At 36.9% G+C, this 72,089-nt stretch overlaps 1 long non-coding RNA gene across 1 annotated transcript; it reads left to right on the forward strand.

The window, feature by feature from the left end:
* The first annotated feature begins 2,079 nt into the window (after positions 1–2,079).
* LOC118649812 lies at positions 2,080–58,783 on the forward strand. The gene is made up of 5 exons (XR_004965751.1): positions 2,080–2,177; positions 3,934–4,078; positions 50,446–50,644; positions 58,216–58,379; positions 58,479–58,783. It is a non-coding gene; the product is annotated as an uncharacterized LOC118649812 (long non-coding RNA).
* The last annotated feature ends 13,306 nt before the right edge of the window (positions 58,784–72,089 follow it).

Consider the following 72,089-nt stretch of genomic DNA (forward strand, 5'->3'; position numbering starts at 1 on the left):
TTGTCATGATGGGTCATTGTCATCAAATGCTTAATAATTTCACTGTACTTGCGTGATTAGGGGGAGACGTAACACCGAGCATCCATGGGTCAGCTATGTGGACTCTAGCTGCCAAAGGCGCTTCTCCGTCTGAACAGAGCGCTTTGCTCAGCCAGTGTAGACATGGCCTGATAAACAATGGAACTTCTCCCCTGAGAGCTGAAGTTTGGATTGATCTAAGTCTTTAACTCAAAAAAATGTGCGCAGGTTTGATGAGCAGTTCAAATGCCTTCCTTTTAGCAGAACGGAAACTTAAATTGGCAGTAATATGAAGAACAGCATCATTTGTGATGAACTTGAAAGGCAGTAGCACTCACAGTTGCACAAGCTAATCAAGGGTCTATCGAATCAAAGTTTTACCATAAGCTTAAATATCTGTGACAGGGAGGTTGTTCTTGCAGGCTTACATCTGTCAGGTCTTAACACTACACCTGTCAGAGTGCCACATGGCTCTGTCACTTTTAACCAAGATGTCACAGATATTGTGGGAAGCAACCTGCTCTGTGTTTTCTTCTCTAGGACTTTACTAGGAAAAGCTAACGTGAAAGGATTTCTTTTAACACTGCATTTTTATTTTGCAGATTCTCAGGCTGATGGAGTAGTGACGGAGTGGATTGACAACTGTAGTTTCTCCATTCAGTGCAGAATGGCTGCAGGGAACAAATGCAGACATGCCCAGAGAAGTCTGCCCAGGGTGAAACAAATATCTTTGAGGTTTAAATCAGGTGTGTGAAAAATGCTGGAAACATGACTTTTGGGGTGGTTTTTCAAAGTTTTCTTTTGCATTTATATTTGTCAAGGAAAGTGGAAAGGTTGGTGGCTTTTGCCTGTTCTCCCAACTCCTTGAATGCTATAAAATACCCCCGAAAGGCTAACCTAACCTCTCTCCTAGGGTTTGCTTTACTCTACTTTACTGCCCGGACAGCCCCCTATTTCATCAAAACTTTAGACTTTAAATACACCATTGTATTTTTTTTTTCATAGCCAAAAAGAGGTTTGTTTTGGAGATATTTTAATATTGGAAATTGAAGTTTGATAGGCTTTATTTACAACTTGTCAATTTCCTTAGAAACATAAATACTATTGGTAATATATGAGTTAGCTACAAAGTACTGAAGAAAACATCATTCAAGTTATCTTTAAAAATATATGTTCACATTATCTTTAAAAGGTTGTTAAATGGCTCAGAACAAGCAAGCAGTTATCTTTTTTTCAGAAAATGTAAACTACGTTTCCTTACAGGATGAAGTTTTACTTAAAAGCCTCTGTTTAATTTATTCAGAAACTACACAATTTTTGTTGCTATATTTTGTTAGAAAGGAAGGAGAGGCTGTTTCTACAGGTGTCATAGAAAAATCAATGCTGAGCCACGGATTATTGGGTCCCATAGAACCATGGACACATGGCAGTGACATTCTTCCCAAGGTGAGTGGGGGCATTGATTTTCCTTCTCATGCCTGAAGAAATATGACACAAGGAATGGAGGCTAAACTTAGACTTAGAGACAAGTCTGATTTGAAACTATGCCTTCAAAAAATAAGTGACACTTTTTTTTCAATAAAATAAATGAGGAAATTGAATGAACATTTGGACATATATATATGTTTCTCATGTGTTTCTTTTAGATTTACTTCTTTTCTTTATTCCTTTGCATGCTTCTGAAGGGAAAAAATGAACTATTTGACCAACATTTTAACTGTAATTCAGAGACAGTAATTTCTTTGTGGAGTAATTGTGTTACACACTATAAAACAGTCTCTCTCTTAAAACAACCAAGAATGCAATAGTCCTTCAGCTTCTAAGAAAAAGCATATTACTTACACATTCATACTTAAAAATATGAGTCCACCTCTCATCTTCCTTATTGAAACAGTGCATTTTTCCAGCTAATTTGTGCCCAAATGTTTAGACACATACTTGTTTATTTGTTACTTATTTTACAGTTTCTTCTAGATTTTGCAAAGTTGAAAAGCTATGTCTAACGCATTGGTTATTTTGCCGCATTGCTTAGCATTCCATCCACGCAGGCAGGCGGTGTTCCTAGGTCTGGAAGGATAAATCCCAGGGGAAGTGAGCTGCAGAACATTTTATGCATCACTCATTCTATTATGAGCCCTCTGCTGCTCCATCTCTATAAGGTAAGAGATTTATTGTGCGTTGGCTTCTGGAAGTAGGAAATGACGTATGTTAATGGCTCTCACTTCAAAGTGTATGTGTTTGGAACTCATAATGGGGATTATAGAAATTGTTTTATAAGTAAAAGAATAACTGGAACAATTTAAGTCACTCGCACACGCTCTGGCACGTTCATCTGTCCCCAGGTAGCATTTGGTTGTTCTACCCTGAGACCCACATTCTGTAGTATTGTCTCCCTCATGTTAAGTGAGGTAGTAAATTGGTCATTTTTATAATGAATTTGAGCAGAGTTATATGATCGAGAAAGATAATTCAGGTCTCAATGTAGAAAATTACCAAATTACCAGTTTCCTATGTCCAGGGGTAGATATAATTTGAGTTTTAATATTTTGTGGGATCAAAAATTGATTCTGAGAAATTAAAATATGCTAGCAAGTTCATGGTAATATATAAAATTACCTTAATATTATTTTTTATTGCTACCCAGTGGAAAATTCTTACTCTTTTTTTTCTTATCCTAAATTTTCAGACTGGCTGAACCCACAACAATAACAATTGTTTACAATTATACTCTAACTTTGGATCATCTAGTTAATACCCTAACTCTGATTATTTTGAACACAATGTCCTATAAGAAAGACTATTTGAATGATTTTACTGCATTAGTAATAAAACAACAAAGAAAAATGAAACATTCTGAATGTACCATCTGATGAAGTGAGATTTTGCCCTGTCCCATTAAATGAGATTACATTTGATTTTATTTGTCATTATCCTAGCCCCAAGAAAGTTTTCATTTATCAATTTGACACATGAACCTATAACATAAAGCTTCATATACATTGTCTAAACTGTGATCAATTTGAGACATTTAAAACCAAACTAATGGATTTTCTTTATGTATTCATTATATTATTTTTATTATGTTTCAACCTTTCCAGCTTAGAAAATTATGACTCATTTAGCATGCACATATTTAAATAAAAAATAAATTATGTACATTGTCATTGTTATGGGAGGGAAAGGCATACTATTTTCTAACTTTTGATAAGGTTTAACTGTTGATGTGTGAATTCTTAAATGTGAACAAACCAAAAATAATGGCATACTTTCAAGTGCTCTCCAGTTAAAATGGGAAATATAGATTTGTGGTAAGGGACAGCCTTTTATTTACTGTTATAAAATAAAATAATATAATATAACATCTGCATGAGAAGAAAAAAAATGTACAAAAGACAATGAAGAGATAACAAAAGAACTGAACATATGGAAAGCCCCACATGTCTGTAGACACAATATAAGGATATTACATATCTAGCACTTGTTATTTGGTACATATCCATCAAAGTGGTCAGGTGTTCTCTTTGTATTCCCAAAATATTAGTGTTTTCAACACCGTTTATCTTTATATCAAAGTCTCCCACAATATGTAAAATATGTTTTATCCATATCTGAGTAGCATGATAGTAGCTATTCTCTCTTTGGGTTAAGTGCATCACATGACATTGCCTAAAATCTTGCCAAGTCGGATTTCTACTAGATAATTTATAGTTTGTAAAATATCGTGAATCTGCGGGGAAAAGCGACAGTTAATTGAAGCATAATTATCCTCCGCGTGAAAGTGGTCTGGGATGCCACATTGGGCCAGCACGATGTCTTGGATTCATTACCACTTTCTTCATTTGCTTTGTTGCCACCCTCCAGGTCCTTTCTGGGTGCATCTCTCTTTTGTTTCCCTTTGACTCTATTGTATTCCAGCTGACAGTGAAAGAACAGAAACCAAGCAATAAGACTGCATGAGCAATAAGACTGCACGGCTACGTTTTCCAGAGCCACCAGCTGGGAGTTAAGTTGACTAAGGTTGTGAAAGGAGAGCCCATTTGGATCACAGCAGGCATGGCAGGTAAAAGCATTTCTTTATTAAAGTACACATACTTTGTTTCTTCAGGTTCTTGGTCTAATTTTCTCTTGTTTGCCAGTGGCAGGGGGTGGGGGGTGGGGATGAAAATAGGTTGAGGACCAAATGCCTGGGGTATTTAATCAAATGCCCAGCAACTCTTGATGATAGGGTGCCGAAATTTCACTTTTGAGGATTAACTATGGTGGCTTTTGTCCACCCAAATGCATGTCTCCTTCTACCCAGCATGTTGTTGGGCTACTTTCTGCCATTGCCTAAATACAATGTGGTAGAAGAATTCCAAATAGTTTTAATAATAACTCCTGAGTTAGCAGAAACTAAACATGCAGGGTGAAAATGCTCATAAAATATAGGTATTGTTGGAGTTCCTCAAACAGCCCAGTTAAATGCTACTGTTTACTTCTATTAAAACAAGACATTGAGAATTGATTTCGCTGTGTTCTGTTAATTTGATTACTCTCTCATAAGTGGTAAGTATAAACCTCCTTAAATAGTTTATGAAGCTCATTTAATCAAGCAAATATCCTAAAGCATATCACTATATTGGTCCTTGACCTTTTGACCTATCACCCTGCCCCGGATGCCTTTGTCTCAGGTCCTTGCAATGAAAGCTTAGGTGTCAGCCTTTCTCTGTCAACAGCAGACTGTGGAATTGTACCCTCAGGGGCATTTCCTTGCAAGTGGTGAAATTGGGATGAATAATATCAGTTTGCATTCATATTGGATATATTTTTAGGAAGCTTAAGAGGACTATACAAGAGTCACTTAGGAGGGATAAATGTAATATACATTTAAGGTGAGAAAACTAAATTGTTGTGATGTGTCAGATTAGAGTGATAACATCATAGCTCATTTTATAGATATGTCTAAATATTCCTCAGCTAGTTCCCGCATGCCATATATTGAACTAAATTTCACCAAGTCTCTTCCTCACTGAGTTTAGAGCCTTCATATTCATCTTCCTTCTCTGGAGTATACCCTAGTTTGTTCTGTTTTATGTTCTATGACTAGTCTATGGATATATCTTAACAGGTTAGATCTAAAGTTAACAGAGGGTGCCATGGAAAACTAAAAATAACTGTTTTTGAAATTTTAGCAAAAACAACAACAACATAGAAATGATTAAAAGCCCCATGGATGCCTGCACCATGACTGGACCTGGAATCTTTTCAGCAGTATAAGGTCCCTTCTGTGTTAGCAGGCAGATCAATTCTGTAACCACTTTGGCCTCAAGTTCACAAAGGCCTTTTTTTTTATTTATAAATGTCCCTTGGGGTCCATGAGGAATCTATGATACTCATTTATTTTCTAAAGAAAGGTTCTGGATCAATACGTTCAAAATATTTCAGAGTTGCCAAGGACTTCTTGTTTGGCGAGCTCAGCACTGCCGTGGACATGCCCAGATTCTCTCCGACACCCGACACGGCTGACCCCCACCACACTTTAGTGCATTGAATGGCCTGGTAGTCTAATAGCGTGAGGTCTAACATTTGTCTAGTTGGTGCTGTCTGGTTTTCAAAATCCTTTTCACAGGAGAGCCCTGGTTTGGGGCAAGAGGTAAAAGGACAGGAGACAAGGATAATGATATTTTTTCTAATTTGTTAAATGAAAAATGCCGGAGAATGAAATGTCTTTCTTTTGGTTTTGGTTCAAATAATTGTCTGAAATGTGAATCACAGCATAATTGTCATGAAGAAGAGAAAAGGAAGGAATCAGTTACCTTTCAGCTGCTCTGGTCCCGAGGGACCCACTATGCTATCTGTTAATAATAAGCTAAAAGGAAGGGTGCACCATTCCTCTCTAACATGAAATAAAAGAACAGTTCCCTAAACAGATTCATTTTAAAATAGGAAGGTCAGAGGTCCATAATCCAGGAGAAGTACATGCGTACATGTATTCATATGCACATACTTGTCCAAATGTTTCAGCTAAGTAATAAAAATGGTGAAGAGGAGAGAATAAGACCCCCTAAGGGTTTGAGGGCTGTTGGTGTTGCCTTAAGCAGGCACCAAAGCAAGTCCATTTTTAATTTGAAGCTTTGGGTTTTAGATTAGATATTCACTCACATTTTACATTCTGTTCCATTATGTATCATGATAGTTTTATTATTTTAAAGGGTTTAAGTTCCTTATCTTTGAGAAAATCTGGTGTTTGAGTCAAGTGTGCTATGTTTGCCTTTTAATGACTTATTCAGAGAACATTTATTGAGCTTCTATTATGTGCCAGGCACTATTTTACCTCTTTCCCCCAATACTATCTCATATCCCAGACACTTTTATTTAATTCTGAAAATGCACAGAGTAGACGTATACAAGGTTATGAGACTGATGAATCGACAGTAGACAGGTGAGTTGTAAATTACCTTAATAATGTGATACTGTGCACATTTTCTTTTTTGCCCAGGGATTTTATATGATCATTCTCAGAATTTAGCAGAAAGCCTCATAAAAGTTGTAAATTTTGATTAAACTTAAAGCAATTCCTTCAAGCTTTAAAGGTTACCTTTTCATTGTTTTTAAGAGATACAGAAAGTTCTTACTTTCCATTTCTACTTTTGACAAGAGCTTTTTGCTTAATGTTTATAACCTTCTGTTTTCACTTTTCCCTCCTTGTTTTCCATCTTTTCTGACAATGAAATGCAGCATTTTTTTCCCTTCATAGTCCAATTTCATGTACTTGGTATGTGTTAAAACCTGAGTGGATAGGGGGGCTCTGGCCTCTTTGCTGCAGGGCCCAAAATAGTGCGTGTGTGTGTGTGTGTGTGTGTGTGTGTGTGTGTCTGTGTGTTATGATAGAAATATTGCATCTTAAGTTTAGGACACAAATGTACTGGTTAACTTGGAATTGGATTGACTAGTTTGAGTTTTTACTCTACCACTTTCTAGCTGTATAAACGTCAGTGTCTAAACCTGCTTCTTTAGTTATTAAATGAAGCAAGTAACATACAACCCCAGTTGGAATGCTATAAAGATTAAATGCAATAATGAGTGTAAAACACAGTGCGTGGCTTATGGTAAAAGATCAAAAAATGTTAGAATATCTTTAGTGTTACTATTATTTACTACGTGCCTGTGCATATACACATCTACCCCCAGACACAATTTTTCTATAGGATGCATATTCAAAGAATGATGGCTACTGTTAGGCAAAATTGTGAAGGGACAGATCCACCTTCAGCATTGCTAGTTTCTTTGAGAAGGTGTATTCTTTCCTTACTTCCTTCAAATGTCCAGTGCCCTGCCTCTCATCTTACCTTTCCTGCTAAAACCTCCTTTCAAGTAAGGACTGAAATTTTATCTACACAGAGGTCTAGATGGTTGAGAACATTGGGGGGGGGGGGGGGCGCGTTGTCCTTGTAAAGGTCATGACCTCTTATCAAAGATCAAATACTGGGCTGATGAGATGGTAGACATCTGGCAGCAGCTGGAGACATTTGTTTGTGGGGTGATCTCTCCCTTGCTTTCTGGAGCTCTCCCGAGGTGGGAATGGTTAACTAGGCCAAGGGATGCAGTTAGTTCTGCTGCCAAAGGTGCCTGCTGGGGCTCCCCTGTGAGTTTGTCTGACATCCTCAAAGGCTGCCTCCCTCTCCAAGCCTGGGGCCATTTAGGAACGATTGTCAGCTTCCCCCCTTCTTTTGTTTCGCCCCCGTTTGTGTCTGTGGGTTTTTGGATCTAGTTATGCCTGAGACCACAAGCTGCATTCCTTTAAACCTTTTTCCCTAATACTCTTCTTTATTTTTGGATACACACCTATTATTTTTTTCTACCCACATCTCATCCATATAATTCATTTTTAGTTGCCCATTGTATTTCTTTTACAAAGGCGTGTATTCATGATTTAAAGTTTTCACACATCAAACCATTATGCTGAGACATTCTCCTGACATGGCCTTCTGTGTTATGTAACTCTACTTCACCTCTATTTTTTGGTGCACAGATTTGAGGGTTTGAAGGACCAGGTTCAAGTTGAAGGTATGCCTTCACCAGCAATCTATGCGTGGAAAACAAATTTCTCACCCTGGGTTTGTCAATGAAGTTGGGATAACAAGGTCTGCCATGGTGTTGTAAGAATCAAATCCATGTTTTGTAAACTCAAAAGTAATTAGAAGCTTTCTGGTCTTCTTTTTGCCCATAATAACGCCCCTTCAAGTAACATTTTTTAAGGGAGGACAGTGGAGACACACATTATATTAGTAGTTTGTGAAAGAAGAGATAGGATCGTCACTGTCTGACATCGTTGCTCATTACTGAAATAGCTACATGTGCTTCTTTTAATCATGGTCAGTTCCCTCTGCCAGTGTGACATCTTTAATGCAGGGATAATTCTCCAGAGGAGAACATCCTGAGATGAAAATATGAGGGGAAATGTCCACTAGTAGACAAGAGGCCAGCAATGATGGGCTAGATCTATAAGCAGCTTCTCAAAGGACCCTGTAGAGCTTCTGCATGATCAGGCCGAGAGGCCCCACGTCACTCCAAAGTGTAGACTAGGACCTTGAGGCATAACGTTTGCAGGGTCCTCTACACAAGTGAGAGACAATAAAAACTAGTAGTTTTTGAGTACCTACTATGTGCAAAACACTTTCAATACTAATAACTGCTAACTTTGGAGTTCCGCTAAACACCAAATAGGCAGAGTGGCAGACTTACCCAGTTATCTAATCCTGACAACTTTTGGACACTGGGATTATGTCCATTTTATAATTGAGGAAAATGAGGGCCCCCTGACACCAAAGGCAGTGTTTTCTGGATTTTCCCCCAAATCTGGAAAAATAGACAGCATTCTGTGCATTTTACAGATGAGGCAATGGGGACACAGAAGGTTTATGTAAGTTGTCCCCATGGCTCTAAGTGGAGGAGCTGGAATCCCACCCACGTTGACCTGACCTCTTCCTATTAGGCCACACTGCCAGTCTGAGTGCTCTAAATCTCAAAAAGAACCTGTTCCCCTCCTAATTTACATGTTGTGTATTGATATTTTCATAAAATAGAATAAAACTGAATTACTGGGGACAATAGAATTTAAAAAGATATACAAAACTCAATTTCTATCCTTTATTGTTTCATTCAACAAACATAAAATTCCTCTGTCGCATTGCTGGAGATGCGTCTGAACTCTCATGATTTCTGGCTTATCTTATGGGGGGCCAATAACAAAACTGCTGCACCAGCACTGATGCACGGGAAATGTTTTGAAAAGAACAGCTCTAGACCGTTGGGATATGAAGATAAGGCAGTTTCTTCCCTCATTAACAGAAGGCTTATAGCCATAGGTTTGATTTCAACATTTACCAGTAAGGCCTTGAATAATACCCAGGTTGGCAATATACTAAAACACAGTTAAATATTGAAAGTCGTGGCCTCTATTTTTGCATTTTTTTAAATCTCACTAACATTAAATAGAATGTCTTAACAATATACCAAGAGCAATTCAATTAATTTTGGATAGAACACATCTATACTTTGAAGGCCTATCCTCTCATAACCTACATAACCAAGAAATGTGGACCGTTGTAAATTAGCTTATTTGATAGAATAGAGATACCAATATATTGCAAGTATATCACTTTCTCTCCAGAGGACAGGCTCATTGTTGTGTTGATTAATTAATATTCTCTCCTGCTGCATCCAAGTAGGTTAAAGAAATGAAAAGGAACACGATAACAAAGCCAGCACAGCCAACATTTCTGGTTAGTTCCCACAGTGACTACAGAAATGCTTGTCACCTGCTTCCTCTTCTGGGCAGAGGAAGTTAGCTTAATGATGGCTCCTTTTTCAATATTTCTGGAAGCAAGTCTTAGAGTAGAATGGCCATGAAAAATAGCAAACATGTGTTTCCCAGAGGAAAACATGGTCTGTAGCAAGTGCCATCTCCACATCCATCTGTAGCAGTGTCTGCAGGAGATAAATGAGAGATAATGGCTTAATAAGCAGAACATATAGAGTTTCTATTTATGAAATTTATTTAGCCTGCCTCACAACTCTTGGCTACTAAGTAGACTTTGGATGGGGCCACACAGCATTTAAGGGTCATTGAGGAGTGCCAAAACTACAGTAAATGTCAGTGAAAGTGTGAAGGTAGTACATTCCTGTACATGACAAGAAAGTGTTAAGAATAAATCCCAGGGTCCTATTTTTGTCCAGACACATGCTCAATACCCATCCAGAATCCTGCAGTTCTGAATATGCATAAAGACAACTGAACATTTAAGGAAGCTGATAGTAAGTGCTAAAAATATGTCAGTCACTGTTCATTTATTAAGAGAGACGGATACACTTAAAACGCTCTTTTTAAAAACAAAACTAAGAACTTGGCATCATGCCTTTACATGTGCCAGTACAGCTTTTCTAGGGATTGGAGTCACTATAGTGAATGAAAACACTCATTCCCTCTTCTATTCCAGACAGGGAGACAGATGTCCATCTCGTATTAAATATAAGACAACAGGGTATGTAGAGGGCATAGTGCGTATAACTAACAAGGGGATCTAGCTAAGTCTTGGGGTGTGTCTGAGATAGTTTCCTCAGTAAGTGAGGTCTTAGTTGGGAACTGGAGCACACATGGAAGCTAGCCAGGAGTGAATAGAGGCTGAGATTGGGCGGGGGTTGAAATCCAGAGATAGGATGGAGTGGGAGAAGTTGTTGAGCTAGGATTGGATGTCATAATAGGGTAGACCTGTTGGCTATATCCCAGAATATAAGAATTGGGTCTATAACCCTGGATCCAGAGCAGTGGAAGACCACTTACCAGGAGACAACAGACCTAAGAGCTACTGCCAACTCAGACGTGTTCCAGAGGTCAGCTTGCTTGTACCCCTTGGTCTATCACAATCCTTTTGCTCACATCTGTAAAAGTGTGGAAATGATACAGGATGGGGCAAAAGTAAGTTTAGAGTTGTTTATATGGAAAACAATACAATAATTGATAAATAATAATACAAGAATAAACTGTTTTGAACACTCACAACTGTAAGGGGTGTATTATCATAAAACCTCAGCTTTTAGCATTGACTTTTATACTACCAATAATGGAAGAATCTGAGTATTGTAATTTTTTTTTAAACATGACGAAAGAAGTTCTTAGAAAAAATATTTTTGTTAAAAGGGGGTCCCATATCTTTTCAGATTTATTTTTGCCATATCTTGTAGATCCCAATACATAGGGTTTCAGACTTCAATTTGTTTTATATCCGGAATATTAGCATAGGAAAATGAGTAATTTCACTCATCGCCACAATGAGTTCTACCCTTTGAAACCTGGAAAATGATGCTTTGACTTACTCTATTATTAGAGAAGGAAATGGTAAAGGGAGTAATATAAGAAGGATTACGTTCCTAGGGGTTTTGGTCACCGTCGTTTGAGAGCTTCTCATTTTAATCTTCATGTTAGATTCAGCTCACTTTTATTTCATTTTGCTGTTGATGGCCCATCAAAGGTTTTAATTGGACAACACTAGGTTCTCATTTTCTCTCTGGGATTTATATATTTTTTGGAATCGGTGAAGTGTAGTTGTCAGATGGATACAAATTATTTAGAAGTGTGTAAGGCAAAAATCAATGTAATTCCCTGAAGGTACTCACACAGCAATTAAAAATATTAATATGCAACTCCTATATTATGCTCATAGAATCACAGAAACAATTTTGAGTTAAGAATATAACTTACTAATCAGGTAATCAGTGCTGAATGCAAATATTCTCAAGTGAATGACTGCTTGCAAAGAATGGGTTTCCACAAAAGTAGAAACAAACGTTGACAGCTGCATAGGGCCATGTGTAGATTTCTCTAACTGTAGTGTAGCAGGTGCTTGGATATGACAACAAAGACTGAAAAAGTTTACAGTGAAAACTAACTGAAAGTAACACTTGTTTTCTGCAGCAATGAATACTTCAGGCATCTTATTGTGACTTGCAAATAGTTTATTTCATGCAAACCTTAAATATATATGGTGACAATAACATGTTTTACTAACTCTTGTCATTTTTCTTATCCATCAACTAACAAGATGTACGTAGTAAGTGATGCATATTGATAAGTGGATGATGCACAGGGGGCTTCTGTTCCATACAGATTCTTCTAGAGGTTTTAGTATAATCTAAAAAAAAAAATTCAGAGCTGGATTTAAATTTTGGTATCACCCTGTCATGACAAGGTGTTTAAAATGAATTTAAGAAAATTTCTACTCATATAGTTCTTATTATAAAAAGAATCAAAATTTGATTTATAAATTTTTAGATAGAATGGAAAGAAGATATGGTCAGATCTAGGTATATAAAAAGCAGTTTATTTTCTTATGTATTTCCAAGTGGATAAATACACAATCAATTTAATACATGGAGGTGTGAACCATTTAAAATATGTATCGACTTCTGTATATATGAAGTCTTTTTATTATTGAAAAACCATTTATTTTAATAAAAGTAGCCATTATAAGTGCATTTAATGGTACATTGTATTCTAATATATAAGTCAGGTAGGTAGATTGAAAAACATAAACATACATGACCACATAAGATTTTATATTATAATGTAATGGACAGGGGGATATATTAGTTACCAAGCTATCTTGTTAATTCTCCAAATATAACTTTATAAATGACTTTAGGATCTCCTTCCTTTTTACCTATTTAGCTAATAGTAAAAGTGGTCTTTGTGTTCAACATAATAGACATATCAAAATGAAAATAATTATAAGTTTCTTTCCTTATCTGGATTTTCCCATCATTAATTTGCAGTGATTAATGTAAAACATGATTATATCAAAACTATTTTTCAATTCAATATTTACTCTCTATATCAGGGGTCCTCAAACTACGGCCCACCGGCCCACCAAAAACATTTATCCGGCCCGCCGGGTGTTTTTGCCGCCACTGCCTGTCCTGCTTAGCAGCCGACTCGTCCGGGGCCTGCAGTGCGCATGTGTGGAATGTCTGAGGGACAGTGAACTGGCCCCCTGTTTAAAAAGTTTGAGGGCCTCTGCGAGTCTATATCCTAGGCACTGTGCTAGACTCTTGAGATAGAGATGAGTGAAGATCTCTTAATTAAATTACCTGGAATTAGACAATGATCCAGGGGTATGACAAAAGGACAGCGGGGCAAAATCTGAAAGTCGAAAGTAGTAAAATGTAGTGACGGAGGCAGAGACTACATAATCAGGATATATAACGTTGCTTTTATTTTTTAGTACAATATCGGAGGTTTCAGCAGAAAGTCTTAAATTATTCTGTCAGCTCTAGAAGAAGACAAATATTTAGACAGGAATCAGCTGCTCTTCTTTACTAGATTTATCACTGTGTAAGGCGGCATAAGTAAAAGGGAGCTCGAGTCACTGACTTAATGTTCTTGAGTTTGTGTGGTAAAGTGATTCTCAGAAAGTTCATTCTTTGAATAGGATTTCAATCGGGAGCCCATCATTACTTGTCTCAACAGCCATCTTTGTCATTGCTTGAAATGTCGTTTACAAAAATCAAGCTAGACCTTTGAGAAGGGATAATTATTAGTTTTATAAAGACTCCATTATAAGAGTAAGCTGATACTAGAGTTCCTCTATTCTGTTTGTGTCTTAAGTCAAGCCTTTAATTGACTGTCATAGACAATTTTTGAAGCCTGCCTCCAAGTAGAAAACGCTTTTTCATTAATACGTTCTCTGGGGTGTGACATAGTGGGACTGAGACTAAACTTGCTGGCCTGGTTCTTCTCTCAACCACTTAAATAAAAATAAGTGACTTTATATCTTAAGGCTTCCATGTAATCAGCATAAAAATCACTGTACTTTCCTCCCAGATTCAGGCTGAGAGCCTGCCATATAGGATAAATCATTTTATAATGAAATCCTCTTAGATGGACAATTAAGATGGTTCCACCTCCTCTGGCTTCCTTTCCCTTTCTTTTACTGCCATTCCCTCTCTCCTCCCAACTCTCCACCCCCCCCCCCCAATACTGAATGAGGTCAGAATATTCTGGAAACAAGTATATTCACATTTCTGAGTACCAGTGACATGTGTGACCTTAAAACGATCCCTGCAATGCTATTTTTACTGCACTGTATTAATATTTTATACTTATGTTTATGTCTCACCCACTAGACTGACTCATCGTGTGCCTTATTTCTTCAAATTCCCACGATCTAACCTAGTTTTTGACACATAGTGGGTGATCAATAAAGATTTGTTGAATAAGTTAATTAGTGAATAGATCAGTTAACATAAGCATGTTTACATTCCAAGACTTCCAATGGAGGAAACATATTTACAGAAGATTTAGTATAATTGTCTCTTAACATGGAGTGATCTGCCATGTTAGATACAAGGAAATACATTTCATTAATTTGATCTGTTTCATAATTTCAGAAATTAATCTTGTCATTTTAGTGAATTACAGTTAAACTTCTATGAGAAACATTTTCTGCCAGTGACAACAACAGATGAAGGTATTAAAAAACCCTATTCATGTAGACCAGAGAGGGGCTGGTTAAGCCCAGAGAGAAAATAAGATCTTTGCTTTTCATTGTTGTCAACGAATAAATGATTTCTATGAGTCACTTATTTACTTTGTAATTGAGCAAGTCATAAAATGAATTGAGCATCCACAGATTTGTTGCAAATGAAGATGTATTATCATGTGCTTTTATTAAATAAGAAATTGAATTTTCAAGATAGTTAAAAAGGTTGGTACATTGTATGATCATAATGCCATTATTTGAACAAGTGATTTATCCAGTTTGTGTCAGTAGAATATTAGCCTATTTGGAGGGAATATTTTCACTAAATTGGCAGGTGCTTGAATTCATTGGTCAAAAGTGCCTTGATCTTTTATCACATAGGGAGTTACTTCCAGAAACCTGGTAGGTGATACAAATATGTATCATACGTGGTTACCCTATGTGACACTTAACAAAAATGGTCCAAATTAAAATTTTTTTCAATTTATTCCTAATCTATCTTGGCTCATTCCTACCAAACAAGTGAATGTGTTGAATTATTTTTTCATGTACAGTTTTTTCTAATTTGAATTTAGCGGTTGATTAGTCATTATGCACACACGGTTTATTTATATGGAGTCCATGATTTGAGTCTTGTTTCTCCTCTCCTAAACTTTTTTTTAAATTATTGGTTTCTACATCAACTAGCTTCTACTGTTATAGGAATGACAATTCAAAATTTGATATAAATTTCAAAGTTGAAAATCTTTTAGAATGTTGATCTCTAATTGTTTGAAACTATAGAGCAGAGAAGGGAACATATTTAAAGGAGAACAGATTTCTACTGGGAACTTGCAATAAATTCTGGGAAATTGTACTCCTCTTTACCAGGGAGATACAAATTATTTCAAAATGTTTCTTTTTAGAAATTCCTTGACATTATTTTCCATTTTACATTATTTTTTATTTTCTAAAAAGGAGAGTGTGGAGTAATGGAAAACATAAAATTTGGTCCTGAGGTCCCTAAATTTTACTCCTGACCCTGGGATTTACTTATGGTGTGACTCAGGGCAAGTTATTAATCTGCTGTGTTTCAGCTGTTTCATGTAGGAAATAAATGTCATTTTGAAGAGTAAATGAAATGACTAATTACAGCAGGATTAAAATTTGAATGAATTGACCTATAGAGAGATGTGTACTTTGTAGTTGTAAATTGGGGCATATGATGAAGACAAAATGGCTTTGAATCCATTAAGTCTCATTGGTTAACAGGAACCATTGCTTTACAGAAAATTTTTGTTCATTTGGATATAGTTTTAGCTACTGTGACCACTTGATCTTAACCAAGGCAATATTCAGCAGGTACAAAGCCCTATGTTTAGATTTTTTTAAAATTGGTTTCATGAATGCAGACTGGAAGGGACCTGGCTTATCAACAGTTCCAATAAGCAAAGACCTAGCTGCTTTAAATTGATGCTTTATTCTTATAATTCATTCGTCCAATATTTATTGAGTTCCTACTGTGTGCTCAGAACTGCTGTGTGCTCAGAACTAGAAATGGAGCAGTAAACAAAACAGACAAGAATTCCTGCCTTCATAGCCCTTCTGTTTAATCATAAACTCAACCCAACACAAATCCAATGACGCTGCTGTAGAGAAAAAGAAAGTGGGGATTCACTTTTCTATTGCAGTTTCCAACTACAGTCAATCAGGACTCTACTGGATTTAACACACTTGTTTTCTTGTTTCTTTTTGGTGGTACAAAATAAAGGGCATATTGGTAAACTGCAGTGTCTTGGGAAGATAGGACCATGAACGTTTGAAACCATAAGCACTGTAAACGGTGAACTAGTAGAGGTGGGCGAAGCAACTAGGTAGATTATGTTCAGAAGAGAAAAGGGCTGCAGCAGAAGACAGCTGACCTCAAGCATTGAAGGGGCTGATCCAACAGAAAGGCAACCGACTGACTTCAGGTTGCTCCAAATATAGGACTTGAAAACAAAGAGTGGCAGTTTAAAAAAAAAAAGTAGATTTTAGCTCAAGACAAAGAATTTTCGATCGAGAAGAGTTATTCTGTAAATAAGAGGTTGTCAGGGAGCAAGCTTCCTTTTTGCTGAGGGTGACTTGGCAGGATCTGGAAGAACAGGGTCAGGGCTCCTCTCTGAGTGGGAGTCTGGCAGATATGCCTTCGATTCTCCAACCCTGTGACACCATTTTTGCTCTATAGTTAACCACTGCAATCATTGACAGCCCCAAAACTTTCCAATGACAATTATTGCTCTAGGTTTCTGACCTTTAAAGTTTTTTTACAAGTTTGCATCTCGATAAGTATCTCTCTACCTGGGAGAGGTAAATTTTATATGAAAGGAGAATGAAGCCTATGTTATTTATCAGCCATATTAAAGAATTTTTGGGGGTGTATGGATTTCACTGTTGTATTTTAAAATGGACACTCCCTTGGAGATTTGCCTGTCCAAATCCATTTTCTTGTCAAGATTGAAGATGACAGGTTATTCTAATGCCCAAATATTAATTTCTTTAGTGTATCTATGTATTTCATTGGCCAGCCAACTATGAATTTTCTGGATTTCAATTAGCTTGTCCTAAATCCCTGGTAAGCTAAATTTCTCTAACAGTCTTCAATTCGTTGCATTAAATGCCTGTTCAACCTTGGAAGATATATTGATTTTTTTTTCTCAGCGAAGTGACAAATACCATTTTCACGACCATAATAGAGATTGATTATATTTTATGGAACACACAGAGAGAGCTGATCTCAGTGCGACAACCTTGGGGCTTACAAAAATGAAAAAATCATTTGAATTAATAATGAAGTTAATAAATTCATCTGTTGCTGATGAAGTAGAAGTATTTTGAGAGAGAAAGTGAAGCATTCTGTTCTGCAGCTCCACAGACACTGGGAAGATTTAAGACCAATTTCAAGACCAATTTTGCAGGTCCTGGTTTTGTGATATCTTTTAAAAAGTTAATAGTAATTGTTTTCAAACCTAAAGCTATGACATTAATCCCCGGCACAAACTGGGCATGTTGCATGATAGTATTTATAATGAATGACATTTTTCAATTAAGCCGGGACAAAAGTAAATCATAATCAATGTCAACTATATGTGAAATATCAAGTGGACTATGGGGAGCAGTCTATGTTTCTAATATGATTTATGGAACCTCAATTTAAAATTCATCCTAAGCTCTTTACAGGTAGACCTTAAATAGAGTTAATGTTATATTTTTATCATTCTGCCTTGCTGTACAGCAGCTTTTACCTTATAATCTAAAGGGAATTTTAAAAACAAATGAAAAATATGCACACATGTCATAAACTTTATATATGTAAAGGATACATGCTATTTTTTTAGAGCTAATAGAAACAAGAAACAAAGTTTAAGTATTTTAAGGTGTTAAAGTAGTTATGGTGGACCCAGGCAACATTGCTAGGGAAGATTATAGAATTAGTTTTGTGGGGGTGGGGAGGGAGGAGGAACCTTTAAAACAAGGAAACCAGATTTTGTCTGTTTAGGGACTTTTTCCATTTGTCATCTTCTATCCCTGTCACCTAACATTATACCAAATATAGTACCTAGTACCTCTTAGAAACTCAATAGTACAGTATTTGTTAAATGAATAAAAAAGTTTTACTAATAGCAGAAAGAAATACAAATGATCAAAAAAGCAATGTTGTTAAGGTACTAAAATGTACCATGGGATTTTACTATTTTACCTCTAATATTTTCAGTTCTTACATAGCTATAGGGCGAGAAATCTTGGGGTAGGATTGGGGGGAGAAAAAGAAATTAGTATAGTTGAAGTTGAAGATATTTATACATGTTCTGAAATATATGCTTACATGTTAGGTATAGTTATGGGGGGAAATGACCTTACCTAAGGATTTGGGAAATGCCAGAGAAATTGTTAGGGATATGTTGGTGGCCCATTCTTTTGTTTTATTTTATGATTGTCTGACACATCGAAACACTATTCTTTTTAAAATATTTTCTAATTATTTCACAAGTGTATACTTTGCCTCTTCTATCAGCTCCTTGTTGGTGAATTTTTTTAGTTCCTTCCTAAATGTTCTCTGTATGGATCTGACTGTACTGTTGGGTTCAAAGGGTTTCTAAAACTCCATACACTGGAGAGATGAAACATATTTTAACATATTTATGTTTTAGCATTTTATGTTTAAATGATGAAAAACCATTTCAACAATAGCTGACTGGTGTGTATTTTTTTAATCATATATCTAGAGAAACCCTTTTATATTATTTTTAAATTTTATTAAAAGTTTAACTTTACATTTATGGAAAGGATACTTCACTTAAGAACTTCATGTTTGCTTAACTAGTCTCACAGTTTATAAAACATGAACTTAAAAAATGATTTAAATAAAATAAGAACAGTGGGATTTGCTAATTGCCATCCAACTCTATGAAACTCTGCATACGTTTTCTCCTCATTATTTCCTATCTGAATAGGCTTGGGGAAGCTGTTCCTTTCTCTGTAGCCTATACAGCAGCAAAGGTGTCCCTTTGGAACTATTAAATACATGAAAATGTGACTACACCATCACTATTTTATATTTTACCTTCTCGTATTTCTTAAAATTGGAGTAAAGCTACAGCCCAGATTAAAACCAATTGCTAAAAAATTGAAAAAACTGCGAAATATCTATACAAATCTACTTAACTCTAGAAAATTTCATGTTAAAGTTATGGGTTTAATTTTTGAAATAATGTTTAAGAGTTAAAATAAATATTCTGACTTCTAAAAATTACATAAATTAGTTTTTAAATTTTTTAAATTGCTATGTTGGTGTAGAAAAAGCTTCATCTTTTACATATTATAAATTTAGCAATATAAATAGCATCTGTTGGATGTCATTATGAAAATGAATTGCTATTAAACTTAAGTGTAAAATAAGTGTTCATATTTAGCATTCCCATATATTATAAGTTATGAATTTGTGACTATAACTGCATAGCTTTCTGTAAGACATATGTACTTGATGTAATTATTTTCTTATGTTCTTATATAGTGTCTCCACCTTTTTTCTGTAGATTAAGGGTTCTATGAGCATCTGTGTGTGTGTGTTTGCACTTCTGTAGTTATATTCTAAGCTAGACATTTTGTCGTTGTTGTTAAAGAGTGTGGGCATTTACAATTTTGATAGGCATTATAATTTTGGTAGGCATTATTGATATAGAGGAAATTCTGATAAAATTCTGGGTTATACTTTTGAGAGAAATAAAAATGTTGATATTTTTTTAGAGCAAAGGTAATTATTATTAGCACTCACTTAAGATAAAATAAGAAATTCTGATTTGGACTTCTTGCCTAGCATTTCTTCATGTCTCCCAACCCTCCTTTCCCAAAGTCCTAACATATCCTTCAGTTTACTCTCCCCAAATACTTTTAAGGTTCCCTGTTGCTGCTAAGAGATTAAAATAATATTGTCATTTGTGAGTTTAAGAAATCCAGTTTCTCAGTTCTCATCCCTGAAGATTCTCATTCAAAAGGTCTGGAGTGGGTTGGATCATCTGAGTTTTTAGTAGGATTGCCAGGTGCTTCTTCAGACTGCATCTTGAGAAAGACTGGGGAAAACCAGTCTTATGTACAAGTAAAGAAAGACTCCTCATAATTATGTGTTAATATCATGCATGTTTCTCTGTCCTCTAGCTGAATGGGATTATGTGCTCTCTCTCACTTTGGATTCTAGATTCTTCTACCTGTGTACTTAACCCCTGGAAAACCCATTCTCTCCCTTTTACTTCTTTCTCTACACTTTTCTTCATGTCCTAAATCAAATCACACCTCTTAAGTGAGTTTCATTTCCCATTCTCAGGAAATTATCATTTCTTCATCCGACAGTGGTCCATTTCTATAGCATGTATTTACATCATACAATTGACATTTAGGGTTTAGTGTTGTTCCTTATGGTTCCCATGTAATTATCTGTATCCCTCAGTGCCTTTCACATAATCAACAGTGTAAAAAAAAGCGTAGGTTGAGGAGTAAGTGAGACTATAATTAGACTGCTAGGGAGCAGGTCAAAGACTACACTCCAACCCCATGAAACCACTTCATGATGTTTTGCCACTTATTCTACTCTTGAGAGACTCTATGATTGCTTGTTTAGGTAAACAAAACCAAAGCTAATGTTTACCATATAACATTGGGTCTGTGAATCACATATTTAAACCATTCTACATGGAGTGCTTGAGAAAGTTAACCCATACAAAATGTAAAGTTTTAAAATTTCATTTGAAATCTAATGTTATAACTTCATACAATTCCCCCGCCCCCATAGGTCTGTGTTGCTAAAGGTCAAGCTTGCTTAGCTTTCTCAAAAGAAAATTGTTTTTATGTTTAGAATAATTTCTTATCAGTAGCTACATCATAGCACTGGGGCGCAATCATTAGAATAAATGTGACATTTGTCACAGGCACAGAACCATAAGTGCATCTGCGGTGCTGTATTCTTGCTATACAGAACCAAATGATATAATTTAGCATAGCAATGAATATAACCTGGCATGGTGTTCATAAAAATTGGTGTATACTTCATGCTACTAAAAATGATAATTTCCTGAGAATGGAAAACAGAAATCACATAAATTACCGATATTATTCAAGCTTGATTCAAGGAAAACATTATTCACTGGAAACATATTTTGATCATAAGGGAGGCATCTCTCTAATACTGTTCCACAATATAGGCAAATTAGCACTACCTATTTTTATTTTCAATTTTGAAAAGAAAGCACTTGGTAAGTCACCTTGGGACAATGAAGGTGATTTAGTAATTTGTCATTTCTCTGGACTGAAACCATCGTGACCAATAAAAAGACATCCACGGGACATATATTCCTTCCTCTTAAAACTAGCAGTTTAATATTATGGCCGGCTGGTCTCCCGTAGGTTTGACTGTGGAGGAGCAGGTGTGCTCTTCCAAAGTGTCTTTACAAGTGTCTCAGTGGGGTTTCCCTCCCACGCCTCTGCAGGAGACAGCTCATCTGTTTAATCCTTATGTTTTCCTCAACCTTTCTTATTATGCAGACAGGGTTCTGAGGCTCAGCTGGATTTTGACTCTCTGAATGAATTGATGGGGCTCTTTGATCTTAACTGTGTACTGCATCTGTTTCATCCTTCCTCTTCATGCTTAGTCTTCCAAACTCCCATTTTGGCTAGAACTCTTAAAATAAATGGATAATTGTACAAACAAATAAAAATTGCCATTTAAAACTCAGCTATAAACTTCATTTTTTCATTTTGGATCTCTCTCTCTCTCTCTCTCTCTCTCTCTCTCAAACTTTCTTGGGAAAAAAAATCCCCAAAGCAGTTTAATTATGTTACTCTGTAAGAAAACACCAGACATGAGAATATTTAACTATGAATACATATGTGCTCTGTAGAATCAGATTAGCATCAGAAATAAGAATGACTGACTATTACAATTTAGTGAATAGCATGGTAGCTTCATATTGTATTAATAGACCACATCAAGAGCAAAAGGTGTACAGCTTACTTAGAAAAATTTACCATAGAACAATTGAGATCCTGTTCCTCTTTTTGATGGGAGCGAGGGAGATGGAATTGCAGAGAAAATCAGTTAGAATCAGAACTAATCCATATGGAGAATTCATTCTAGGTCACCCGATTCTAAAATAATAACATTTTTTTTCAACAAATCTTTAAAATGAAATGTGTAGGTTCTTGTGTGAAGTGGGAGGAGAGGGATGTTCGAGGAACGGCATGAATTGTTTGCTTACCCACATTAAAGCATATAAAGTTATGATTAATTCAACCGGAAAATATCAAGTTTTTATCTGAGTAACCTTTGATAGTCTAATCTGGTATTTTGGAGACTTGTACTAATTCTTTTTTATTTTTAATTCCCCATGAATCTTTTTTTTTTATCTTGGAGTGTACCATGATCTTGTGATGATAATATAATGTCAAAGTTGTCAGAATAATTACAGCTGAGCAAAAAACTGCTGTTTCCTAAGAGCCAGAAGCCCTTGAGAGAGTTATGAAAAGGTCTTTCTTCAAGAGGAGGAATATTGTGATATGACCTTCTAGTCTATTAAACATGTCTTTATCCCAATATAGATACACTAAAAATACTAATAATAATTATTAGTAAAATGTCATAATAAACATTTCCCTTAGAAACAAAGAGATAAGGTATATAAGGAATTGGATACCTAACTATAACTAAAATATTGCTATTTTAAAAATATTTAGCCCCCACATGGCACTCTATTCTGAACTAGGGAGATTTTCTTCACTATTTTGTGCTTTCCATATGGAATCTGAGAATAACTGTGCAGGAAGGTTACTCGATCCTTTTTTAGGCAGAACTACTCTGAGACCCACTAAAGGTTACTCTCCTCTAACCAGTGTATTTATCTTGATACCAGCTGGGGTATGCTTTCTTTTTTGTTTGTGTGTTAATGTTGCAATAGGACAGAAAAGATCTCCCAACCAGCCAACGTAAGATATGTGCTTTCAATGCATTTTAGTTAGCTTCCCTGACTTTATTTGCTTTAGCTTCTTATCTCACACTCCCGATTGCTGTGTCCCCTCTGTAAAATGTAGACAAAAAATGTTTACACTCTTAGTCTATAATGATTCTGTGCTGCTTGAACTTCCAAAATATACCATTTTGCATTGCCCTCATGAAATGGATCAGCACAAACTAAAATCTCATTTTTCCCCCATGCCCCTTTTGTGTAAAAGCTTCAGTAATGTCTATCTGGTTCATTGATGTAACTAACTCCCAAATCAGTGCAGCTCACCAGATTGGAATTTATTGGAAATATACTAAATTGTACCCTGGTTTGGTAGTTCAGTTGGTTAGAGAATCATTCTGATACGCCAAAGTTGCAGGTTCGATCCCTAATCAGGGCACATACAGGATTCAACCAATGAGTGCATGAGAAAGTGGAACAACAAATTAATGTTCAAAAGATACTAAATTGCTACCTGCACAGTTCCTTGTGTTCATCAATTCAGACCCATATTCATTCTTAACTTACTTGCTTATTATTTCCTCCTAATAGTAATTGGGTAATTCACTTGAATTCCATTATTCTATCTAAATGTGAAAGGTGATTTTCTTGCATTATGTTCAAGAGAATGGAGGGAAGAAAACATTTATATTGGGTGTTTTGGTGGAGATATAGCTCCTAACATTCGCCCTTTATGGGTTCTCTGATCATGCCTTTCTTTGGTCTATGATGCCAAGCGTGGCCTCAATTCTTGAACATCTCATACACTTGTGTACTTCTAGAGAACTAGCCTCAGCTCCCAGAACTTACCCAAGGCTATCTTATTTTGTCTGAATGACCCATTAGTAGATCATGAAATCTACTTAGTAGACCCTAACCAGCATTTAAATTTAAAAAGGGGATAATAGAAAGAATATCAACGTGTTGTTTGTGGTAAGAATAAGTATTGTTTCATGAACATGCTTTTTTCAAAACCATTCCGAGTGTGTGTGTGGCACTTGGTTGTGTTACATGTGTTTCCTTGCCATGACTCCAGTAAAAAAAAGAAAAAAAGAAAAAGAAAGCCTGAAAAACAAAACAAAACTAAAACTAGTTAGCCACATAGTTAAGATTTGCCTGGATGATAGGCTTTAGAACTTAGAGTAGTGTTTTACTATATGCAAATTCTATTACTGTTTTACACCAGTTATCCTGAAGCAAATCAAATGAATTAGCTGATAGCAACAGAAATAATGGAAGCTTAGCAAATATTTCCAGAATTGTTGAGTTAGGACATATGAGCTTACTGAAGGAATAATATTCTTATTGATTAAACTGTTTAGCTTTAAGTAGTTGTTTTAGAAACAGCTATGGATATTTAGTTACACAAGAAAAGCATATGTATCACAAAAAGGTATTTTTTTAATACCTTATTTTGGTGTTGGGCCAAACAGAATGTGTCTAAATTATGACTGTATACTTCTGTTATAACAAGCAAGGAAATAACATTTATCTCTCTTCTAAAATATCTCAAGGCTAACATCTTTGCCTTTCCACTTAAAAAGTCTTAAAAAATGTGACCCTGACATTATGAATGATATAGTTGTTCTTTTTCCCCTCACCTTTGTATCTACCAGGACTTAGTAGATATTGTAGCTGTACCTTTATGGTGCACTAGTATTTTATTTTAGGACTAAGAAACATAAGTGAGGTTCAGCAAGGTTAGCATGAGAGAGAGAAACATATTTGCACCCATTAATAAGTAGTTTGGTATTCCTTGTGTTCATTACCAAGCATGTCCTCCTTACTCTCTGTAAAGTCCGCAATGGTATATAACCTGGGTACCCTGTTACCAGCAGCAGCAGCCTTACTTCAGATCCATCAGACATGAGGAAAATCAGGCTCCACCCCAGACCCACTCAATCAAAATCTGCATTTTAACATGATCCCTGAGTGATTTACATGATCATGGATGTGGGAGAAGTGTAGGTCTATAGGATAAGTATTACCAGTTGCTGTGTGGTTCTGTATTCATTTCCTGGCTAATACTTGCTGTGGAAAAGAATCATCAGCACGTGGAAAGAACCAGCAATTTTTCATACCCCACAACTGCGATTGACTAGCTAATGGAATTTAAAATAGATGATGATGACAATGACAATGCCGCTGATGAGAGCACCCATTACCAAGTGTTCCCACGTGTTGTCCATTGTGTCTAGTGCATTAACTAGCCCGTTTAACCATCATTATGACCCTATGAGTTCAATGATGTTTTACAGACAAGGCAACACAAGCCTCAGGTTGTCTAAGATCACCCTGTTGTCAAGTCTAGCATTCCCATGCATAATATCTGTGATTGGTATTGGTCCTGTGGGAGCAAATGTATCAAACAGGAAGCAAACGTATCACTTGGAAGATGCCTATGAAAGTAGCAATAGACATCTGTTTAGATAATGCTTATGACCATCAGCAATGAGTTCTCAAAATTTTAAGCCCACATCAAACTTTAAGGTGATCAGTTCACAATTTATTATATAGTAGGTGTATGCGCTATGTTGCATCTTGTGCCCCATTAAAATGAGGCTTTGCACATTCTGCTGGCATTTGGGAACTTAGCCTTGAGAGTTACCTGCTTGTCTGAGGACAAACATTTGTATATTTGGAACATGAAGAGAGGGCTCTGTACTTGAAATGACTCTAGAATTGTACAAAATGTAGAAATGCAGTTTGCCTCTCTGGTGCTGAATTAAATCCTTTCTGAGGAAGACATCCTTTGAGAAAGGAGATGCTTCAGGAATATCTACTGTTTGGCATTTATGGGGTGGAGAAAATGAACTCATGCAACAAATGCAGTTGAAAATAGCATTGAAATGAAAGATCGAAGCAAAAGGTAGCGAGGTCATGTTATGGTTCAGAAAACCAGCTCTGTGTATCCTGTGTACCACTGGGTAGACATAAGCTGGTGAATTGTGCTTACTAGCATGGGAAAGTGGAGGTGTCCAGGCTTTTTTATAGAGAAGCTGAAATATACTGGTTGCACATTTAAGTAGGGATAATGAAATTTTTAAGTGGAATTTGTTAATGTTTTAAAAACAAATATGTTTTATAACACATTCATGCAGTAGCAAATAATATACTGAAAAGAGTAGTTTTTCCTCCACTTCTGTCCCCCCAAGCCCCTGTTTTCCTGCTGAAGCAACCAGTATGAGCAGTTTCTTGTGTATTTTTCAAAGATAGTCTCTAAATACAAAAACAGTATGTACAAAATACTCATTAAACAAAATGATAAAATACGATACACATGGTTCTGCACCATCCTTCTTTCTCTTAAAATGCATCATAGGAATAATTTCAGATCAGTATTCCATTCATTTTACAACTAAAGGGCATTCCCCAATATGGATATACCTCATTTAACCAGTTACCTTTGGTGACTTTTTACATTATCCTCAGTCTTTTGCTGTTACAAACAGTAGTGCAATGAAGATCCTTGTCCACCTGTTATCAAACATATGTGAATATGTGTGTTCTCCACTCTTCACAAAGTCCCAATTTAATTTTACTATACAATAGCTAAACAGTGATGAAGGAATATCCAATGAGTATAGGAGGCAGAGTCATACTAATAATTGCTTACATCATTTACTCTGTGGTAAGTACGTGGTAGTAGTCATTTAATTCTTATTACTCTATGGGGAAGTTAATTGCTGTTGTTGTTAATTATGTAAGTGAGAAAGCCAGGATTTGAATTGACCCAAAAAGCTTGATTCCAGATCCCTGGCTCCTATTGTGGGGCTGCACGGCTGCCCAGCCATTCCACTGCCACCTCATCAATGACAGAGCATGTATTGGATACCTACGATGCACTTGACATGTATTATTTAACATTCACAACAGCATTATGAGGTGTTGTGGGTTTTTTTTAAACACCGTCTTAATGAGTTTGAATAACTTGCCCCAAGTGCCAGAGCTAGGAAGTCAGGAGCCTGGAATGGCATGGAAGCAGAACATCTGACTCCTGAGACCACAGCATAACAGAGACAGGAATTTAGACTTTTGGATTTACATCCAGCAGGCTGGAAGACAGAAAGGAAATGAATATATGACTGGGACTTTAATGGAACATATTCAAGTGATCGGAGGGATTAAGAAGGGCTGTTGCAGGGGCCACTGGAAGACAGTTGGTGGCACATCTGTAACAACATCTGTAGCAGAGTGAGACCTGGTGGTCTGTATGAATCCATGGTTCTCCATAGACAGTGTCTCCAAGTCTAGATTGCTTTGTTCTCACTGACTGCTTCCATCTTTTAAAATCCCACACCTATACATAGTATTTGTATAATAAACATTTGTGATGTGGCACTGGCTTAGAGAAAGGTGACTTTGCTCTGAGTCGGAATTTGTGCCCATAGGGAACAGAAATGAACAAGTGCCCGCCCTGGAAAATAAAAGCAAGAGCACTGAGATTTCCCTTGGTGTCCATTCCTCCAGGTCAATTTCTTCCGTCTCCACTGAGTTTTCTAGCATTGCCTCATTTAATTCAGTTACTTTTATGTAATGTCTCAGAAAAAGTAAAGGTTGTAGTTAGTATCAAAAGACATGCTTGGACTGTTTATTTGGTTATTATAGTAAAGATAATGATGAATCTACATAATGAGTGTTTACTGCAGATCAGGAAATATGCAGAAGGTTTTATATGGGTTATCTGGTTTAGTACCAAATCCCTGTCAGAGGGATATTATGATTTTTGTTCTCATTTTATAAATGTGGTTTTTAATTTCTAAGTTTTTTTTTTTAATTCACAATTATAATTGTGTAAGGCATGCTTTTGCCTACACAGCTTTGCCATTCCACCTTGAGCAAAGAAGAAAGTACTTTCTAACTCAACATATTTTCTATTTTTGCACTTGTCCTTCCAGTCGATGTCCAAGTACACTCAGCAATTAATATGTGTACAATTCTGTATTCTGATTTTTTCATTCAGTATGGTCATAAGAAGTTGGTTTCTCAGTCATCTTCATTATCACATAGTGACTGCATACAAGTAATTGCTAAAATTTCTTTAATAATTTCCCTCACTGGGGACATTAGGTTGTTTCCATTTTCTCTTATAGATGCTACTGCAATGAGAAAGTTTTTGTACGTAATTTATTTTATTCTCTTTGCATTTCCTAGGAGAAAACCCCTTGTTCAGTCAAAGAGTAAAGTCCTGTTTGACTTATCCTCTAACTTTCAGAGTTAGAATTATTTTCATGGGAGCAAATTATTGATATGCTTATTGTATATACTTAAGTGAGCATTATTGATATACTTATTCTGTAATCTTAAAGAAAATGTCTATTTTGAACCATTTTTGGGAATTACCTGTTTTTCAGTATTTTAATTGTATAATATGAATGAATATATGCTAATTAATATATAGTAAACAACATAGACCTAGTGAGTGATGCTTTTGCATTATTTAATTTTATAAGTAGGTGAATTGGGCTTGGAGGAGGATGGTGTGTACAACAAAAGTATTCAGTCATCAACAAGTATTTTTTGAGAAACTACTATAAGCCCCATGATTGTCACCAAGTTGATGATGGTGAATGTGAGGGGCACAGCTCATTTCCCTACAGAGCATTACTGAACACTCACATCTAAGTTGGTTTTGTCCTTGACCTTGTGCCACAGCACACTCTTGTCATTGTAACACTTCTTACTGCTTTCTTCTTTTGCTTTTGTGGACTCTGACTCATTTCTTAATATCAGTGCAATCACAAAGGGTAAAAAATATCTTACTTCCAGAGATAGCTATGCATATATAATTTCTAAGAATTCCTGAAACCATAATTTTCCTCTCCCATCTCTGTGTTGGTAGGATTTAAGAAACCTTTTTATTTTTCTAGGATGAAAGTATTTTGCTCTGTAGTTTGGGAATCCCTAATTATCTTACCCCCATGGAATATATCTTACATTGCATCTAAAACATTGATCTTTTTAGCATTTTAGGCTAGATAGACCAAGTACAGGAACTTTGGACCTTCATTACAGGAACATCCTCATGTGAAAATAAAACGTAAATTTAGGGTATGTACCATGGTTTATTAATACACTGCACTATACTTGCAATTTTCACAAGTAGTGATAACCATTTTGGTCCCTTGCAGTGGTTCTCAACCTTCTGGCCCTTTAAATACAGTTGCTCATGTTGTGACCCAACCATAAAATTATTTTCGTTGCTACTTCATAACTGTAATGTTGCTACTGTTATGAATCATAATGTAAATATCTGATATGCAGGATGGTCTTAGGCAACCCCTGTGAAAGGGTCATTTGATCGCCAAAGGGGTTGCGACCCACAGGTTGAGAACCACTGCTTTAGGGAGTCAAATATATAGAATACCTATGTAAAATGCACTTCAGAATTGCATTTTAACTTTTCACCAAATTCTTTCATCCCAGAAAGACCTACTAATTTGTTGATGAATATAACTTTGTCATGCTGCATATTACTCTTTTTTTCAACTCTGCAGTGCACAATTTTTACTTTACTGGTGCTTAAAATTTCAATGGGGAAAAATAACATTTAGTAAATATGATGTTGGTTTAATGGCTTACTATGCAGATTAAGCTTTTTTCCTGATCAATGGAATGTTTCACTACCAGAAATGTTGTTTTATCATTTTATAGGAATGTTATGCATGTTACCTCATATGCATTTAAATTTTAGTAAAATCATTATATGCATTTGGGTGTATAACTACCTATTGATCTATTGATTGATAGATTTATACTTCTATATGATGCCAGTGGACTGACTTTTTTCAAGAGAAAATTTGTATTAGGACTTAAAGATAAATGTCTACCTCTCAATCCAAAGTTGTATAAATGATTCTTAGCTGAGATGCCCAAATTAGTTTCTCACATTATTCTATATAAACATGATTTGAATTTATATGTGAGAATTGTTCTTGATGAAAAAGGGGCAGCTGGGGGCAATAATGTCAGAATACCACTTGCATGGGTTGAAGTAAGGCTACTTAGCTATGACGCTGGCTCCTCTGGGTAACAATCTGCCCATCGATATTAACAAGGTAGCACAGAGTTGGGAAAGAAAATACAAAGGCATCTGGAAAATGAACTCTGATAGATTTTTATAAAATTTTCCTTAAATTTCTAATATCTAATATCCTTAACACTGGGATTGAAGTCCTCCCTATTGTGACTTTGCACATACTGTTTGAACTCGAACCCTTGAAACTATATGTCTGAGAGCTGAATGTGTTCTTGGTCCCAAATCACTCCTGTCACTGCTCGGAAAGCAATGCAAGACAATAAGTAGTATTCACCTGATTGCTTTCCTCCTCCAAGACAGCTGGTGACACGTGTCTCCCTGATAACCGGGAGCTTCAGATCTAAGGCAGGGATAAGGGGAAGCTCGGAGCTCGAAGAATCTAAATTTGACAGCCGATGGCTGAGGAGAGGGTCAGCAGGGATAGAATCTGTGACACGTATAAGAAAGGAACAAAATTTATCTGCTCTGGTTGCAATGATTAGATGTCTCTTTGTCGGGCTTCCTTACAGCGGTTGACTGATTGTACCCGCCAGCTGGCTAATATCATAATTAACAAAGTTGCTACTACGTTGGCAAAGTTTAATCGAAAAATTTGCCAGTGATATGATGGCATTGTCACAAAGATCACAAGGGACACGGAGCCTACTTCTGCTCAAGGTGGAACGGCAAAGCTGTGTATGCAAGCGGAGAAATCGCAAACTTGTTCAGCCAAAGGTCGGTTTCTTTCCTAATTCCACATGCTGGGAGTTCTTATTAAGATTTTTGTGTGTGAGGGTTGGTGGATTCTATTTTGTTGCATGACCAAAATGATTTGTAGAAAAGATCCATATGCTCCCTGTGTGTGTAAAGCATATTTTCTGAGAGCTTTGGTGGTGTATGTGTCCCCAAATCTGGAAATTCAGAAATATGAGATAGGTTTTCGATGCTGAGCCTTTTGCCTGTTGTTGTGTCTGGCTGATCTTTATCAGGTTTCAAAATAATGATTTGGTAACAAATGTCAATTGAACACTTATATTGTGTAGCGTTGGATTTATTTTGTTCAACAATGTAAAAGCCCTGCTCTGCCTCATTGTACCGTGTCAACCTAGTTACAGGAGCAAAAAGAAAAGCGAGCATAGTTATGGAAGACGTAGAGCTTCTATTTCAGCTTCAAGAAATGCTCAAAGTAGGGGACGGAAGGGCTGAAATCTTTATTTTAATTAGGCAAAGTAATTGGGGCTTTTTACATTTAGAGAGACCGGTATTTCTTGAAATGATGTGCTATTCCCCCAGTGCCAGTCTGGCCATTGACTGTTTTACCTGTATTTTCTTTTCACGGTGATTTGCTCTGCTTGATTGAATATTCAAGCTCCGAGAGTTTCCCAAATGATAGCCATCACATATTGCTGATGGGTGAACATGAATACCGGTGAAGAGGGACATGTGCCTCTGTGTACATGCCTGCGCTGCCGCCGAGTGCGGAGGCGGGAAGGCATCTCAAAAAATATGCAGAAGGCAAAGTTTGGCTTATTTATGCTGTGTCACACCACTGCTGTAATACCAAGGCAATCAATTTGCTATATAACTGAAGGCAGACGTTAAGGTTCTTTTATTTTCCCTATGTGGTCATCCAGGCCACTATATAATGGCAAAACACACACACACACACACACACACACACACACACACACACACCCCAACTCAGTTTTTGCCTGTTATTCTTTGTCTTTTGTGTGAATAGCAGTGTTCAAACATCATGAAATAACATTTTGGGAACAAATTAATTTATAGCATGTATTTTTTTTATCAGCCCATTTAAATTTACTCATGGGTTTCATTCCTAACCATGGGAGACTAGTAGTTTGTGTGTAGTTATTTTAAAATTTGACAATAAAATTTTATATTCTCAAATTTTAAAAGTGAATCATGTTATGATTATGAATTTTAGAGTCTTTAAGTGTCCAGGTACCTTCCTAAAAGCCACTTATTGAAATTTTGCTGAACATTTGACTTACATTTTTAATCTCTTCTGAAACTGAATGATGTTAATAAAAAAAGCTGAAAGTGAAGCTTTCAATAAATATGTGATTATATTCCCAGACATCATTTTTTAGAAGAGAATGTTATTCTCATAACAGAAACCCTCTTTTATTTTTCTTTGACTTTATATCTCCCTCCTCCTAATATTTAGTACATAATAGGCACACAATTTGTATTTATTGAGTGAGTAAATTAATGACATTAAGTCTTTCTGCTGCTATTCAAATATGGTTAACATTTGCTTCCTCCAAATCAATAATAACTTTTGTGTGTGGTAAACATTATAGACATTGTAGATGAATGATATAATCACAGACAATAAGGAGGATTAAGTTTCTAAAATAATAAAATGTTGTTTTAACCTAAACCTCCATACTGTTTTGTGTAATTGAGATTTGCTATTGTATCAACTCAGTTGGAGTAGCAGAGGTCTATGAGGATTAGAAAGGGCTAGGAAAGTGGTTCACAGCTAATGCACCCGCTCCTTTAAACAGGATTATCTCCTGAGATGTGTAGAAATGAACTCTTGTCAGAGTTTCAAAGGAATTAATATTTTTGGTAAAATGTGCTAATGTAAAGAGTTAGAAGATTAGTAGTGCATAATGAAAGCAATGCATTCTTACACATGGAAATAGGAATGTAATAAATGTCCTGCAGGTGATTGGGGCTGCAGCAATTTTATTGAAGATTAAAGTTTGATTGACCTTTGTTAGGGTGATTAACCCTTCTGAAATTAAAAGCCAGAGCTGAATTATTCTGGCCAATTTAAATGCAAACATTGAGCAGGTCATATGTCATTCAAATAATAATAATAAAAAACCCTCCTATTTTAATTTTCAATTTTGCACATCTCAATGGGATGCTGTTTGGAAGGCTCATAGCTCTGGCAAGAGCATCTCTGTGGCAGAGAATATAGAATAACGTTTAGATAATTAGGAGCATATGGAAAGAGTCCCAGGCATCACTCCCTCCATTCAAAATATCAAAACCACCATCCTCACAAAAACAGAGAATCTGAACGCAGTCTGCACATACCGAAAATGCATGATCTCATTAGAAAACAATCTAAGAATATCCTGAAAAGGTTAGGAATAAATAACATTCTAATCCAATGCCAACCACCCAAGCTGCATATTATATCCGTGCTTAATCTATATGCTGTCTCCTAAAAGTGAAGCTGTTCATAAGAGGGGATTGCTTCTGATGTCTGGAATTTTATTGCCCATGATCTCTGATAGTCGATGGATATATTCAGTATTTCCATTAAGTTAAAAATGTCATAGGAGGAGCAAACGCTAGTTATTTACAGAGCCATTTAATGGTTTGGTTTTATTTTTCCTCATTAAATTTTCTTGAAGCCTTTGAAAAGTTGCATATTCACATTGCTTCAAAAGACTTTCCATTTTTCATAACATATTACATTTTCTTTATTGCTAAGTCAGTGAATATTTTTAGGTTTAGGTTCCCTTTTATGTGTCTGCGGACTATTAAAATGATAATAAAGGCTCTCTCTTCATTCCATATGTAATTTATTTCTCTCTCTTTTCATCAAAGAATTCACTCTGAATGTGTTGAGGTAGAAAAGTCCAAAGTATTATAATATAAAAATTAAGAAGCCCCAGGTGCTACGGTTTATTTTGTGCAAGCTTTTCATGTACTCTTTTAACATTCTTTTCAAAGACAGGTTTCTACTCCGGGCCTATGAAGAAAGTCAAAGATGAAAAACTTGTGATAGACTGATCTTATTCAGCCAGCCCAGGGAGTGGCATCCTCCAGAGAGCTAGATAATACCTTGCAGTATAGATTAATAACATGTTTAACTAAGATCTGTTTGCTATAAGGATAATTTCCTCATTCTTAATCGTGGGGCTAGAATTTAACCTCAAATTGTCAACAGATACATTGTTCTGTACCTGCCTGATAAAGTAGAGATTTTCTCCTTTAGCTTTGGTACATTGAATTGTCAGACTTAAAAAAACACCCTGTTGTTCCATGATGATACTAGTTTTCTTATTAAAGATAATCTTCACTAAAAAGTAAACACAACTGCTAAATTAAATCTCTAAAATAAGCACTATTAATTCTTCAGCTATAATTCAATAATCGTCTCTGATTTGATTATTCTTATTTTACCTCTTACCAGAACTAAATGAAAATCATTTTTGGCATTAAACCATATTGCAAATTCAACATGCTGTAAGCACCAAAAGCTAATGTGCAGAACTACTGACAACAGACATCCTTTTCTGGGTTTCTGTTAATTATCAGCAATCTTTTCCATAGGAAAAAATCATGGCTTGAGAAGGGGAAATTCATATTGTCTTAGTGTAGAAAAATGAATTGGTGAAAGAGCAGAGACAAATAAGATTATATTTTGTTAAATTCCCAAATCCAATCATTTGTTTTGCTTTAGTGTGCTTGGAAGACATTTTTATTTCTTTATTGCCTTTGTTTCTGGCTATCTGTCCCCTCTGATCCATCCAGTTTCAGATCTGATATTTTCCCCTTATAGCTGTGAAGTGACATTCTCTGCCATTAACAAGCCAAAATTAATCTGTTTGATATTTTTATGACCTCATATTTTGGTTGGAGTCCTGTTTAAAAAGCAGGCTGCTTAAAAGACTAGTAGTGTTGTTTTATTCATTGTATATTGTTTGTGAATCAACAATTGAATTCCACTAAAACTTTAGAGTAAGCTGACCATAAGCAATTTTATTGTGTGGGGCTAAAGAGAGCTAATCGAGAAATTCAAAGATATTCAGAGTTTTTCAAATCATTAACAGTCAGAAAGTAATCACATGAACTTTTCAAGATAGTATTCTCTTTAATTCTAGAATAAAATGGGTTGAGTAATTTTGGTTGAGTGAATTATTTATTGTGATTTGTTTGACAGAATCATAAAAGTACTCTAGAGACAATAAGTGCTCCATTGTTACATTTCCAGCTAATTATGAAGGTTAGTTCCCTAGAATTAGTTTTTAAGTGAGTTGGAAGCCTACCAAAGGTAGTGTAGTGATGCATGGCCTATTGATGCATTCACAATATTTGTATGAAAATGATCACATCACCTCTACATATTAGATCCCAGAGAACTGCTTAGTAAGATAACTTTGACTAAAATTCATTTAGTATATTTCTAAAGTCATCACTGACAGACCTTTATTCAGTTTGAAGAGGTATTTATTGAGCACCTCCTATGTTCCAGGTATTCCCTCCAACCCAGTGAGGTGGGTGTCTGAGCCATTTTATGGGCCCAAAACTGAGGCTCAGGACGGAGAGTGATTTGCCAGAAGTGAGACAACCAGTCAGTGGCACAGCCTAAGTGGGAAGCTGGTCCTGTATATCAAGACCTTCTTCACCAAGGCTATCATTGTGAGATTTATAGCATTCCAGTGTGCTAAAACTTGGTGACTATGAGCACAGGATTTTTAGATGAATTAAAACACTTACTCTAGACCAGTGGTTCTCAACCTTCCTAATGCTGCGACCCTTTAATACAGTTCCTCATGTTGTGGTGACCCCCAACCATAAAATTATTTTTGTTGCTATTTCATAATGTAATTTTGCTACTGTTATGAATAATAATGTAAATATCTGATATGCAGGATGTATTTTCATTGTTACAAATTGAACATAAAGCATAGTGATTAATCACAAAAACAATATGTAATTATATATGTGTTTTCCGATGGTCTTAGACGACCCCTGTGAAAGGATCGTTCGACCCCCAAAGGGGATGCGACCCACAGGTTGAGAACCGCTGCTCTAGATGAATAAATTTACTGAAATGAAGGAAATTAAATGAATTACCTCTCTCTTGATTGATGTCTGAGGAAGAAAGAGAGAAGTGGTTTAGAATACCAGAGACTATTCTGGCAGCTTCATCCAGTGAACTGGCAGCTTCATCCAGTGAACTTTACTTAGATGACTTATTCATGGAGACCAGAAATTGTCCTCCCAAATATTTATCATTTAGTTCATTAAAAAACAGTCATTAGGATCTTTTAAAAAATGTCTTTAAGATGTATGTGCTTACCTACCTTCCATTTAAGATTTATAGAAGAATTTTACTTAACAGCATCAAAATCAGAGGTACCTTTGTCCCACCCCATATACTTTCATTGGCTGAGTAGTTTGACAATCCGTTGATAAATGTGGCTCCATGTTTAAAAGTCTGTTAGATTTCTGTATTATAGGGAATTTTTTATAACAAATGTGTCTAAAGGAATATGTGTGGAATATGTTTTTAATTAACATAAACAATAAACATACAAGTTGTACGGGATTACAACAATATGCAAAAAAAGACATCGTGGTAATTGGCAAAATAATTGTGGTTCTAATTTCTTGACTTTTATGAGAACAAAATAGTTAACCAGTGAGCCAAAAAGTAAATCTCTACAAAATTAGCCTAGGAGGTCCAAAAAGTTTGGAATTGATAGATAAATTTTCACTTGGACACGGGGTCCACCTTTTGAAAGTTGATTTATTTGGTCTGTAAACTCTCTGAGCTTGGGCCAGAGAAGTGTGACAGATCTAAATCCATCTCTGTATTTCTGTATTTACCCACAGAACCTAGAAGAGTGTCTGATACATGGTGGGTACTGAAGAAATGTTTGTCAAATTATATTGAAAGGGACTATTACCATTAAAATAAAGTTAGAGAAACTGGACTCTACATTACTAAGGTCTGGTATTTGCATTAAGAAATAAATCTAAGCTTCAAAGTCTGAAAAGCTAAAGAAGTTGAGATATATACATATACAAAAAAGTAGGTAGATGCAGTTATGGATATTGATATAGCTATAGATAATATTCTTATTTATTCTTCAGAAAGTTTTTTAAAATGCTCCCATTTTTTCTTTTACTCCAGGCCTGTCAGTCTCACCCAGAATCATTCATTAGTCACCAGTTAATCACTTACAACTTACTAATAGTTAAACTAGTTTTTATGACTTGATTAGAATATTTAATCAAAATAATCCAATTGGGTTTTGTTTGGAGAAAAAAAGGGAAAATAATTCATAGTATTCATTTTGAAATGAATAAAAATGTAACTAAAGGGCAATGTGTAGAATCAGGGAAGTTTAGGAATATTTGCAGGAAAATAAGAAATTACTATTATGAGTCTTAACTGAAAATGAGAGTCCTTTGCAGCAAAGAAAATTAATATCCAGTAAAAAAAACAAGACACACCAAGAACATCTTCCCTAGATGCTGAGCAAGATAGAAGAGCAAGTTTGACCATCTCTTCTAATGATATATATATACTTGGGAATTCATTAACTGTTTGAGTCCTGCATGATAATGATTAAACCCTGAGGCAGATGTGAATCAACTTTAGTATGTGGAAACACTGAGGAAAACATTTATGAAAAATATGATCCAATTTCTGAAAATATAAACCAATTAAAGTTTGAGATTTAATTTAGGAATTTTCACTCTGTCTGCATGATGTATATATTAATGATAATATATCATTCTTTTATAAGCAAAAGAAGATCTTTACTTATCGGCATCTTACTGAAAAATCTAGGTTTTCTCCAAAATTACACATTTTTTGGCATAAATGGGCCTAATTACCTGAATTCAGTTTTGATTAGCAGTGTTAATTGATGCAGCTGTGGATGGTATCTGTTTACCTAAATTACCATGTGCAAACAGCAATATGTCTGGAAGTGAATATGCTGAACTGAAAATACTAATTAGCTAAGACGGATTGTTATTCAAGTCACATTGTGGAGCTTTCTAATGAAAGCCCGGATGTGTCAGGGTTTTATGATATTCAGACAGAAATGTCTATATTACATATGATTTCTAAATTTAATTCATAAGAACAGATGGGATGTCAGCCAGGGTTCTTCTGCCTTATTCCAGTATAATGTGAATATTTTACTCAACTGGAGATATATTCATATGTGTTTTTTTGTAAGAAGCTTGTGATGTACTTTGACAACATGCCAGCCCTGCACATTCAGACTCATCTATTTCTTGACCAATATATATCCCAGGTTCTAGCCACCTCCTATCCCAAAGATGAAGATAAACCACCTGCCAGCTTAATCACATCAACTAGCTAATTTAATCAAACCCAATAGCAGGAAGGTTCGTTAAACAGACAGCTTACACTGAGTAGTATTTTATGGGTGTTTTCTTTTTGCATTTCAAATTAATAATAATAATGTTTGATCATATAATTCTTAAGAATCAATGAACAACTCACAGGTCTGAAAGATTGCCTTTAGATGGTCTCATCTTTAACCATTTAAAAATAGATAGCAATGCAGTGCTTATTTTAAAGTACCCAGTTTTAAAGCTGTATAGTCTTTTCTGTGTCTTTGGTTCCCATTAACTTTGTTCTGAAGCATGACCTGCTTTGCTTAAGATTTCTCTCCAAAGAAAGCATTAATCTTTTACCATCTGCTCTGGCACTCAACACTCATTAATAGCAAAGTGACTTAGAGGCACCCAAAGATTATAGTAAAGATCTTTCACATCATATAGAAAAGAAATAATGGACCCATCTTCCCCTTCTCAAGAGGCTGAATAACTATGCTTAATGCATAATAAGTCTCTTCTTCCCAAAGGCTGTGAAAATAAGGCCTCTTGACTCAAACTTAAGAGTTTAAGATTCCTTATTAAATATTTTAAGATGCCATGAGCAAAATGGGGATAATTTCCATGATGCAAATTTTAACATAATTATAGTTTGGCATATTTAATTTAGGTTTAAGTGAGAATTATAATTACCAAAAATTGGATTATATCAATTATGCTAATTTCTATCCCCAAAGTTTTGTGTAATTTGGGATCCCTATGATAGGTTTAAATCCAGCAAAACTACAATAGAATCTAATACTAAAATTAAGAAATTTGTTGAAAATGACTCTTTACATCTTGGCTACAGAAATGCTCAAGTACTGTTAACTCACCAGGAAAACATGAAGTGCTTGAGATAGCTTAAATCAAAATGGGTAAAAGGGACATTAAATCCTGCTTGGACCATTTGTGTCCTATTTTCTATATCGATACCAATTGTAGCATATTATTGCTATTTGCTGTCTGTTCAATGAAGCTAGTCCCAGTTTTTTTAAAAAATAAATTTTATGTTATAGTGCTGATTATTTAATAATATGATTTGAAAAGTCACCTTCAGAATTGTCTTGCCTTGATTATCATTTTAGTGTTAGTCCTTTCAAATATGCTTACTGTAAAATCCCTTTATTCTTGTAATTTCTTTATCCTTGAAAAATTTGGAAGGTTTTCTTTCCCAGTGGCAGTTTGCTGAACGCTCTGTGGACAGTCTAAGAGAGTTCACTGTTACAGAAACAAAACGTGTGTGTGTGTACACATACATTCATAAAATCACCTAAGCATAGAGTTGAATTTAGACACTAGAGTCAGCCAATCAGTTTGATTGTTGACTGTGTTTACGTTCTGTGCTGCTGGATCCACTAAAACAACTGCTAAATAAATGTCAGTCTGTTTTCAGAGCATAGATAAAAGAAGACAAATCTCCACCATGAAGTTCAGCTATCTATTCCATTCAGAGTGACGTCCGGGGCCCTCTTTTCTCATCATGAGATTCTCTAAATATTTTAGAGATTCTTTTTGTCTTCATGTGTAGATGTGAAATTGTTTTGTGTCACAATTTTTTCAATAATCTTTCTTGACACATGATCATTTCTACACAGTAAACCTTCAAATGGGAAAAGAAGTCAGTGATGTGAAATGGCGTTAAAGGATTTTTATCAGACATTCCAATGAATTGTCTTCAGGCAAATCACATAACTTTAGTGTGCAAATTAGTTAATTTTAAGAATAAATATAGCTATCTGATTTATAAAGGATTTATCGCTGTGCCCAAGGTTCATTGGATCTATAAATGAAGTGTATGAATCTTTTCTTTGAACTCTAATTGGCATGTGGGCAAAGTGGGTCAGATTGAGTTAAAGGCTGAAGGACATAATCCTTTGAAAAATTTTTGATTTAGTTTTATTACTTCTAAGTACTGCTAATGTATTCTAAAATTAATTTGACTCTTGGATTTCTTCCTATATGCTGATTTCTTTCAAAAAGGTAGACTGTAGGCTCTTTGAGGGATATCTTTTATTTCTTTTTCAAACCTTCCCCTCTGCCTTCACCTAGTTTCCTCAATGAGAAGTGGTGTGCACACAGTAGGAGCTCTCAAGATGATTCTTGATAAATAATCATGGCCATTGAACCCATTTATAACTCTTAGTAACCTATATTACAAGATACTGTGTGTTACCTGATCCAGGGGCTGTAAACCCTCTGAAGACATTTTTAAAAATATAAAGCTCCTGGTTATGTTTAAAAAAAGTTGTATATTTTTAATCACTTTATGTTCTGGTCAAAGGAACCCTAACATTTCACAAAGGATAAGATTCATTTGAACTTGCTTCCTAAACCGTGTAACATATGCTACTCTTGAATTAATGCAAATTTCAAATGAACGTGATTGGGATTGGTAAGCAAAGCTTTGTAGACAGGCAGATGTAAATGCATATTTTGCCTCTGTTATTTGCAAGCAGTGTGACCTTAGGTATTTTCTTAATTCTTTTGGGCCTTAGTTTACCCATCTGCAAAAGAGAGTTAATAGTCCCTGCATAGAGTGTTATTATGGTGAATATATTATGTAATGTATATAAACACCTTAACCCAATGCCTACTATCAAGTTGACACTTAATATATAATTGATATAATTACTGTATAAAATACAGTGGCTCTGCATAAAAAACCAATACAGGCAACTAGAGAATTTTTAAATATAGCATTTAACTCAAAATTTTATAGAGTAAAGTGATTTGAATTTCCCACCAGTAAATATAAGTCCATTTTCCCCAAGTAACTATGTGTGTATGTGTGTACATACATGTAAACATATCATTTACATAAGAATGAATTTTTTTTTAAAATATATTTTTTATTGATTTTTTACAGAGAGGAAGGGAGAGAGATAGAGAGTTAGAAACATAGATGAGAGAGAAACATCGATCAGCTGCCTCCTGCACATCTCCCACTGGGGATGTGCCCGCAACCCAGGTACATGCCCTTGACCGGAATCGAACCTGGGACCTTTCAGTCCGCAGGCCGATGCTCTATCCACTGAGCCAAACCGGTTTCGGCAAGAATGAAATTAAACACCTGCCTTCTCAAGATATGTGGTCTGTAGACATCTGGCTTTTTTTTTTCTTTTCTAATAATTTCTTACAGCTATGTAACATTCATAGCTCAAAAATAATTCTTTACACGTTATCATATGTAATTCTTGCAGTAACAAGATAGGGCAGGTGACATTCCATTTTTCTTTGCAGTGAGGTTTGCAGAAATGTTAAGTGACTTACCTAATGTTTTACTACAGTGAGGGACAGGGGAGAAATGAAAGCAGGAGAATACACTCTGAATCATTTTAAAGACTGTTTAGAAAAAAGAAGCTGATAATGTTTCTCCATGCATTACAGGCAAAAAGAACATCCTCAGTGACTATTACTGCATTTAAGTACAGAGCCCAGTAATGAGTATATTATGAGATCCAGGACATTATTCAGGTTTTCACAGGAGGAGTGGAATTTGTTTCTCCTCAACAAACATTTATGAAGATATTCTGACTCATTGCATTATTCTCAATAGTTACACATTGTCATTTTTACTATTATTACTAGAGTTTATGTGGAAATGGGTTAGCCCATATTTGGAAAAGCCGGGACCAGGAACTTGGGTCTCTTTTAAGATTAGACAAAGGCTCAGAAGTCTAAACATGGACACAAGTCTAGGGATTTCTTAAGAAATTAGCACCTAAAGCCAGATTTCAGAAAAGTCCATTCTTTCACGTAAGGAGATAGTCACAGGAAAGGGCAAATGACCCAAGGAAACCATTGCATCCATTTATAATTTATTATGTTGAGTAAAAATATTTCACTGATTCATGCGGTATCATGAAAATTACTGTAGGTATATAGAAAGTGTAAGATGTAATGCCTACAAGGATTTTAAATAACTATCCTTTTATAGCAACAACAATATAGTTTAATTGGCAAATTATTCATCACTTAATTTTAAGGACATTAAGTATTGCATTTATTCATTCATGTATTTATTCAACAAACCTTTCTTCTGCCCTGCACTGGGTAGTGGAATTCAAATGTGGTCTTTGAAATAAAATGATCTGGGCATAGGTCAGTGGTTGTCCACTAACTAAAGGCAGGACAAAGTATTTGAATCTTCAGCTTGCTTACCTAAAAAAGTAGGTTTGCTCATAATAAGAATGATATGGTGATTTACAATATTTGTAAGGCACTCCTCACTGTGCAGGGTACACACAAGTGCCATTATTTCATGGAAATAAACACTCCTCCACTGAAGGGACATAAAAGTAGACTGGAGATCCACATACCTAGAGCAACTAGGGAATTCTATGGCATAAATAAGTACAGTCTAAACTGTCTATACTCCATGGGTGATGACAAAAAATAGATATAGGAAAAGTCTTAGAGAAAGGGAAAAAAGTAGCAAAAATATTTTCCAAGCAGTGTGGTGTCTACATTCCAGCCATGCCTTTGTTCAGTATACGTAGCCTGATGAGCATCTCCGTGGAGACCGCTGTTAATTTGGGAACCTACATCTGTGCAATTTAAATAGGACCAGTGCCCAGACCCAAAAACACATGGAACACGATTTTCCTATTCAGTATGATTGAATAGGATAACATCCATCCCTGGGCTGTGATTCATGAACTACATGGACCTAATTGACGCAGGGTTGTTACCTTCTCAAATAGCACGCATGGAAGAGTTTCGGTGTATTTGGACTTGTTCAGGGTTCTTATGTCCAGAAATTCCAAATTAGATTTTTTGTCATTAGTTTGTCAAGCTTGTCTTAAGCCCACTTAATGAGGTCTGCCAGTGGAATGCCTTTTATGTTCCGTGGCCTTTATGTTTAGTCTCAGCTACTCTCAACTGTGGCTGAGAAGTTAATGAAGTTACCACAGTGCTTGCTTGTCTGCGGCTTTTGAAACACACCTCGTATGTGTTTGGGTATTTAAATTCTGTTTTCCAGCTTTTAGGGTTTATATCCTCGCGGTGCATTCAAGTGCTATGGAAATAAGACCAGATGGATGTGACAACCAGCCACTTGGGAAATTACATACACATTACATTTCAGAAAACCAGAGTACATATGTCTATCTGGATGCGCTCATATGCTGGATTATTTTTGTTGCATCCAAATGGTTGGGATTTCAGTGAAACCATTACCTAGAATGTCAGCTAGAGAATTCCTTTCAGAGGAAAATCATGGCCTGCAGTGAGCGGTTTTGTCAAACATGCTGAATATGGGGACAGAGAAAAGGTCACTGCTCTTCTCAACCTCCCTTTAGTTTTCTCCATCATACTCATCACTACAGATATTACATTATACATTTGTTCAGTGTATCATTCCTCTAGAATGTAAACTCTATAAGGACAGGTGATTTTGTTGCCTTGTGTAATACTGCATAGTGCTTAGCACATAATAAGCCCGCTGTGTGTGATAATGAATAAGCTGGATATGACTGGGTAAGGGAATGGTATTTAATTCCTCTTTGTGCTATTGGTAAACAAAGCTTTGTAACAGGCAGATGTAAAAGCATATTTTGCCTCTTATTTGCAAGCAACAGGGAGATTTTCCACTTAATTGATCATGATGATAATCATGCCTAATGCTTACTATGTGTCAGGCACTGTTCTGAGCATGCTCAAAAGCCTTTGGTGTGGGTGTTATTATTCTCCCTATTTTATGGTTGGGGAATCTGAACCACAATAGTTGGACATAAGGGATCCCAAATTCAAAGCCACAAGCTTACTTTTCTACCTCTCACCTGTTATTATATAACATGGCTTCCAGGGTTTAAAAATAAATAATCTCAGGGATGCATCTACCTTTTTAATTAGCAAAAGTCATCACATAACAATGATCCATGAATTCTGTGCTGTATTTTTTTAAGTTTTATTGCTTAAAGTATTACAAAGGGTATTACATATGTCTCCTTTTCCCCCCCACCCTTGACAATCCCCTGGCTGTATTTTTAAATATGCTATTCAGTTCAACCCGGTGGTGCAAGGGCAATTACTCCCATTTCACTCTGCTAAGTAGGAATCTGAAGAGGCAATCACTTTTCGTATTTTCTATTACTCTCTTCATTGATTTGTCTACCTACTTGCTCTTCTGTGGAAAAGGGAAAAGAAGACAGACTAGATGATAAATGCTAGCTAAAATGTTGTGTTAATACTGCCCAAAGCATATTGTCAAGCTGGATGGAAAAATTGGTATTAGGGACTCTACCTTGGCTTACTCATGGTTCCTCAGGTTTCATTCTTACTAACATGCGTAGTGATAGAAGGTTTAAATTTAGATTGGAAGTAAAAACATATTATAGAACTTTGAGCCACAAATGTGCCTGCCCAATAGGGTCTTGTTAAGCCGATATCAAAGATTAGTTTCTATACCTCAGAATAGACCTCCATAGTGGTGTAGGCTTTGCCCACGGTGAGTGCCAGAAGAAATAGAGGAGCCAAAATAGAACTGTAAATTCTCTGCAAGTTGGTGAGAATCAACTCCAGATACATAGGTATTCAGGGAGTGGACGTATATGGAATGTAATTGATGGCTGATAAGTCTTCAGAAGAGTGGCACTGTTTTCAGGGACTCATTTGTGTCCTGGGGAATGATGCTCCATAGCCAGAGGGACCAGACCATCACTAGAATTGGGAATTACTTCATCACCGGAATGTTTTCCTGAAATCTTTCCTATTATTCATCCACACAACAGTATTATTTTACCAGTTCATTTCTGTGATGTTTCCTCCTATCGGTTCAGGTGCCCAAATCAATCTTCCTGCAGCATCTTTTCTTCTCCTGAATTTATAAGTTCCATAAAATCCCATTTAGAAATGAAATAGCTTTATTTTGGGCTCACATAATCCTATTGAATTCTTTTATATAATATGTATTTATATGCGATGCACTCTTATATCACCTAATACAGTAGGATATAAATTCCTTCACCTACTAGTTGAATGAGATAATTCATGCAAAATGTTTAACGATACTAGTACATGGTAAACACAGACTCACACACACACAAATCTCAATAAATGGCATCTATTATTAAGCATTGATCACCTGTAAATATATTCAAATACATTGGGATAAAGTTGGAGAAATCAATTTTTCACAAGACCTTTTGGATAAGACCATGATTATTGCCATTTGGGGTCAGATAAACAAAATTATGTTTATATTAAATTATTATTTTGGACTTTGTAGTCATACTATCTCTAGCCTGTTTCCCCATAACTTTCCTTTCATATATTATGAAATCAGCTGGTTTACATCTAACAATCATCATCATCATAAGAGTATCTCCAAAAACCACTATCGATATTTACAGAGTATTTTATAGCTTATGAGACACTTCCCTTACATTTTCTTCTTTCTCCAAACCTTCATAGTTGTCATTGCAAGTAAAGAGAACACAAATCATGTTATTAATATAGGATGGATCTAAGATTAAGAGTCTGATTTTCAGATGGCACATCTTAACAATAAATATGCAATTATTAATTCAGCAGAGTACTTTTAATAACACCTGCAGGTATGTCCCACCTTCAGAGAACAAATTCTGGAAAGGACTTTTTTTAACTAATGTTATTGAACCTGACCTGAATGAATGTAGACATTCTCTCTTGTGTCTGTTCCCCTTTCCCTGCTTAGTGACTTTGGAAAGGGTTCTCAGACATTGGCTTCCAGGTACCCCAACTCTTCTAGCAGATGGAAAGGCAAGTAAGTAAGCCAGGTTATGGGGCCAGGAATAATTGCTTTTTAATCAGGATTTTAATATTGCAAGGCCAGAGTATAGCAGATTATGAGAATTTTTTGGAGCAGCTTTCGATTTACAACAAAATTGAGAGGAAGGTACAGAGATTTCCCATGCACTCCCTGCCCTCACACATGCATAGCCTCTCTTATTATCAACATCACTCACCAGAATGGTACATTTATTACAAAGGATGAGCCTACATTGACACATCATAATCACCCAAAGCCCATAATTTTCAAATTTACAATAGAGTTCACTCTTGATGTTGTACACTCTATGGGTTTGGACAAATGTATAATGACATATATTCATCATTGTAATGTCAAGCAGAACATTTTACTGCCCTAAAAATTATTGTGCTCTGCCTATTCATCTCTCTCTGCCACCAATCCCTGGTAACCATTGATGTGTGATATATGTGTGTGTGTGTGTGTGTGTGTGTGTGTGTGTGTGTGTCCATAGTTTTGCCTGTTCCAGAATGTCATATAGTCAGAATCAAACAGTATGTAGACTTTTAAGATTAGCTTCTTTCACTTAGTAATATCTATTTGAGGTTCCTCTGTGTCTTTTCTGGTTTGATAGAGTTTTTCTTTTTAGCACTGAATAATATTCTGTTGTCTGGATGTACCACAGTTTATTTATTCATTAACTTACTGACCCTGGTTGCTCAGGTCATGGAATTTGATGAGAAAAAAAAATTCTAAGGATGAACAATCTGCTCATTAATTTTTCTAACATAGCAACATTATTAGGATTCCACATAAATATGCCTCAACAGTTTCAGAGCTGAAGGAGAAATGGATGGGGCATGGTTTTTACAAATTATTTGTGTCATTGGATAGTATGAGAAATGGGAATATGCCTGTTTCTTATTTAAACAACAATTCACCAGGTGACAAAACATTCCAGATACAGGAAAGGCTTATCTGTAGGTGCCATATTGAGTGCTTAGTCATTGCAGACACAAAAGGAAATGGGAAATGGAAGAGGATGATTTATGTAACACTGAAAGGAATGCCCCTCAATCATTATCAGTTAACTATCGTTATTTTTTTCCATCTGTTGGAGTCAAAAAATAACTCTTCCCACTCCTTAAATTCTGGCTGGGCTAATAATCATATTAACATGACACAGATTAACAAGAGAAAATATCCAACATTTATTGGGGATATACTTATAGGGGTTCTATAAGATATGAGACTGGAAGACACATTGGGCAGTTGAGGTTTATACATCATTCAGGACAAAGGAGAGGGAGGCAAGGGTATGGGATTTCAAAGGCAAAGCAGGCAATTCACAGGTAGGTGAGAAAAAGCAAACATGTGGACAACAAATTTTTGCTGATACACCCAGAAACAATGCGACACAGGGGAATCCAGCAAATAGTTTTGTTAGATTTGGCCCCATTTGCCACATTTAGTTTACATTTTGGTGATGTTCCCTTTCTTTAAAGTAGGTTTTTCTACCTGAATTCCTCTAGGCAGGTAACAGGAGGTGGGTCAAATGTTCTTTCTGAGTCTTTTGTTTCCTAATAACCAGTTTGAAGTCAATATCCCCAAAGGCAAATTTGAGGGTAGCAAAACTTTGGTCCATATCACGTCATATATCCCAAATTTGGATGTCATCTTCATCCTTGAAGAGCTTTTATCTTAGCTAGATGAACATTGCTGTTTTTGTTGGCTTATTTTCTTAATCATTGAGAATATCTGAAAACTACTAGTGTGTGTGTGTAGAGGAGATTTAATCTCTTACATCTATGTTTTTAGTCAAGGTAATGTTAGTGTCAAAGTAAATTTTTGTGACTTTGACTATTTTGTGGCAGTAGAAGTAAAGGATAATATATTTTGACCAGGTGTAAAACAAATGTAAATTCTACCAACTGAATTTTAAAAATAACCAATGAAGGTTGACCTGAAAGGTTTATTTTTATGAAGTTCTAATAGACTTTAATATCTGAAAGCAAAAACTTTGGGAAGAATAATTTGGGAAATGAATGAAACAAAGATTTCAGAGTTTGTCCAGTGCCTGGCTACTCACCTTGAATAATTTTAACCCCTGAAAACATCTGACCATCATTAGCTTTAGGAGACCCCCCTGTAAGAAGTCAGAATATTTTTATGGGAACAAATTAATAGGGCCTTAAGTCCTTTTTGGACTGTAGAAGAGGACCTGTTTTACCTTACCAGATGACCCATAGAGCTTTGAGAATACCTGTTGTATACATATGTATTTATTTGTTTTTGAAACTAGCCCTTTCCCCTCACAGCCAGAAGGTGTCATTCTCAGGTAGCATGCATGCAATCAAAATATTTTTAAATCCCAGAAGCCAAAGAAACACTAGCTTTCTAAACATTAAAAAAGAAAAAAAAAATACAAAAATACACTGGTCCTCAAGGGCAATAAACTAGGCCTCTATTAGGCCTAGCAGATAAAAAAAGATGAGGATTAAAGGGTGTTCAGCAAGAATAACCTGAAAATAATGTCTATCTCAGAATGTATGGTCACTGAGTTAAGTTTAAGGAGAAAAGGTGAAATACACAAGGTAAATATTTTGTGTTCATGCAAAGCAGCCAGAACTTTCTCATGAACATGCTGATTACATACTCAGGTAGGTAGCATATTTGTCCAGAAAACTTATATGTGTGGGTTTTTCTTTCTTAGTCTTCACCCTCATCCCCAGTCTCATAATTCTGTGTCGGCAGCATGCTAGGTACTGATGAGACAATATAAACAGTTCAGAAACCGATGCGTACTCTTTGCTGGACATGTAATTGTTGACATAAAAGCAGGTATTAGGTACTAAAGAGTAGGTTCAAGACCTGTGTTCCACAGAAAGAGAATGAAGCGACATAAACCAAGTTGGAGTTTCAAATCTCTACAGAATTCAGTATTTTGTAATGAATGTGTTTTTTCCCAGTTTACGTACCAAGAGACCAAAACACACATTTGTGGAGTAACTAAGTGGCACCAAACAAAAGTTCAAAGTTGAAAACAACTTGAGAAAATCAAATGGTATTATGGGCAAAGAACCTGTTCTTATTTGTTCTAAATGCTGTATTGATAGCCATTAAAAATAACTAAATATTAAAAGAATCAAAATAATGTAGATGTGTCCAGACTGTGTTTGGACATTCCAAATTGGTTCGTTCAAGGAACTTACCTGTGTCAGATACTTTAAGTATGTTTGATAATCCTTACTTTGTTTGAATCATGTAAAATATTCATGAATTTCTGTCAGTTGCCACAGTTAAAATTAAACCCCTGCTCTTGGCTTCATGAGACAGAATATTTCTATAAGGATCTTTATTTCCTTGATCTTATTATTTCCAGTGCAATTTATATTAGCATCTTCGTAATTACATTGCACCAGGGATCCAGAACAAAACATCATATTTTGTGGTATCTCTCCTTAATAAATGTCTTTGGGCCATATATTCATCCAGGTGCATGCAATGTAGGGGTAGAAAGTAGGCTTGCCAAATCCCAGAATCTCCAAATTATGGCATTTTCACCAACACCATTGAGGAATGTGAATTGTTCTACTTTTATTGAGCACCTACTAAATTTCAGGAGGTTTATACACAGGGTGGGGTAAAAATAGGTTTACAGTTGTGAGTATGCGAAACACAGAGTTTATTCTTGTATTATTATTTATCATATGATTTTCCATACAAACAACTCTAAACCTACTTTTGCCCCACCTTGTATATAACTTCTAATTGTCACAACCCAGTAAAGTAGACACTATGACTATTTTGTAGAAAACTGAAATTAATTATGTTTAATGAACTTTTCCAAGGTTATGCAGATCAGATTTTTAAATGAGGGTTGACTTCAAAGACCATATTCTTCCAATCACACCACAGCATGCCAACTTACTACCTTGAGAGACTGTACTAATTTGAAATATAAAATGAATCAATGGTGTTCATGGTCCATTTTTAACAAATGCTAAGCCCACTTTTCAACTGAGACTCCTCAGTCCTCTTGGTAGTTGAATTACCAAGCCCAGCATTTCTTGTGCCATCTTGGGAAAGATAGAAAGTTAGCTGATGGAAAAAAAGAGAATATTAGATCTGTTTACTTGGTGGTGGCTCTTAGAGGAAGAGAAAGGAAGAAACTTGTTTTCCTGCTGATTTTTCTGTTTAAAAGAGAACAAGGGTATGTGAGGAGTGGGAAAGAGGTAAAGGGCAAATAGAGAATATTGATATGGTGGTAATGAGCAATGAAGAGTTGGTTTGGGGGGCGGGTATTTCTCCAACTCCCTGGTCATTCCACCTTTCACTGAATGAGAATATTCCATTTGGCTTTCAGGCTAGGGTTGTCATGCGAGAAGTGTACGTTAATTTTATATTTTCTCATAACTTTCTTTTGGGGATAAGCATTTTGGTTTTCTGCTGTTTATTATTTCAGAGGCATCTATATGCTAATATGTTTATGCTAATTATTTTCATGTTTTCCCTCAGGTTATGCTTCATATCACCCACCAGGGAGGATCATCGCTCATGAAAACTTTTAAATTTGATTTTGAAAATTATTCAGAAAAATTTAAGCGATGCTCTCTTCCATTGTAAGAAAGAATATGCTCTGGAGATTCTTATAATTCAAAGAAAATGGATTGGTAGAGCATTTGAGTTCTCATGCTGCCAAAATCCTCTTGAGCAGGTACACAAAGCATTTAACATTGTGACATCAAAATGTTGGAAGAATAATTAAAATAATAATCTAGTAATAGGTTTTCAGAAATTGCTAAATTTCAATGTTTGATCCAGAGAGAAGAAAGGAAAGGCTATTTTCATTCTCCACAGCTTCTGAGGTGTGTTAATTGCTTCTATTGCTATGAATACTATGTTTTAATTGTATGTCATTGTTCCTTAGCATCACTTCTAGAAAGTTAATTCTAATAATATTGATGTCTGAATCTGATTTTCTGCTTACAGGATAAATGAGGTAAAAGAAGAACTTCATAATAAGCCAGCTTAATGCTTTCTTCCAGCTTTTTTATTACAGGGACATATTTTTTGAGATTATTATTTGTTTTGAGAGTAGGTTCCATTTTAAAAAAATAGAAGTTAGCCAATTGCCCTGTCTTAAAACTATTTTTTCCAGGCATCTTCTTTGGAAGATAACCAAGACTAAAAAGCTGATTTTGCACCATGAGATATTAAAACTTAGATCACTTTGGGGGGTATTTTACATTTCTCCCTTTTGTTCCCAAGCATCTCAGGGGTGCAAAGAAAAGGCCCCCATTTCATGGTCATCCCTATTGTTTTTTGTCCTGCTTGGTGCTTAAGAAAATCAAGGAATCCGAAGCACTGGGGGATTCATACTCCAGACTTAAGTTCATCATGGGTTCTGGCCTCCTCCTTACCTCTTCCTCTCTCCACTTTTCAGTAGCTGCACCTCGTCTCATTTCTAATCTTTAAATGCTCCCACTTTTCAAACTCAACCGTGCTTCACTCCGCAAGAAGTGCAGCCCAGATGATACTATTTCCCCTCTCAGCTCATTGTAATGCCCCTTGAGTTCCAAGGCAGCTTTGACAGTAGGAGAGTTAACATCCGGGGCTGGAAGAAAGGTCTTCTGAAAGGGCTCCTGACCAAAAAAAAAAAACAGAACAAAACAAAAAACAACAACAACTAGGCTCTTCTAGCTTAGACAGGTTACTGGACAACATGTGCTGGAACTGGCAACCAGTACCTCAGCATTTACAGTCATCACCTCTCTCCAAACAGGAAGCATCATTGCTGTGGGTCCATTTGATAAGTTGGCTAAAATACACCATTGCCAATTAAAGGTAAAATAACATTTTGTTGAAACCTGGCTAGGTTTGGTACATTCTCTTCAAATAGTTGATGTGTTGAACTTTTGTGACCCCAACATTATTTCCTTTCCATTCTACTTATTTGCCTGTGACAATACAGAATAGCTACACATTTTCCCTTTTAACATTGTGTTTGGAGAAGAATTCATTGAACATTGAACAGTTGATCGTAAGGCAGTCCCAGCTAAGAAGAAACTAGCCCTTCTCTCAACAATATTTAAACATAATTCAAATAGAAAAGCAATTTGTGTGCAATTACATCCAAATTTATTAGGTGTAGGTGAACCATGCAATCTGATTAACGAGGCTGCTATGACTGAATTATTTTCTTCATGAACTAAATCCCATGAATATAGGAAATATATCCATAAACCACTGTTAGCTCAGAGCTCTAGAAGGTGTCTGCTATGTTTTGTGGATAGTCAGCAAACTTTTGGCATGCCTGACTCAGTCTATATGAGTAGAGAAATTTGATTCAACACAACTCCAGAAATGCTGCATTATCTGAGAGGAGTAACACTCCTGGCTCTGGCAATGATCATGAACTTTGTTAAAGGCACATGACTTTGAAATAATAGGAACTAGATTCAGAAGAGCTTGGATTTTGTCTCACATAACTAGTTTTCTGACCTAGATGAGTTTCGTGGCCTCCTTGAGCCTCAATCTCCTTGTGGAAAATATGAAAGAAAAAAGTCACATTTATTTTATTTAAATTGGCTGTGAGGATTAAATGAGATTATATAATTGCATGGTGCCCACACCAAGTAAATGCTGGACTAATGGTCACTACTTCTATTATTATTATTATTTTTACTCATAATACTTTTAGGATTGTTATAATTATAGATATTAGTGGTTGTGTGAAAGGCTCAGAATATTTTTCTATGGAGAGCTTAGGTCATGGAAATAAAAAGTTGACACATTAGATTCTTTTTCTGCTGGTAACAAAGGGCCTATGAAATGAAAATGTAGAAAAGCTTGAATTTTAAGTGTGATTCACTGAAACCTCTATACCATCACATTCATTAAGTACCTTTTTTTTTGTTATTGTTAAATCTAATATGCTACACAAGAAAGATAAAATAATTTTAAATCCCACCAAATTTTTTGCTTCTATCTAACCAATGCCAAATATTCAAGATAGAAAAAGTCATTTATAAGTCAGATATTTTTACCTTCACTTTCAAGAATTCAAATGTCTATCTAACAAGCTGACTTTTTCACTTGTCTTTTGGATACCTGATATTAGCAAACTATTTTGTAATTTGCTTCTTGTGTTGCTGGTAGTGGTGGCCTTGTTGATTATAGGGTATAATTTGAAATTCCCGAATTTTATGAAATGTGGGATTGCTTAGCAATTAGTCTTTCTATAGGAAAAGCCATCTCAGTTAAAAAGCCCTAGGCGACTGCCAGGCATCTTTATGGAGCCAGAACATCATATGAGAGCATACAGTTGGGTCTCAAGGTCATTAACGAGTTTCAGTCTTGCTGCTAAACAAGGGAAGAGTAAATAGGCTTGCGTTTGCCTCCAAAACTCATGGCTCCTCACAGACAAAAAAGTCAGGTGATACTTAAACCTTTGCAGGGTTAGAATGGATCCTGCCATTCTGTATTGAAGATTTAGCTTTGATTTTTAATCACACGCCAAAACAAAGACCCACAGATGCATTTATCAACAAAGGTTTTTACTACAGACAAGTCCTAGTAAAAAGAATTTTTTTATTTGTATTTGGAATGGTTCTAATCACAATAGAGCCTTCATTAAGACACTATTTTGAGTATATAGTTATGTTTTAATTAATTTTTACCCTTTCTTATGGATTTCCCTCTTATGAAGCCATCCCTCAAAGGAAATGCCAACAATAAATTAATATCCACACCCTGGTATTTATGGTATTTCATCTTAAATATTCACACTTAGGTGAAAGTGTAGCATCCTTTGCCTTTCACAATGCCTAGCACATAGTAGAAGCTAAATGAATAGTAATTAAGAGAAAATGGCATTGTTAGAATTAGAGCAATACTTCCCTATATTTCATTTCTATTCTGCCATTCTTCAGTGAAGTTGGTGTAATTTCTCCTCCAATGGGCCAGATTTGGAACTTTTCACAGTCACAAGTGAAAGAGAGAACAAAATAAGAGAGATTTTTCATTTATAAGATTGCCCTTCTCTTATCTACTGGTCTTGCCTCCCAGATTGTCTGTCTGTCTCTGGAAAGCAAAGTCAATAAAAAAAATGATTCGAGTTGGCATATCACAAATGTACACCCTTAAACCATGAAGCAGTAATGCTGTGCAGGAAATATTTTTCTGACCTTTTCAAATTGCATCCAACTGTCTCGGGAATTTCTCAGTGACTAGAGGTAATAAGGTTCAATCCGTTTTACTGGCTGGCTTCAAATTTAGTTCCTCCAAATCTCAAACTTATCTATTCTTGCATCTTGGCCCTGGCATCCATTCAGCACAGAAATCTATGCATCTAATCTTCTTTTTCTCCTTCTCAGGCTTTGCTATAGAATCACCCTGTGCAATCTACAACCACTAACTGTCCCTCCCGAAACAAAATATTAGCATGGGAAGGTTAGCGGGTGTGATTTCTTTTGAGAGCCCTTACTGAATTTAATTAGCTTTTAGATTTCATCTCCATCTGATGTCTCAGTTTTTACCTATATGATTTATGCCTCAATAATCTTCATTAGATAAAACTTTATCAACTTAACTATACCATGGGCACTCTGGAGAATGTTAAAGAAGCAAAAATATGTGAATTTCCTTCGTGTTAAATTGAGTTTGGCTTTTCTTCTGTGAGTCCAAATGCGATGGACACACTCCCCGGGTAAGGACGGGAGTCAGCCAAGTGTGTCGTGCTAACAGGCAGCTGGGCGGCCCCATTCTTCAATGTGTTCTCTGAAGGGGAACAGAAAACAGAAGCTGGGGACACATTTCTTGACCTCACGAAAGTGCTGGATGTCAGGAAGCCTTGGCAAGGAGTTAAAAAGCTTGTCTTACTTTTCATATTTAGAATGCTTCCATGCTGAATGTGATTCTGGGGAGATGCCCGTGTTTCCTCATTTGTAGGACACACCACATTCTGCACACACACTGTTCTATGGCTTCCTTTCATCGCCTTTGTTCTGCCTTCTGCAGCGGTGATTACATTCTTGGCCGGAAGTTCCTGTGGTCAGTGGAGCTTGGAGCCTCTTTCCAGAGCCTCTCTGTTCATGGGCAAATAGCTACCAGGAGGAGGAAATCTGTTTGAAGTTGCCCTCCTAAGAGTTTGTATGTGGTCAGACTATAATTGTCAAGTTGGATTGGCATAGATATTTGGCTTTATAAAAGTGAAATCAGCCCTGGCTGGTTTGGCTCAGTGGATAGAGTGTCGGCCTGTGGACTGAAGGGTCCCAGGTTCCATTCTGGTCAAGAGAACATGCCTAGGTTGCGGGCTTGATTTCCAGTGTGGGGCGTGCAGGAGGCAACCAGTCATTGATTCTCTCATCATTGATGTTTCTATCTCTCTCCCCTCTCTCTTCCTCTCTGAAATCAATAAAAATATACTTTTTTAAAAAGTGAGATTATGTCAAACAATGTGATTCAGACAATGAGTTTAGAAGAAAGAGGATGAAAAGCAGATATTTTAAAATTTACAGTAGTGTATTCCTTTTCTTCAAAGAAATAGTACATTTGGCCCTCCCTATCCATGGTCCCACATCCATGAATTCAATCAAGCTCAAGTGCAGGAGAAAATGAATCGAGGCCAAGTCTTTAAAGCACTGTCCCACGTGTCTTCTTCAGTGTGACAGCCTTTCTTCTCTCCATCATCACAGAGTTGCTTTCAGTACAGTGACTTATTTTATTACTTTGAAAGTTTAATACGGACTAACAGTTTGGGCTGGTGGCTTATATTATCATTAGCATATAAGGTAGTATCATTGCCTTAAAATAATAATACAAGTGGCAGGAGATTATATGTTGTCTTTTGTCAGCTAATGATTTACCAGGGTAAAAGGTGGATTGAGGAAAACAGGTATTCAAAGGTATTTTGTAGGTAGCCCAGTAAAGCCCATTTCCTTTTCCTTTTTCATTGAATTTACTGGAGTGACATTGGTTAATAACATTATATAGGATTACAGTGTACAATTCTATAAGACATCACCTGTATATTGTATTGTGTATTCACCACCCCAAGTCAAATCTCCGTTCTATCACCATTTATCCCCCCTTTACCCTCTCCTACCTCGCCCCCTCCCCCCCTTACCTCTGGTAATCGCCATACTGTTGTCTGTGTCTATGAATTTTGTGGGATTTTTTTTTTTTTTTTGCTTAATCCCTTCACCTTTTCGACCCATTCCAAAATCCCCTTCCCCTCTGACAGCTGTCAGTCTGTTCTCTATAAATCAAAATATCTAGGAGATTCAATGCCTTCAAATATACAAGTAAAATATTCTTCTTCTTCTATTTGCCTCACATATCAATATTATAAAAGTAAACATTCCTGATTGCCAAAACAGGCTTGATACTGAGGCCTTAGCTCAGTGGAGATATAGATGCATAAGGATTCCACTTTTACTCTCTGGCGATGCCTGGTTCACTTCAACCTGCTCCTCGGTGTTACTTATTGTGGGTAACTGGGCTTCTTGTGTTGCCACAATGTCACTTGGTATCTGATGCGAGGCCAGCAACCTGATGGGGCCTCATTTGTTCCCAGGCATATCAGAAGACAGAAAATTGATTCAAATCTAAGCAGAGTAGTAGAATCTCAAAAGCTCTGTCACCACTGTTCACTGCAAACATCTCTCTTCCTGGAGCGGGTGTTCTGAAAACCTGGAAGCATCTCACTTATAATAAATATCCCCCCTTAAACATTTCAAACAGATCTACAGGAAAGGCTTCAGATGGAAATAGGATGTCAAGCATAGTCTCTCTCTCTCTCTCTCTCTCTCTCTCTCTCTCTCTCTCTCTTTCTTTCTCTCTCTTTCTCCCCTCCTCCCTCCCTATCTCCCCCTCCCCCCTCTCTTGAAATGCATGTGATCTCAGTACAGAGTTCTTCCTTTATCTTTGCACAAGGCCCCTTCGATTCCCACTATCCCCCTATTGGAAATAAACTTAAAACAATATAAAAAAAATAAAAATAAATCACTCTGAAACTACCTGCCACACACAGTTCACCTTCAACACTTTGCTTTCCATTAGTGCTTTGGGAAGGGACATGCAGCCTCGGCTTTCCATCTGCAGGTTTAGCAGTGGGCACCTGCCTGTACCTCTGTGATATACTGGCAAACTCCACTTATTGTCAGAGCTGCAGCAGTATTTATATTTTCTTAATTGGAACCCCACTGGTCCCCTAAGGGATTTCCGCCCCTTGGCAAGGCAATATATCCATATGGACATAGAGCATAGCCACTGTGGCCTATTGTAATGTTATGGTAAGAAATATCAAAGTTGGCATCAAAATTAAAACAATACCTCAGCTAGTGGAGTTTCTAGGCTGGGCTTTTGATATTATTAAGAGCTCACCATTTTTTCTCAGTGTTTATCTTTGGAGTTAAAGAGATGTCAGCAGAAATTCAAATTGAAGACCCTTCCTTCTTCATGGTGTTTCCTCTTCAGTTGTAATTCTTCATGGCATTGCTTCCGGAAGTGAGGGGTAACCGGTAGGAATACCAGCTACCACACATAATGAACAACTAAATAAACACAGAGGCTTGGGAACTCTATATATAAATGTTATGGTTTTACCATATCCTTTCTTTTCAGCTGAATAAATATAAGATCAACTTTATCAAAATGCCTGGAAAACCTTAATTTTATTAAAACTAAATAAACTAATATGAAATTAATAAGTAGATGCTCTTTATCTTCATTCTTCATGTCATTACCTCAGACATCCAAGGGCCACTGCCTTGTCTGTATTTATGGTTACAGTGTGTGTATTTGCTTCTCCCTTATGCTATTTTTATTTTTGTTACTGGAATTCATGAAGACTTAATCATCAGCCTTCTAATTTTCCAGAAAGAAAAATGTTGATTTATTGAGCTGGCTGTAGAAAAAGAAGAAGAATATGATCAATCTGACATTATAGGTTAATAGTAGGGAACAAAACACATTCATAATTAGAAAAGAAAAGGACTTTCCTTGTTCCTTCCAGTTAATAATAAAAAGCCTTTCGCCAAAGTGTCTTAGAAAATAATGCATTCAGACTGAGTCGAATTACCGCCTAGCAGATTCTATTTATCTGTAGCTTAAAAAGCAGCTGCGTTTTTGTAAAAGGCAATGAATGTGGCAGTCCTACTTAAAGGTAGAAGAAAAAGAACACCCCTTGTTTTGTAATAAGGGGATTTTCAATTTAAAAGAGAGAGCGAGCCTTTTGTGTGAAGTACGGTTATTACATTCACTGTATTCTATCTCACCCACCAGGAGGCTAATAATGAAGGGGCCAGGGAAGGAGGCCAGTGCTACGAGGGTTATCTCACAGCCTCAGATGCTGGATAAGTCGAACGAGGCAGAATCGCGTTTGGATGACATTCAGAAAGGCCGGAGTGATTATTTGGAAGAGAAAAGCCTGCCTATTCTTTCCCAAGGTAAACAGTTCATTTCATCTGTCAGCTGCATGTTGCAGTATAAAAATATGTTTATATAAAGATATCTATTAAAGGTTGCATTTTAAAAAATCATTGTAGGTGTGTGAATATCCCCCTGGCCTGCCGGTCCAGCAATGAATTACTAGACAAAGGATCGCCCGGAACCCCACCACACCTAAAGCCACGCTTTGGAGGATCTGCCAAGCTCACTTTTAATCATGAGAAAGAAATTACCCACATGGAGTCAGCAGAAAATGAGAAAGTAGAGCTCGTGCTCCGAGTAATTCCAGCAAGTGCCAAGGGGCTAGTTGAGGAATGGCTTCATGAGGTGAATATCTTTAGCTTGTACTTAGAGTTTTGGCTAGCGTATAATCATTTTCTCTTTTAGGAACAATGACTTGCTTAAGTGTCATCCCTAAGATACGCGTGCTCGGAGCATTTGTCAGGATGTTGACAGATTTCATGTCAGTCTCATCCTTGTTGTTATGTACTATGACTAATTTTACATTTGCAAATATGCAAAAATCAATCGAGGTGAAGAGGCTCCCGGAGCCAATGCCTGTGAATAGCTGTCTGAATCTGTGTGTCTTGCTGTGAGTGCACCTCTCTGTGTACGTGATGTGCCCTTGTTCTTGTCTTCTCTCTGTTGTGCACGTACGTCGGTTGGGAGGACTGGCCAGCCCATGGGTTCTCAGATGTGGTCCCAGGCTTTCATTTGATTTTTGGACCAGGAAGAAAAGAATGTGTCACATCATGATTAATGGTTAATCTGAATTTTCAATTCGTATGAAAGGAGAAGGGGGAGGAGGAGCTCAGCCCAGTGATGAGACTAACCTTTTCCCTTTGGGAAGAGCATGATTCAAATTAAACATCACTTTCTGTGTGAAATTAGTTTGAAGGCCTCTTTTTGTTGGGGGGGGGGGGCGGTGCCTGGTTTAACTCCTTGATGGCTGCTCTTGCAGAGAGAATCCCTTCCATCCTGCCTCTGTGCCCCAGTCTGTTCCCAGTAGCCCAGAGTTCCCCCTTTTATTGTTCTAAAGATCAGGTCCAAGAAACCAATAAAAAATATTGAATGTTTTACTATTTTTAAAGTTTCATTATTCACAAGATTCTTCCCAAACCATGTTATTTCTTAGTGTCCCAAACTAATGTTGCCAGTAAATGAGAGAGAGAGAAGGAAGGAAGGAAGGAAGGAAGGAAGGAAGGAAGGAAGGAAGGAAGGGAGGGAGGGAGGGAGGGAGGGAGGGAGGGAGGGAGGGAGGGAGGGAGGGAGGGAGGAAGGAAGGAAGGAAGGGAGGAAGGAAGGAAGGAAAGGAAAATTTATTTTAAGGATAATTTTAAATTTGGCAGGGAGGAGGGAGAGGAAAGCAAGGTGATCTTTCAAAAGACCTTTTGGGTACCCTCTGCTCTATGCTAGTTCCTGTTGGCAGAGTGAGCCACAGAGGAAGAACAGCAACCAAAACCCAGTGTTCTCTCAATTCTCTAGTGTCCCACATAACTAAGGCACAGGATTGCCATGCCAACCTGCAGCAACTTTGGCTCCAAGTGAGCATGGTCCGGGACACTTTAAAACTTCCCTTCCGTACAGGACTCAGGCTTATAGAAAGGACCCCTGTCTCTGGAAATGCTAGCCTGTGTGCCCATGTGTGCATGTCCTTGATGCCACAGGTAGGCAATCTCAGGATCTGATGTGCAACTGATTTTCTGGAGTTTGGTAGCTTTGGGGGGAAAGGGAAAATATTGAAAAAGCTAAGAGACAGGGTTATTCTCCCAGTGTATTTTCAAAATAAAAATGTTAGGGCTCTTTAATGTCTTCCCTAAAGGATGGAGAGGTGTGGTGGGGGGTGAGCCATCTGGGGTGAGCTGTAGTAGGGGAGGGGAAGCAGCTGGAAGTGGAGGTAGAGGTGGAGTGGGGGAGGGGGAATATAGAGGCAGATGAGCAGCTGTGTTTATTTTAATACATATCATTTAACCCTCACCTAAAAACAAATTGGAGAGGTTTGGGAGTGCATTAATCTGGACCCAATTAACATGTCTTTCTCCTTCAAAAGTGCAACCTGAGATTAATGAATATAAACTAGAGTTTCAGAGGCAGTGTTTAAATCATTTGCATGTTTCATGCATGATAATTGAATCTATGTATGCACTTCCTTTCATTTAACTATTTCCAGTCCCCTCCCTGTGATTCACATAAATCAAGATTTCATTATAGTAACCTCTAGGTGGAAATTGCTGGCCTAGACCTTACTCCTAATGAGAAACTCAAGTTCTTGTTTCTTTTATTGGAATCTGCATAATACAATGTGGGTTTTTTTTAGAAAGCAGAGGACAGCGCTCCATAGTCTGGGACACTGTTTCAGGAGCTGGTAATTAGGCACTCCCAGTTTATTTCTGAAAGGCCATAAATACATGGCAACTTATGGCATTGGGTCTTCAGTGGTCCTGGAGAACTGGATTTTGGTGTGGCCACTTACAAGTGTATTAATAATTCCACAAGCAATGTCACTTTAATGCAGCATAAAGAATGTCCTTGGGCTCTGGACCTGAGTTATTTAGATCACTGAGGGACTTCATGCACTGTATTGTTTCTGGTAGAGTTAGGTATTTCCTCCCATGTACGGGGGTGGGGGATGGTGTCAGCCTCCACGAAGGGATATAGGTAAGCAATTAGCACTCGTGGTCCCTTATCATGCTGTAGAGTTTTTTTCTCTTTTTTTCTTTTCTTCCTTTTTTGTTACTTACGTGTAGTAAGTGAAAGTATGCTTAGTGAAAGCAGGTGCTGAAGTTTTCCCCCTCCCCACCTGCTCCAAAATGGAAAGGCTGAAAGCTGACTGTGGGCATGTAAGAACATTTCCCAGGGGAAGAAGTTGAAACAAGAGGCTTGAAATAAGTCCCCTGGTTTCAGTTTGTACCAGTGATTTGTCTGTCTTCTGTCTTTCCTCATGTGTTTCCAAGTCCAATGTCAAAGTGATGAGCTTTTCTCCAGGAATTCTCCCCAGTGTCCTTTGTTTTTGGTGAATTCAATGGTTGCGTGTTGCTGAGTGTCTCCTGGTCTTGTTTCCTGGTCCTTGTAGCTAAGAGTGTTGCTGAAGGATGAAATCCTGTTAATTTGTGATGTCACAATTTAAGTGTGCTTCCTGTCACTTATGTGTAGTTTAAAATGTTCCTTAATGTAGCATGAAATGATTGGTTAGCTTGGAAATGGTTGTGAAGTCATGTGAAGAAAATAAGTTTTGCATCCGACCAAGATAAATTCACTCTAGTGCTTTATGGCTTTTTATTCCTATGTGATAGTAATAAAGTCTCATGTAGGGATGGAAGCCATGAAATACATTGTGAAAAATCATCAACTAAGAAGGGGCCATCAGAATAGAAAACGTTAGCCTGTGTGGCTGTGGACATGATGCAGAAATGATTTAGTGTATAGTTTTGCTACATGCTTGGTGTTTCTTCGAGTTTCTTTATCTTCAGATTTTGACAGCTAAGGAATCTGGGTTATAAGAGTTGATTCATCTTTGTAATCATCATTCTACTCACACATTTGGGTTTGCACATTTCTGTTTACCATACATTTTTCCCTCCATTTTCTATTAACAACATGCTCTAGGAAAACTATTGATAGCCCACCAGACTGGGAGGCAGCATTCAGTTCTCCTATGCCTTCTTTCTCCTGGTGTGGTCTTTCTTCTGAAACAAAGAAGACACTGTCAAATCAGACTTGCCCTCTTAGAAATGTGGTCCAGATTGCTCTACTCCCAAGCTCCAAAAAAAAGGTATACATAGGTTGAACTAAATAAAGACCTCCTCAGGTCTATAAATCTACTCTGAGATGTTTTCCACTTGTGGGTATACTGTAGTTTAGAAATACCTGATGTCAGAGGAAAGAAGGAGGGCTTTGGAGTGGATGTGGGTTCTAATCTCTCTGCCACTCCAACTTTATGCCCTGGGCAAGTCATTTAAACTCTATGAGTCTCTTTATCTTTAAAATGGGGAGAAAAATACACCTTGCAAAATTGTTGTAAGGATTAAGTGAAATAATGCATACAGTGCCTAACAAATTATTTAGCATGTTTAAAAAAAAAAAAACAGAAACAAAAAAAACCTCATAAAATGTTTTTTTTTCCCTTCCTCTCTCTCTTCCCTCTCCCATTTCTTTCTCTCTCCTTCTTATGTCCTCTCCTACCTTGAGATGTTAGTCTAACAATGAAGAATGTCTACTTGCAAGTTTTTTTCTATATGTGCCTTAAATATCTTAGTTGGATTAATAGTTTAATTTTTTAGTTGAACTGTTTTCATGTTGATGATTGGTGGATACACTTATTGTTTTCTGTATATATATATATTTTTTTTCCTTGAACTACTTTAATATTGACTTTTGACCTATATTCATGTTCACTGGTTTTCTGTATTGTTTTTCATTGAGAATTATAATAAAAATTATTTCTGTTACCTTTTGCCTCTCCATTTCCTCCACACAATGGGATTTTAGCCTGTCTCCTGAAAATGTCTGGGCTGCCCCAGGAAGATAAAGGATGCCTTTTCCTTAGAAACTGCCCATTGGCAGTGTTAAGAGAACTATATTCTCCCTCCCTTTATATAACAATGTGCTTGTGGAAATGTGTCACTTTGGTTGTAACTTTGCTGCTAGTTTAATTTATAAACATATTGAGGTATAATTTGACTTTATGACTGAAGCCCAATGAATAATTGTGGATAAAGAAAAGGATTAGGAAGTAAAAATGCTGAAACTTTTAAAAAGTATGAGATCTATTGCTATAAAAGTAGAATACAGTGAGCACCAGTGACACCATATTTGTATGAGATTATTTTATTGTAACTGAGTTTAATTTTTAAGCCTCATGCTTACCCCTGTAGACCCAGATCCTAATAATGTCCCTGATACTTAGTAGGTATTCAAATATTTGTGAATAAATGGAAGGGAAAGAAGGGGAGGGAAATAAATAAGTACAAGGCTATATCATCATAAGAAATATATGGTTAGGGAAGTAGAGCAAACCCACATACATAGTTAATGGTCTACTGTAAGAGTGAGGAGCATTTAATTTTGTACTAGGCCATTCAAGATAAAATGTAATGGTGACATATACAGAATTACTATAGGGACTCGGGGATAGGAAAGGTCTTTAGAATCAGACCAAGATCCATGTCAAGATTTAGACCATCAGCCAAATTTCCATAGGCAAAAGTCAAGGATTAAAAATTTACCCAGGAATTTATTAAAAGCTCAAGTGACTGGGTGCTTCTCGCAGATTTTTCTTACAAAGTGTTCTACACTGGAGAACGTCTTTACTTCTAAATATCTTCATAAATACCATTAGAAGCAGATCGTAGATTTTAATGAACACACTTACTTAGATTAATTAATCACTGCTGGATCTCAGTTGGCTACAATGAGCTATTACCTATGGGAGATAGGAGGAGTCTAAGCTGCCAGCATGCCTGCGATTTCAAGGATGGCCATGTGTTTGCCCACTTTGCCCCCTCCTTTATCCTGGTATGGTTATATTTAAACTCCAGTCATTGCTGTAACTATGAGGCAACTTGTGCAAAAGTGGTTGTCTTCAAGGAGGGCTCAACCTCTCCTAACAGCTCTGGATATTGAATGTGTCACCAGACATTGGCCTTTCCAGGGTTATTGGTTGGCCATGAATCTCACATTCCTATGTAAAGTGCACACAAATGTGTTGGCCAGAAGAAGAGAATGTTGCAGTAAACACTGATCTCACTCAGCAAGTGGATGAATAAATCTCTATCTGGCCAGTGGTCATGGCATACGCTGGAAACACAGCATCAGAAAAGAGTAGGAGTGTGAATATGGGGCAAAACAGTCCTTCCCACTTTGTTTTCCTCCCATGTTGTTATCAGGGGCTTCACTTTATTAGAGGTCCATTAACAACATTACCTTAATCAATGGAGAATAATGTCATGGGATCTGGGTTCGGGCATTTGAAGAAAAGCCACACATTGTCCTACATGTTCAAACCCCAAATGACACTATGGAATTGTGAGATCTAAAAAGGTGGAATAAAGAGTTCAGAAGTCTCTCATTCTTTGAATGGTCTCTGGCACTCTAAATCATGGCTCAAATAGCAAAGACTAACATTTTAGTCACAATTTGGACCTCACCAAGTAGGTATGTACTCTGAGTTATCTTTGTCTCAGTGGAGATGGGCTCATGCTGGCCTACACTCTCACTTATGCACCTTTATCACCGAAGTCACTCACATCTGTATGTAAGGTATGACCAAAGGAGAGGTTCCACCTAGGATCAGAGTGGGGTCTGCACAGGACAGAAGAACCCAGAACCTCAGTGAGCCCCAAATAGCATGGACTTCTTGCTCATGAACTTCAGATTTTCCATCTTCAAACTAATTATTGAAGGATCTGTCCCAGACCCTGTTCTTATAGATTAGAATATCCTTGGACTTGAAACACTGATGATGGTCCAAGGGTGAGTGGGATGAGGCTTGAGAAGAATCTCTCGTGATTCTACTAGATGGCTCTTCTCTCTGACCTTCCATAACAGACGTTCCTGGATGTAGAACAATCCAGAGATGGAGGCCACAGATGCCAGGCCTCCTTACCTTTCTTTTCACCATTTGCCTTTACCAAGACAAATATGAAATAAATTAGTTAGTTTAAGGTAATAATATTAGTCCTCACAGTTCATCCATTCATGCTATTAGCTTTATTCTCTGTTGTCACAAGTTTAATTAGGCATTAAAAAAGAAAATAATTTCTAGAGATAGAAAAAGAGATAGAAAAGAGATAGGTAAGAGATAGAAAAATATTCTGGGAGTATGTTTGAGCAAGAAATATATAGCCAGTTATTGGTCACCCAATATTAGGTTACACAATGAGGACTCAATAAATATCAATGACTTAATTTCTGGTTTAATTAAGTTCAGTGTCCTTGCAGTGACCCTCAGGGCCCCACATAGCCTGCATTCCCTCCTGTCCAAACTCATTTCCTGCCCTACGTCATCCAGTCCAGACTCACTGACTTTGTAGTATTTCATGAATATACCAAGTGTGCTTCTGTTTCAAAGCCCTCAATCTAGAACACTCTTTCTGGTTATCTACAGTACATGTCTCATCCTCTGATTGCCTCAGGTCTCTACTCAAAAGACTCCTTATCAGTGAGAACTGTTGTGACTATCCCCTATAAAATAATAAGTTCCCTCCTCCATACTCCCACAACCTTACCCTGATTCATTTTTCTCCACACATAACACTTTAAATCATCTGATACACTACATATTTACCTGCTTTAAAAAAAAACACAAGAACTGATGATTGATTGATTGATTGCCTATCCTCACTGGAGCATCATAAGCTCCAGGAAGCCAGGAGATGGATCTGTCTCTTATTTACTGCTTTATCCTCAGAGTCTGGAATGGTGTCTGCACAGAGTAGACACTCAAATATTAACTGAATGAAGTAATACTTCTCTGGCACTTCCTGGCACCTATGTGTCAAGATACTGGAATTACTTATGATGACAATAAAGAATCACGTATTTCTTACCATTTGAATTAACCTTGCTTTAAACATATCTTTTTTTTTAAAGAATTCGAGTATACATACCCCAACCAGGGATGAAACCTGAACCTAGGTATGTGCCCTGACCTCTCAGGGATCAAAACCACCGCCTTTTTGTGTATGGGACAATGCTCCAACCAACTGAGCCACCCACCAGGCCAGAGCTAAGCATCCTCTTCTTGTAATATACATAGTTTTGCTTTTCCAGTTTCCCCTATTACACAGAATACTGTGATGAGAAACTTTGTCAGTCAACTTTTATCCCAATTCTTCCTTAGGATGAATTCTTAGTTGTGAAATTACTGAATCAGAAGTTAATGGGCATTTTTATGGCTCCTCATATATATTACCAAATGGCTTTCCAGGCATGTTGTACCAAGCCATACTCCTATCAGGAAGTAAATGTCAGAAAAGTTTTGCTTGACCTTTTTTAAAAATCAGTATTATGCTGTTTCTACAAAGTTAACCAGATTCAGTTATTCCCTTGGTTCTTTTGCTTTATTCATCCTGAGGGTATCAAGTAGTGATATCTTTATTTACTTTGTCAAATTTGATTCTAGGTTTCTAAAATAAAATAGATTATTTTAGAAATGGAAGGAAGTTCAAAATTATATTTTCCAATTTCCCTTGTCTACATATGACGGATTGAAGTTCTGAGATAATACTACTGGTTTCCAGCAAGTGTGGGCCTGAGGGACTCAGGACTGCTGACTCTCAAATCAATACCTGGAAATATTTAAAAACCATGAGTTAGCTAACAGGAATCAGAGTACATCATGCTAAGTCTTAACTCGGTGTCTACCTGTTCCTCATTAAAATCAATGTCAAAATGTCCACACTAGTATCTCTTGATGTTGAGAGGTTAGATGTATTTATGGTGTGGAGGATATAACTTTTAAGTTGAACTACCTATTCCACTTGCTGTGGTAACTTGTGTTAGAATCTGTTGTTTATCTTAGTCTCTCTTGCACATTCTGGCTCCTTCACATTTTATCTTCTTCCTGAATTTTCTAAAATTACAAGACAACAAAGAAACTAGTAGCATTTGTTGCATTTCTTTAAATAGGAGTAAGACAGTTAGATAGCTGGTCTTTTACCAAAGAAGGTCTTACGTGTCTCTGGATCTAACACAAACTGTCATTTGGAGACTTTGTGGCAATGACTATTCAAACCAGCACACACATTTATAAAAAGCTATGCACATTATAAGATAGCTATCTTCACAGGTAAACACATAATCTCTCATTTTCTGTAGAGAAATGGACACTAATGAAAAACTTTGAATTACATTTTTCCATTCTTTTGAAATCCTCAAAATAGGACTTATTTTTCTTTCTCTCACATGTATATTGCTTTATAAGATTTCTTTTCAGATAAGGTGTTCTTACCTTATTCATGAATTGAATTATTATTAGAATGCCATAGCTGAAATCAAACAGTGGTTAACCTCCATGATAAACAAAAACAATTAACGGAGCTCTGTTGATTTTCAGATCTTGAGGGATGAATCATTTGATATCTTAAAAAAGACTCAGGGTCCTCATAAAAACCATTAGTATATGAATACTTGTCATATCCTGGGTGCTTACTCTAAATGCTGGAAGTCTGAAATTCCAAACAATTTATAAAAAACGCACTGTTATTTAATGATAAGCATTAATGTCTCTAAAGAAATGTAAGAGCCCAAGTTAAACAGATAACTCAAATGGACAGGAGAACTCCAAAGGTAACTAGAATGAATGAATTTAAAAGTTGTTCACCATAGCTGTATGGGGTAGATGTGTACATGTAGGTGTATCTGTTACTTTGAGGAATACAAATTTATTTTAAATGCAGGGGCAGAAAATTGTGAAACTTACCTGAAAGAAACCAGGCTTTGCACGCACAAATAATATACACATTTCTTGGTCATGTCCCCTTTTTATCTAGAATATACAAAATAATTTTAGTTAATATTTTCCTCAGTTTTATCAAATCCAAATCTTTAAAGCCAGCTGGACCCCCACCATCTGTCAGCAGCTAGACCATCTCAAGTCTAGAAAATAACCTTCTCTTAAAGATATTTATGACCTCATTTCCTCTCACTCCATTTCTATAAAAGCTTCTCCCCCTACCCCCAGCCCCCACCCCCCACCTCGAGTTGCATAGGAACTAAGAAAACTATAAGCCAGCAATAGCCTGTTTCAGGCCATGGTTTTTATAAACATCCTGATGTACCCTCTCAACAATCTCACCAGGAAGTTATTGTCCACATTTCTTTTTTTCTTTTTGCAGATTTGCAAACAGGGCCTGAGAGGCTGTGATTCACCAGGCTGCTTTTCACAGTGTTCCCATTATATCCCCGAGGTCAGTCCTCAACCCCGGGGAGTGACTCATGCAAGGTGTGTAGGTTATTAAGATAATATCTCTCAGCTCCCAACCCACCTTCTAAGTTTTGTATGTGGTGATACAGTAAGATCCCTTCACTCTTACTGATCCTCAGAGGTCTGAGAACTGAGTAAATGCCCAACATCCCTTTCCCTCCACACATACCCTTTTCCTTGTTTCCTCTAGTGGTTGAACCTGCCTAGGAAAGGGAGAACTTGTGACTCCCAATCACTGTTCTCCTCCTACCCTAGCTGCTTCTTTCTGGGCATTGTGGCCAACTTCTCCCCATAATTCTTGCTAAAGGTCAGAATAATGCTAGAAAATACAGAGATGGACCTATCAGAGCAGAAAGTCCTCTGAGTACCTGAGCAGCAAGCTTCCTGGCCCCCCTGAGGGAAGCAACATGTCAAGGGTCACTGGGCCCCTGTGGGAGACATTCTAGACCTTTTCCACTTCCTTGTGTGGACAGTGCAGTTGAGGAAGGTCTATATCCTAATTCTACTAGGGCAGGTGACATCAAGAATAAAGGAGAGCCCTGGATAGATAGCTCAGTCAGTTGGTGCTTCATACTGTACACCAAAACCGACTGTGGGTTCAATTCCTAGTCAGGATACATGCCTAAGTGATGGGTTCGATACCTGGCTGGGCACTTACAGAAGGCAACTGATCTATGTTTTTCTCTCACACTGATGTTTCTCTGCCCTCCCATCCCCTTTACCCCTCTCTAAAACCAATAAAAAACATATCTTCAGGTGAGAATTTAAAAAAAAAGGATAAAGGAGAATGAAGGAGTAGATATTTCAGAGTGACTCAGCCAGCCTTTTGCAATCCACGGAGACTTTGATAACAGAATACAGAGCCCATTAGTTGGCTGGTGAACATGGCAGTGGTATTACAGACAGAGGACCCAACTCTGAGCTGGATATGTGACCATAAAGGTCACTTACTCTCTTGAAGCCCAAGTTTCTCATCTGTTATCTGGTATAATTTCCATCCTTCCTTCTCATTTCAGGTTGTTTTAAGGCACAGCTCAAGCAACACATAAGCAGAAATACTTCAATGAACTCTAAAAATTGTAATTTCTTTTGATAGAAATTTAATGGAGATTTTAAATTCATTCACCTGTCCATGTGTCACACTCTGTGCTAGGGCTGAGGATGTCTCCAAGAACAAGGCAGTCTCAGTCCTCAGTAGGGATGAATGGAAGGGGGTGAGGGGGTGAGGAGGGTGATGTCACAGACTGAATAAGTGGTCAAAGTAGAAAGAAAAATGATGCCCAGAGTTCAGTAGATATAGGGAGAGGTTCCTTTGGGAGATCAGTGAAGGCATAGAGAAGTGACATTTAATTCTGGTTTTGGAGGTAGGCAGCCACAACATCCTAAATATCATAAAACTAGAGAGCTGGTCCTCTTTCATTCTCTGATTTCCACACCTTAAGTAAAGATTCAAAGTCATTCTTTCTATTATCACACAGATGTAAAAATAAAATTTGAATGAATTCTTAGGCAAAGGATGGTAACATTTTACACAAAACATTTTCCATTGTGATCCTCCTTGGCTCAGTAGCTACTGAACCATGATTGAGAGATGCAAATCCATTTTTTCTGATACATATAAAACAGGAACCATAACTCCATATTTTTTGAGGGGATAAAAATATATTTCCTTTTGTTGTATAAAAAGACCAAGGGCTTCTCTCTAAACATTAAGAACAAGTCAACTCTGCCCTAGACCTTTTGGCTCAGTGGATAGAGCATCAGCCTGCAGACTGAGGTTCCGGGGTTCAATTCCAGTCAAGGGCACATACCTACATTGTGCCCTCCTGCAGGAGGCAACCAATTGATGTGTTTCTTACATCAATATTTCTCTCTGTCTTTCCCTCTCTCTTCCATTCTCTCTAAAAATCGAGGGAAAATATCCTTGGGTAAGGAAAGAATAAGAAGAAGGAGAAGGAGGAGGAGGAGGAGGAGAAGTCAACCCCTCCAGCAACTTTCCTAAATAAATATCATCTCTCTGCTTCATGTATAAAACTTTTTCTGAGAATTGTCGTTGTGTGTGACCTTGGACAAGTTATCTAACCTCTCTGAAGAAAGAGTAAAATGTCAGGATGTTCCTTATAAGGTTGTTGCAAGGGTTAAACCAGTTATGACTTAAAGTAGTGCCTAGAACACAGTAAATATTTTACAAGAGTAAGCAAATATTATTATAAGTATAGTCATCATCTCCTTTTTCTTACCTACTACTTACTCTCAGTTCACTCTAATTTGCTTCTAACCCATGATTCATCCCATAAACAGCTCTACCTAATTGCATTCTCATTACTGACTTCTCCATAGCAATCCACCATGTCTATCAGTGCCTTTTAAAAATATGTATTCTCTTCTGTTGGCATCTGTGACACAATAATGTCCTCTTTTCCTTTTGATCTCTCTGGCTACTACTCCATTTCTTTTACTGGCTTTTCCATCTCAGGCCAAACATTTAATATGAGTTACTGAAGACTGAGCCCATGTATTTTCCTCTTCTCTCCCTATGTAAGCCTTTTTAGGCCCATGGCTTCAATAATTCTTCCTAGATCTGAGATCAAAACCCACATACATAACTGCCTTCTAGACATCTCCAGTAAGATATTTTGAACAATATCACTTGCAACACGTTTAAAACAAATTGGTTGCCCTAACCGGTTTGGCTCAGTGGATAGAGCATCAGCCTGCGGACTCAAGGGTCCCAGGTTCAATTCCAGCCAAGGGCATGTACCTTGGTTGAGGGCACATCCCCAATAGGGAGTGTGCAGGAGGCAGCTGATCGATGTTTCTCTCTCATCGATGTTTCTAACTCTCTATCCCTCTCCCTTCCTCTCTGTAAAAAAATCAATAAAATAAAATAAAAATAAAACAAATTAGTTATTTTCTGCCCTAAATCTGGGCCTCTCCACGGTTTCCCATATCAGCAAATTATATCCACTGTATAAAGTAGAAATCTAGGAAAAATCCTTGATTCAATTCTCACCCCATTTCTAATCTAATTTCAAGTTATATCTCTACTAGAGGCCCAGTGCACAAAATTCATGCACAGGGGGCATCCTTCAGCCCAGCCTGCAACCTCTCCAATCCGGGACCCCTTGGGGAATGTCTGACTGACAGTTTAGGCCTAACAGTCGGACATCCCTCTCATAATCCTGGACTGCTGGCTCCTAATCGCTCACCTGCCTGCCTGCCTGGTTGCTCCTCATGGCTCCTCTGCAGCCGGGTTGCCCCATGCAGCCTGCTGTTCAGTCGTTTGGTCATCCCTCACTAACACCCCTGCCGGCCTGGTTGCAGGCAGCCATCTTGTGAAGGCGTGAGGGTTAATTTGTATATTACCTCTTTATTATATAGGATGTATCTATTGAATCCATCTACTTCTCTGTCTCCACTATCACTATCCAAGGCCAATGTGCCTGAATGACTGCAATACCTAGAGTTTGGCATTTCTGTTTTGTTTTTTTCTGCACCCGCTCTGGGCCTCAGTCTCATAGTGCAGCCAGACACAGCTCTTCAATTCAAGTTGAACATGTCAACTTTCTCACCTTAAAACCTTTTTAGAGTTTTCCGATGCTGTTAGAATAAAAGCCAAAGTCATCACCATGCCCTCCAAAGTACTAATGGATCTGGACCTTGTCCACCACTCCCAGCTCTCCAACTGAGTGATCTTCAATCCTTCAACATGTTCATTCTTTCCCACCTGTTCACACTCATAGCTGCCTCTATCTGGAAGGCTCTTCATACCCACCACTCCACC

Source organism: Myotis myotis, unplaced genomic scaffold (assembly GCF_014108235.1).
Source record: "Myotis myotis isolate mMyoMyo1 unplaced genomic scaffold, mMyoMyo1.p scaffold_m19_p_3, whole genome shotgun sequence".
Classification (NCBI taxonomy): domain Eukaryota; kingdom Metazoa; phylum Chordata; class Mammalia; order Chiroptera; family Vespertilionidae; genus Myotis; species Myotis myotis.